This window comes from Anopheles stephensi, chromosome 3, assembly GCF_013141755.1.
Source record: "Anopheles stephensi strain Indian chromosome 3, UCI_ANSTEP_V1.0, whole genome shotgun sequence".
In the NCBI taxonomy this organism is placed as follows: Eukaryota; Metazoa; Arthropoda; class Insecta; order Diptera; family Culicidae; genus Anopheles; species Anopheles stephensi.
In genome coordinates, this window is record NC_050203.1 from 63,568,362 (window position 1) to 63,640,288 (window position 71,927).

Here is a 71,927-nt window from a genome sequence, read left to right on the forward strand (position 1 = left end):
GTTCTAATGTACCCAATTTGTACTTTAGCTTTCCCTATCGGTATTATGGCTAATGGATCATTTGTTACATTATGTATCTTAATTTTACTCGATTCTATCGATGAAATAGCGATAAGGATTGTACTGAAATGATAAGAATAATGAATCAATTAGTCGGATTTCTTAAATTCACTTTATGAATTTTTCTGTTATGTGTATCGATTACATACGTAGGATAATTTTCTTTAATCTTTACCATATTGAAACGACTATCTCGTTTATTATTTGTTTTCCTCTTTTCGTACGCATATTGATTTGGTTCATAGTCTTTATATTTCTTATCTTTCATCTTTTCATTTTTCTCTTCGAATAGTTTTATAATTTTTTTATCAAGTTTTTCTCTTAATAACGCTCTGTCTCTAAACGACATTTCTTCCGATTGTTCTCTGATATATACGTTTTTGGGGGTCTCTTTCGTAAACGAATGAATGGTGTTGTTGTATTTGTATACAGCCTGTTGCACTAAATTTTTATCTGTGATTTCTGGGTTTAGTGCCTTGATACACCTGCCTATCTCACGAATTGTTGAATGGCATCTTTCGATTTGACCGTTTGTTTCTGAACGATTTACGGGAGTTTTAAAAATAGATATACCTAGATTTTTAATCATTTGCTCTATGACATTTGAAACAAATGTGCATTCGTTATCAATTACGATATGTTTTGGTAAATTCCAATCATATAAAAGTTCTTGCATTACTTCTTTTATATCTGCAATAGATTTTGATTTGATGAATCTTACTTTGAGATATTTGGAAAATTTATCTACTGATGAAAGGTACAGCAAGTTTGAGTTATACGCAAATATGTCAATGTGAACAATTTCACCTGGATATCTGGGGATTGGAGTCTTTATTGGTATAAATTGTTGTGGTTTCCTATCATACTTTTCCATTTTGCAAATTTCGCAATTTTTTACAAATGACTCTATTACTTTTCTCATCGTTGGGAAATAAAATCTTTTAATGCATTGTAATGAATTCTCTTTCGAATTTCTATGTGCAAAATTATGAATGTTTTTAATTTCGTCTAGTTGTTTTTCTTCATTTGTTAAATCTTCAACTTGTATTTGAGAAAATCTACATCGCATTGTTTTCGGATTGAATAAATTTTTATACACTTCTTGAATAAGACCCATAGTTACTTCATCGGTTAGTATACCGTTAATAATGTTAGGATTGAGGAATCTTTTTAGTTTGTCTGTTAAATATTGGTTAGTAAATTCTGGTTCACAAAAAATATGCCTTTTAAATTTTGGAAACGGCGTCATCATTTCATAGGACGAATTGTTAGTTGTTTTAAATATTAGTTGGTTATGAAAAGCGTTGATGGGGGCTTCAGTAGACAGTATATATTCACTGCTATCATCATCAGCGGAATGTTGTGTTGGTGTTAGAGAATTAATTTGGATTCTTGATAGCGCATCCGCTACAACGTTAGTTTTTCCAGGTTTGTAGCGTAACTCATAATTATGTTCCTCGATGAACGCTTTCCATCGTTTTAGTTTCGCATTGTTATTTTTTGGCGACATTGCATATGTTAAAGGTTGGTGATCTGTTAGTATTGTTATTTTTGCACCATATATGTAATTGCGCAAGGAATGTAAAGCCCAAACTATAGCAAGCATTTCCTTCTCGTTGGTAGCATAGTTTTCTTCCGTTTTCGATAATGTTCTGGATATGAACGTTATTGGTTTTTCAATACCATTGATTTTTTGTGATAAAACACCTCCGATTGCTTTGTCGGACGCGTCTGTGGTTAATATAAAACCATGATCAAAATCGGGGTACGCTAAAACGTCTTCGGATGATAAAATTTCCTTGAGAGTTTTAAATGCGCGAGTGGCGTCTTCGTCAAATTTAATCGGAAAATTTTTTGATTGATTTTTTGTAATTTTACAGTGGCCTTGGCCATCCTCTCCTCTTAAGAGTTTTGTTAGAGGTTTTGCTAGAGCAGCATAATTTTTAACAAATCTTCTATAGTAGCCGGAGAGTCCTAGAAATGCTCTAAGCTCTCGGATAGTTTTAGGTTCGGGATATTTTTGTATGCTTTGAATTTTTTTCTCATTTGGTTTCAGACCATGTTCTGAGACAATGAATCCTAAGAATTCAACTTCAGTTCTTAAAAATTCTGATTTGTCTGGTTGTATTTTAAAATTGGCTTCGCGTAATGTGTTCAAAACAATTTCCAAATTTTTCAAATGTTCATCAAATGTCTTTCCAAAGACTATTATATCGTCGATGTAGACATGACAGATTTTTCCGATATGTTCCCTTAGAACATCATCCATGACCCTCTGAAATATAGAAGGTGCATTCTTTAGACCGAAAGGTAGTCGTAAAAATTCATATTTCCCATTGTTAATTGAAAAAGCGGTTTTTTCGATATCTTTTTCTGTCAAACGAATTTGATGAAAGCCTGATGCTAAATCAAGTGTGGTATAATACTTATTGTTTCCTAAATTCGAAAGAACTGTTGACGTGTCTGGAATAGGATATCTATCACTCTTAGTTTTTAGGTTTAGTTTCCTATAATCGATCACAAGTCGATACTTTTTTTCGTTAGATGCATCAGCCTTTTTGGGTACAATCCAAACAGGTGAGTTATATGGTGAGCGGGATGGTCGAATTATACCATTGTTTAGTAATTTTTTTATCTGTGTCTCCACTTCATGTTTGAGAGACAAGGGGTATGGGTATGACTTACAGTAAACTGGTTCGGTGTCATCCGTAGATATGGTTGCTTCAACCTTTGTTGTAAATGGTAATTTCTCGTCAGGTGGCTGAAATAAATCTTGAAACTTGTTAAGGAATGAATGTAATTTTCCTTTTTCTTGGTTGTTAAGATGTTGATCTCTTATTTCGATCCTGTTAATTTCCTGTAACGGGTATAGTAAGAGAGGTATTATTTTATCTTTTATAATAAAGTAATCTCTTTTGGCATCTATGAATGCTCCCATTTCTTTGATGGTATCGTAACCAATAATGGCATCGAAAGTTTTCAGTCCTTGTAGATGATAAAATTTTACATTTACATCGGAATAAGGGGCAAATATTTTAGCTTGTGAATATTTCGTGACAAGCAAGTCTCCTCCTACTGATGATACGATAAAGGGTTTCGTTACGTCATGTGAGATTTTCGCATGTTTTGGGTTTATGAAATTCTTATTGGATCCTGTGTCAATTAAAATTTTTATCTGTTGTCCTGCTTTACCATGATATATAAAATAGGGCAAAGCAGACTTCATTCTAAAAAATTTAGTTCTGCTGTACATGAAGTGTTGTTTGTTTTCTCCTGTTTCTCTACATTTCTCATGTATCGTTCATATGACGCCTGACTTTCAGTTTCGTCTTCATATGGATTTCCTTCTTGCGGAAATGTTTCTATGTTGAAAGCTCGTTGTCTTTTCATAGGCCTTACATTGGATGAATTGGGCCTATTCGCGTAATTAATTTGTTGTGACCTAATTGAATGGTCAACTTCCATCGGTTCTGGTCCGCGGAATTGGTTCGTATGTTGCATGAAATTGGGTCGGTTAAAATTTGATCGTTGAAATATTGGTCGTGTCTGATTTGGTTGATAAAAAGCTGGACGCTGGAAATTTCTTGCATGATTCTGGAATGGCTGGTTGATTCCAAAATGTGGTCTTGTGTTGTTTGTCATAAATGGTCTTTGGTGGTTTTGAAATACTCGTGGTGGTGGATGGGGAGTTGGGAGTGGTATTAGGTTCCTTGGTGCTGATGGGGGTGTGTTTACCTGTCTTGGTCTTGTTAGTAATTTTCTACATTCCAAATTCTGGAATGTTATGCAGTAGCTGTATGCTGCTGCTAGAGAAGTCGGTTCGTAGTTTCTTATGAATTTGTATACGTCTCCATCTAGACCTCTGATAAACGCATCTATTGCCTTTTTATTGTACGTCTCTATCATTGCTTTTGAGGCTTCTGGGTGGGCAAATCTGCTATCCGTTTTTATCTGATTCGCAATTAGCGAAAGCAGTCTATTTATTTCATCGTAGTACGTCTCTAAAGATCGACTCTTTTGGTGTGCGCTCATTAGTTGGAAATCGAGCGTCTCCAAGTCGCGTTTCTCTCCATAGTATGTGATAAGCGTTCTCCTTATGTTATTCCAGTTGATCCCTACGTTCGATGCGACTAACGCATCGTTAGCTTCTCCTCTAATCTTTCGTCGAACAAACTTGCATACCATATGGTATTTATTTTGCTGTTCTTCTGTATGACCAGGAGTAGTTTCGTATAACCTGATCAATCCATCAACGTCGCTGATCCAGCTGTTGAGTTCGCTTGGATCTCCACAAAAAACGGGAAGGTCTTTCACCAAACCTGGGATCTTCTCGAAAGTCTCCGGGTTTATGGCGCTGCCGTCCTTTTTTACGAAAAATAGTGGAGGATCTCTATAATCGTCCGTTATATTGTTCTCTTCTAATCGTGCCTCTAGGGCTGCGATTCTGTTGATCAATGCCTCCATTTCGTAATTACTCTCTTTTCCTTCGTTATCTTTCTCTTTTATTGAAACTGAGAATTGTCGTAGTGATTGGACTAATTCCTCCAGTTTGACTAATCTCCTAACTTTTTCACGAATTTCACTTCAAAATTTCGAATTACACTAATCGACACGTATACCGACACACGATTTTCACGGATTTTGTCACTCACTTTTATCGGATGTGAATATGTTTAATATTATTACTTACATTAACAGTTGCATTGTTCACCTCCACTTACGGGGCTGTTTCCTTCACCTCCTCTGACGGGGCTGGTTTTCTTCACCTCCTCTGACGGGGCTGGCTTTCTTCACCTCCTCTGACGGGGCTGATTTTCTTCACCTCCTCTGACGGGGCTGGTTTTGGAATCCTTTGGTGATGTCTTCCTTCTCGGTGCGGCGGCAGAATCCTTTTCCTCCGATAGACTGTTGCTGGCAACTATCGGCTACTCTGGTACCAACTCGCACGGCTGCCTAAAGTGTTCGATAACTTCTGCACTATGCACTTGTGACACTAGCACTAACGCAGTCACTAAAGTTCACTGCACATCAGTTTGTTTTCACTTTTCACAGGCGATCGGGATAGACTTCCGAATGTCTATGTCGGCGTAACTCAAGCACTAACGCGGTTACTGCACTTCACAACACTTGGGTTTTCCTCACCAAAGGTCCCTATTCGGGCGCCAGTTAAACTTTCTTATAACCGTTTGGTCATAAAAAAATTTTATTAAACCTAGAGATAATTTTACAACTCGACTTATCGTTTCGAACTCCTAATTACAACTGATTTATCATCGCCCAGCTTGTGCCCTACTGTCGGGAACCCACGATGGTTCCCACGGTTTGGCCACGTTGGCTCTCCACGTGCAGCGGTGTCCTTTTCTGGAGCTGTCTGCGCGTGGCCAGTGTCGCGTTGCTCGGCGTCTTCGTCGTCATCGCTTTGCTCGGTGCATTCTGCTGCGTTGCAGATTCTCGATGCTCGATGCCGTTCTGCGTTGTCGTCTTTTAGCCCATGCTGCGATGTCGTCTTCGATGCGAGATCAGCTTAACTCGGCTACGATGTCTTAACTGGTTGTCACTTAGTCAAGATGGGATGACAGTTTCTAGCATAAGTGTTATGTCTGTGTGATAATCTTCACTCAATCGTTTCAACCGGCCAAAGTCCTCTTGACCCCTTTGGTAGGTGCTAACACAGGCCCGCTCGATGGAATCAATTTTCTACAAATAGCACAACTGGCATTGATTGAAGATAATGATAGATTCGAGGCTTCTCGGGGTCGATTCGGGTTTCCGCATTAAGTGATATCAAAGCACTTTAATGAAAGCTAATCAAAACTTTTAATCGTGAGGCCGTTTTCCCCCTCGATTGAAATTCTATCTGCCTTGTAGTCATGAGGAATTGGAACAGAAATTGGAATGAAGTGCAAAACGTAGGCTGTGGAATTTTGTCTTTAATTTTGGGGGGATGTAAAATCTTTATCCAAAATGTAGGGACTCCAAAGTCCATGTGAGTATATAGAGGACACGATTTATTTAAAATTTCAACACAAACGATGGTCGCTTCTTCTTGGGTAAACAAAACATCAATAAGTGTAGGTTCGCTAACCAGCTTAAATCTGGCAACGATGGTCAAACATAATCATGCTACATGCTACCGAAATCAATTTTCCCCACTATCAAGCGCCACCAGATTCAATCTAATGACAACAAGATCTAATAATCTCCGGGAACAAAGCTAATCGATCGTCAAACATACTCAGCAACCAAAATGGACTGTGACTTGTAAGTTGTGTGTGTGTGTTTGATTGTCTCCGGATCAAGGGCCCTTATTGTGAAGCGAATGATCCTTAGCCATTTAAACTACGCTTGGCAAACAATAGACCTTCCTCGTTCTTAGTGCTTCACCATCTTTATCACTTTGGCTAACATTGAGCCCAAAGATGGCAGAAGACAAGAATCGCCGAGATAACCGTCACTAGAAGAAAAAACACCGAGCTATCCTTTCTCGCTACCCTCGCTATGCTGATGCCATCCGTTCGAAGGAATAGATAATTCCAGATGCTTGTGCAATTTCGGTTAAACGAAAGAGGATCGGAAAAAAGGCGACAAATTGGAAATGCATTGGAGCTTTCATCGCTAAATCCTTTTCGGTAGGGTCAACGACGAAAGGACCGAGCCATGGCGCTTGGTCGGTGAGGAACGTGTACGTGGTGAATCGAAGCCCATCATTCGAGGACGTCAAACGGTTCGTGTTCAAACACGAGCCTCGTTCGAACGGCATCGAATAGATCTTGAGCCTCGTTCTATCTAATAGCAAAAGACAAACAAACATGCACCAATTCCATCAAATTGAGGGAACTGTTTCACAGCTTACCACGATGGATTTGCATCGGGCCGTCTCTTGAGGATCTGCAAGAGAGCAGCAGCAGTGGTAGTAGTAGTAGTGCTTTGCTTATCAATACCTTAAGGGGAAATTGAATTTTTGCACAAAATCCGTAAGAAAGACAGAAAGATCTCTAAATAGATGGCAAAATAGGCCGTGCGAGAGGATGACGCTTTGAGTAACATCAATAGTGAGATGAACTAAAACCCGATAATTTGAATGGGATCGGAGGCAAGCAATAGGCGGATTAAGCCTTGTTTATCTAATTTGGAAGATGTCTTTCCATATCTTGTCGAGCTGAGCATTTTTAGATAGTTCTTAATATTTTATTTATTTCATTTATTTTTTTCTTATATAGGCACGCTTTTTTCGCTCTTTTATAACTAATTAATATGCAAAATGGCCGGGCTGTTCCTCTTGAATAAAAAATAAAATATTCCTTCTTGCAAAACGGTCTTATTATGCTCGGCTGGCGATAATTATGGCTGGTCTATGTTGTGGTGTTGATATTTGAAGGATGTTTTTCATTGTTGTCTATGTTAGGTCTTGCTCTTGTAAATATTGATGTCTGCTACTGATCAGAGTTAGTTTTTTTCCATATCTTCAAATGTCACTATAAAATCTTATTCTGATACATTTTTTTCAATTCTTGCAAGTCTCTCAATGTGTCTTTTAACCGTCAACATTTAATGAAACAACTTTGTTCAACCGTGACATCTCAATATTAGAAGAAAAAATGTGATTAATGGTTAACAAATTAAAGGATCATTAGGATAAGAAATTAAAAGATAAGGCCGTTGTCTCGCTGAAAGAGTCTGTACAAATTATACCCAAGATTATATATGAATATATCTCTTTAACCCAAAACGTCGCATATGGAAGTTCCCAGCTTCCTTACAATAGACGCCACTGCGTCAAATAAGGCAGATCTGGTGGTTTTTGATTCTGATGGTGGTTCTGTTTCCGATAGAATATGCTTTACTTCGCGAAAGCTTACACCTCACCACCCTTTGCATATGTAGTTTGATTGATAAGTTACTGTGATTTTGCGGTGTTCATACAGCGGGGGACCATGGTTCAAATCCCATCCGGAACGTTCTCCTGTAATAAGGACTACGTGGTATCATTAAGTCCTCTCTTCATTACAAAGGAAGAAGACTTGGCACTACAACCTTGGGAGGTCTGGCATTCTGTTACTTGGTTTTACCCTTTTAGTCAGTCCTGCTTTCGGGGAGGCGGTCCCGGATGGGATTTGAACCTTGGTCCCTGGTTGAAGTGTTAAGACGGGCGCAGCTGTCATCTCATTAAGTCTAGTAAGCCTGAAATGGCGAGGATACTTACAGAGAGATCTTCTTCCTTGGCACTACAACCTTGCAAGGCCTCGGTCTGCCATTTCTGGCTTTCTGTAACTTGGTTGGCAAATTATTCAGCCCTGACGCTTCAAGACAGGATATGGCGCTGTGGTGAGAAAAGGTATTTCAGGAACTGAAATAATTCAATTATACCACCAGTTATTCGTAACGCATTGTTTTGTTCAGTTCATGTCTTTTTATATCTAAGAATTGAATTGTGAACTGTAGGATGGCCAACTTAGCGATGGAAAAATATTTATAGAACCTAGTATAGATAGTTAGATTTTGACACTTGAAAGCTTTTTGGCGATGTCAGTACTTCAAAAGCACTTAGGCTCAATATCAATTTTTCATATAATTGATAAAAACAGAAGCACGATACAACAAATGCATAGTAACGCCTTTACAAACATTTACCAAAAAAAATATATTAACGTAAGTATTCTCATCTACTACTACGTTTACATATACAGATAAAACGGTCACAACCATACACATTCATCAAGCTCTTTACACACTCGTCCTCGGTCCAAACAAGACAAACAATTAAAGGCATAATGGTCATCCCTGCCGAGATACTCAAACTCCCTCATAAAATGCCAGACCGTTCCCAGAGTGAGGCAGTTGCTTCAGGGGCAAAAAAATAAATAAATCCCTTTACCGGCTACTCTGCAGTTTCGACGCCTTTTAAACGCGCAAGCTTCACCTTCTCGCCCCGAAGGCAGACAATGAAAATCATCATGTAGAGTCATTAATGTGCAACATTGCGCGAGATTTTCGGTTCTGTTTACCCTTTTTTTGCTGTTGTTCGGTATTCGCCTTCCGACCCGGTACGCAATCATGCATGCTGTCGTGCATGCTGTCGATTTGGCATAAATACTTTGTTTTCGAGCATTATTTATGGAACGAATGTTTTGGATTAAATTTGTGTTAATTTATTAATACCTCGGGCAGGCAAAAAAACCGTTCATGCAGTGACAAAAATTGACTTTCGCTCGTGGGTAAACAACGGCGAACCGACCTTATCCCCCGGGCCGTACACTAAATGCAGCCCCGCCATAATTTCAAAGGGAAAAGGAAAGGGCGTTCGGAGGAAAGGACACTGAGCAAAAACAAAAAAAAAATACCCCCCAAAAGCTGCACCCGATGAAAAAACAGTAACACCACCGGCTTTATCCACTGAACCAACCTCAACGCAATGAAACGCATGAAAAACTATACTGTATGCGTGGGGCATAAAAATGAAAACCAAAATCATGTATGACTGACAAGCGATAAAAACGGTACGCAGCACAAAGAGCTGGTCCAGTGCGAAAGCAACGGGCACAAACAATTTCTCGAGCATCGAAGACTGAACAACCAAAAAAAAACCATTCATAAAATGTATAAATCACAGCGGCCGTGGCCCGAAAAAAAACAAGGGATCTCAACCCCCTCTCCCCGCATTTTTCCAGTGCCAATGGGCGAGCGAAACAAAAATCACTGCAAAGTGTGTAAATACGACAGATTATTGAACAGCATCATTTACACAGCGTGTGTTGCGGTGCGACATGGGAAGCCCGGATTGATGTGTGAATGGTACGGTGGCATCCCCCGCCCACGGGATTCTCGGCTAAAATCGGATATAAATAATGATAGTAAAAAAATGCACACACACACACAGAGCACAAACCCCCACGGGCATATCAAACCCTGCGCAACACTTCATCAAAAGACACGAACAAGTGATTATGACGCTGGAAGAGCGAGGGATGCGGGGGATCAAGGGGGGAAGAAGGAAGAGGATGTTTGTGGGGGATGATTTATGGGGACACGATTAACCGAAGCATAGTCGCCAGTGGAATAATCTGGTCGGCAAATGCAGGCACGGGTGATTTTTACAACTCCTCCAATCATTCAGTCATTTGCCAATCAGATCGCTTGTTGGGTTGTTGTTGGGTAGTGTTATGACCCACGCGCTAATTTAACCAAATATTTTTTTACATTAATTCCATTAAAATCATCTTGAAAAATCAAAATTCTATAACACTCTGCAGAATATGTCAGAAGCTAGAACCAGTTCGTCAAACGCAATCGAATTCGAACATCAACTGCAATGTGAGTGTAATAATAGGCGTCAGGATCATTTCACTAAGGTGAGAGGCTTTAGCAGAACCGAGTTTAAAAAAAAAAGTCCTTTAAATTTAACAGCCCAACAGAGGAAGGTTCGAATTAATAGGCGATCACAAACCTTTGGTGCCCCCCCTGGATTTGATTTAACGCTCACAATACTGCCAAACGTTTAGAACGTCAGTGGAATCTGCTTTCCTTATAGAAACCTTGTGGTCCTTAAAAATCCTTATAAACACTTCGGCATAGGAATTGATTGGTTTGGGGCGGCTCGGTAGTAGTGCGACAACGGTGCAGGTCTCCACACGGAACGAACTGGGTTCAAATCCCATCAGCGCCGTTCCCCTATAGTGAGGACTGACTAACCAACAATGCGATATCAATAAAGTCTTCTTCTTCCACTTTCTTGACACTAAAACCTCGAGAGATCTCGGCCTGCCATTTCTGGTAGCCTTAAACGGGTAGTCAGCTTTACGTACGGGGAGTGGTGGTCTGGATGGGATTTGAACCCCGGTCCTGCAGCCGTGTGAAGACCGGCGCCGTTATCGCCTAGGCCACCGGACCACTCCATTGTTAAGTCTAATATGCCAGAAATGGCAGCCATGACCTTCTAGGTCGTTAGAGGCCAAGAAGAGAGACAAGAGAGAGAGAGAGGTGGAATCGCCATTTGGCTTGAAACTTGAACATTACCTTCTACTTGAACATTTGTCTTATGTAATTTAGGATTCAGAGTGGTACTTAGGGGCGGCCCGGTGGGAGTTGCGACAACGGCACTAGTCCTCACACGACAAAACCAGGGTTCAAATCTCATCTGGACCGTTCTCCCCTAGTGAGAGGACTGACTATCCTCTAAGCCAAAAATTTTGCAGGCATGACCATGACCTAAGAGGTCGTTAGGCCCAGATAGAAGAAGAAGAAGGTGAAATGGCATCGATAGTTCTTTTACAGGTGATGACAGTATTCTTTAGTTCTAGTAGTGTCTCGCAAGTCTATAGAAGACTGATTCTCCGCGTCGATTTTTCAGAGATGTTGGCTGCCCTGGAAGGTTTTCTAATGCAATGTACCGAACTCGTCAATTTTTGCATACTTTTGCTGTAAGAATCTCTGGAGTATTTGGCTGCTCGACCCTCCGTAATTAACGCAGTTCGGGACATCGGCAGAACGCCTATTCGAGTATGATTCAAATCATACTCACTTGCCCTATCCATCCTCAACTACAGCTATCAATTAATTCTTAAAGCCTATCGTCACCGACAGTGATCGCGCAATAACTTTCATCCCAGATAATCGTCCAAAGCCCTCGAACGATCAATTCCGCGCCTGGTCGGTCTGCATTTCATTCTGCAAACTAGCAGCAAACCATTTATCTCTGCTACGGTAGCGCCACAATTCCCGTACGATGCTCCTGCACAGCTCATCATCTATCGGCAGCTTGTGCTTGACTGTACCCAACCATCTGCTGAAAGCGGGGGCAAACATTAGGCATGAATATGAATAAGCGTTCGCGATTTCCATAAGCATAAGCAGCTCGTGCATCCCCGTGACTGCGGTTACTGTTTCTGATGGTTTCGCAGACGACGTCGGCTGTTGCTCTTCGGCAAGTATCTTCAGCAATCATCATCATCATCATCATAAACATTGCCCTTCGTCGTGTAAATAAAAATATGGTACGCCAGGCCGCACTCCTTCAAGTTCCGCATATAAGTTCTTGGGACGTAGCACTAAAAAAAATCTAACCTCTCTCGAGGTTAGCCAATGCTGATTCCATCAGAATTCTAAGTACATTTGGAATGAATTAAATAAAAAAAAGATAAATTGACACCTAAGCACACGCATACGTCATCCGGGTGGTGAGACGAGATGCGAAATCAACGAAATAACCAGAACCTAGGGTACTTTGGGAGTTGAGAGAAGAGACCTGCGGTACCGTGCCACCAACAATCGAGCTTCGTCGTTAACCGGGCGTGATAAAGATTGTCTTAAGACGCATGAATATTTAAACAATACTTGGGCGCGAAAAATTGTCACAGGGAGCCGAGTTGAGTTCTGGTCTGCAGCATTCTCTGTTGAACAATGACGCCACTCACGGGCGTGGTAATCTATGTCTATGATGAAGCAAACGTATGATTTATTTCCTTATGACAATGAAGACAATCAAAGATAACACCACCATAAAAACAAACTTTTTTGTATAAATCCGATCGTACTCAAAATATAAAGTAAATCAACGTAAATACTGTAATTACGTAAATACGTAAATAAGTAAATACTGAAAATTGAAGGCAATAGAGTTAAATTCATTTTTATTATACAAATAATTCAACGTTTCTGAACTGAAATAAAGAAACTCTTTTAAATTTTTTAAGAAAATTGCCTCAAATTCAAATTCAAATTTAACAGTCAACAGCCAGTCGTTATTTGAATTTATTTAAATTTTTCAACTGACGAATGCATTCATCCAATGAACAGCTTCATGTTTTATAAACTTCAATAAAAAAAGGTTGTTTAAAAATACTGCTTTTAATAGTTCGCGTTTGACTAGCCCCTCGAAACCCTCCTCTTTACGAAGTCGTACCCAGAAGTCCACGCGTAATCTTGGTCCGCTTGACGGTTATTCCCCATTGCACTCGTTTGTTTACTGTTCAAGAGCATCCACAACCCGGCGAACCTATCAACTTCAATGCCAATTGCACCTTTACAGCAAACCAACAATTCCCAAAAACCCCATGTAATGGAATGCCGAAGAGAAAACTTCAAACCCGTTTGCATAATACAATCAGCAATTTTGAACCACGCTTACGACACCTGACGAATCGCGCGCCTGAATCCGGTGTGACTCTCGAGAAAAAGGTAAACGAGTGGTCGTTCTTTTTTTTTACTCACTTCGAAAGTCGAAGAAAAAATGCCACAAATTAGCATAACAAGTCACATCCATCCGCACGACATTGCAACGCCAACCGAAACCAATCTACCGGGTGTTTGTGTGTGGAACGTTTTTCGCTCCGGAACCTGGGGTGAAAAGTTGGCCCGTTACGTGTCAATCGACAGATGAAGAAGCTTGGCAAGAAAGATCCACGGCACGGGCAATGATTCACGCAACCAATCAAAATGTTAATCCTTCACATCATTTTTACGCCGTGCAAGTTGTAAGCGTGGCGGTGGCGAACAGAACTGCTCGCCGCGAAAAATTAGGTGTGTCGCAGTGTCGTCGAGCTGCCTTGATGCATACAAATGGAGCGAAGTTTTCACCCGGTGACGTCAGTGCGGGGTTACATCGACAACCGCTGTTGTTGTTGAGTGTAAAGCGAGGGTGCATAGAAATAAACGGTAATATTTGTGCCGGCTTACGATTGATAATGAATGTGCCAAACGAACACAGGTGGCTGATATCTTCGTGCTCACTGACATGACACCCTTGCGGAATCATTTCGATTGGATCGAATTTATGTTTGAGGCATAAAAGGCCGTCATCTATGGGAGTTTTGAAGGTTCTAATTGCGTTTGATTGGGTTCTTTTCTCGAATAGAAGTCTTTTAATGATTTATCAAAATTTTTAATTTATATATTTTTTTATGGTGACGGTCTGATAATCTTGACTGTAAATGTGTCGTCGAGCGATTTTAAATAAATGTCAAATCATAATTTCATATTTTCTCTACTCAAACTATTTTTTAGGCCAGATGTTTAAATTTAAGAACCTTTGATCTATTTTATTTACTAGTAGCTAGAAAATCAAACACCGACCGATTCCTCCACATTAGAATCTGTCGCTTCTATCACCAGGCGGCTCCATAATTATGATCATATCATTTTCTAATTATTATATTCAATTGGACCACGATCAACTTATAAGCCTTCATAAAGCAGTTTATCGAATTGAGAAGCAATGATAGTGTATTTCAAAAAATATTTTCCGTTTTTACTGTTGTATTGAACGTATTGTAATAGACTTCCTCCAATGAGAAAAGTGCTGCTCGATCTCATATCTCGATCAGATCCTGTTACCAACTGCAGGTTAGCGATAAAATTTAAATTTAACTTAATCATTGCTGAATATTCCAAACCCTACGGATGAAGGATATCTTTCAATTTAGATTATATCTTTGCAGACCTGGTATGTGTTTTTGACTCTTGGTTCCCTTTTGTTGGGGCGGTCCGGTGGCCGAGGCGACAGCGGCGCCGGTCTTCACACGGCAGGGCCGGGGTTCAAATCCCATCCAGACCGCCTCCCCGTACGAAAGGCTGACTACTTTTCTACGGGTAAAATTAAGTCACAGAAAGCCAGAAATGGCAGGCCGAGACCTCTCGAGGTTGTAGTGCCACAGAAGAAGAAGAAGAAGTTTCCCTTTTGATTCCAGTTTAAATTTAAATTTGTAGAAACTGATTAGTCGTTCGTCAAACAATAGTAAAAAGCCATTCAGTTTTAAATCAAAAGATGAGGTAACGAGTGGCGAGAATGACTCTGAGGAGAGCTCGGAATATTTTATGCCTCGAAAAGGCCATTTTTTCAAGTGACAAATAATCGAGTGAGGCCGATAATCTCTTGGACGAAGGGATTACATGATCCAGGATTTTCCTGGCAACCTCCTTCTGCTGGTGGGTTCAAAAGCAACTGTAGATGTACGCTGTACTTCAGCGATTTTGAATTTTCTTTTCCAGCGATCTTTTATTGCAGTTTTAAATCTACCATAATACCTGCTCAAATTTATACCAAATTTATAGCAACCGTTTGACAGTTATAGCCGCGTATACATTGCCCAATTTATTACTTCAGTTTAACTGTCAACCGTAACTGGCACGGAAGCTACACGCTCTTTTTGTAAACGATTTTTGGTCAAGAAATACGAGTTTTTCCTCATTTCCTGCTTAAATTTTGAACAGAGAAGCAAGCGTTAGGCATCATACACGAAGTTTCCTACTCAGATCGTTCTTTTTTCGATTGATAAAACCATCTGTGCCGTCGCCATTCTGTTCGGTCGGAAGCTGCACAAAATGGCATCTGCTCGAGCATTCGGAATCCTGAACAACCAAAACCAAGCAAACGGAAATCAATTCGTTGGAAGTCAGTATTTCATCTGCCTGTATTACCATTTTTTCCTTCTATTAACGTTCTTTACATTTCACAGAAAACATTCAATCGCTAAAGGGAAGCGAGCAACGATCCGGCACCGCCTTTGCCCTGAAAGACCTAACGAACAACAATAGGGCACAGCAGCGCACCATCGTACACCAGGATGGCAAGGGCAAAAGCAACAGCAGCAGCAGCAACAATAAGCAGCTGAAAGCCACAACGAACAGCATCCTACACAAAATTGGCCTTACCAACGAACAAGCTGCTGCCTCCCGTAAACCAGCGTCCCACAGTTCCTTTGACATCTACTCTCCTCAATGTGCTGAATTCGCCTGGGGACAGGCATCCTGTCTGCGGGATGACCTTCTAGAACAGATGATCGATTTCAACGGTGTATCGTGTGACATTAAGCGTAAACCTCTGCCAGCTGTCCGTCCAGATCCGCTCGATCTACCGGATCTGGGCGATGATCTGTGGGATGAGGACAACTTCCGGCCCCTGAAAGACCATCGGCTTGCGTCGGTAAAACCGTTGGATCTTCCGGTCGATGATTTTCCTCTGGTGGACATTCAGGATTTAGAGTTTATCTTTTAGACTGTAGTGTTTGGTGTTATTATCTCAATATATATTTGTGTGTGTGTGTTGTACAAATTGTGTGAATCTCAGGCAGCATTTCGAATTGGCTGCTCCGTTTTGTAGAAGTGTAAGTGTAACCATTGTTAAAACCAACAAGGCATACATGTAAGAATAGTGCTAGACCGTAACCGAACTGATGTAAATAAAGACACAAAAGAACGGGAATGCGTTAAACAACTCTTCGTTCAAGTTTCTCAAAGCAAAAGAATTCATTTTAAACACGCTTCGTTTGGTAGGTATATAGCGAACACATTATTGCGCACATGAGGTGAACGTTTATTGTATAGAATATATATATATATATTTTGCTTAAATATTTGACTTATTTCGCGTAGATCGTCCGAACTACCGTAACTAGCAACCCCACGCGCTGTCCGTCCTACAGCAGTGCATCCTTCCTGGAGCGTAGATTGCGTTGAAATTGCTTAATATACTTATACTCCTCGCACCGATCGCAAATGATCGTCCCGCTCGAGATCAACTCGTGCACGGTCTTATCGTGGCAGACGATGTGCACCAGCTTCAGATTGCAGAGCGTAAACAGCTCCAGAAAGTACGTTATCACAGACAATGTTTTCCCTTTGCGGCGATGCAGCTTGCAGATTGCATCGCCCTCGCGCGACACCATACGCTCCACGTTGTCCAGTATGGACGGCAGCACCGTCCGGCTGATCTCGATCTGATGGTCCAGATTCCACACCTGAAACAGTATCAAGTTTTCACGGCTAGCGTACGGATTGATACGGTGGCTGTCGTATCGACACTTGTCCTCCTTCCACACGCCCATACACCGAAAGTCTCCGGCTGCGCTGCACAGCGCCACATTGTACCGCTCGATTTGGCAGTTGGGTCCGAGCGAATTTTGCACCAGCAGCTTTAACCGTTTCGGTGGAATGCGCTGTGCGTCCGGTTCATCGGTGTCCGGCTGCAGTTCGAGCCGACGCTGACAGCTGCGATCGAACATGCAGCTAAAGTAATCGAACCCTACCAACAGCTGCCGGAACAGTTCGAGCATCTCATCGATCAGCTCCCGTGCCATCGGGCTGGCACGGTACATGGAACATTTCGTGAGCTCATCCTTGGTTTTGTAAAAATAGCCACGAATCCGATCCTGTCCGCGTCGCTTCATTACTTCCTCCTTCGTCTTTGCCGCACGATCGTCAATGCCTAGCAGTGGGGGAATCGAACGCGTTATGGACCATGTCCCCAACCGTCGTGTTTGCCTGTGGCGCACTCACCTACAAACCATTCCTCGTGATCGGTCCGACAGCTCCGCTGTATCAGATCATCCCGACCGCGTTGGGCGTTGAAAAGAATTTTCGATATCTCTGGCTGATTATTGCTCACAAACTGCTGAGCTAGCTCGCCTGCATGGAGGAGATCCGTGTGGGCCGATTTAATGGCGTTGTACATCAGCTCAAAATCTAGAATCAGATTAAATTAAATCATCACTCGATTGCAATCATTTTTAACTAGCAATACCAGTCTTACCAGTCTTCACGATAGTGTCCTTGGCCGCCACGACGAATAGTATCTGGGCTGGTAAGGTCCGGAAGTATTCCTCGTCGGTCACTTCCACGCCATCCTGGGCAAGATACACACGGCATTCCGAAAGCTGTGGAGCATATAAAATTGCTTTTTTAGTTTGCCTAACTGTTACTATTATAGAAAATAGATCAAATCTCAAAACTCCAGCCCAAACTTCAGAATGACCTTGACACAATTCCTTTTTACAATTGGTCCATACATAGTGATAATAAATCCTATCAAGGACGATCACCTTTCCGGGATAAGATGCTGATGGCTATAAAAAGTATTGACCTTTCAGCACCGATGCACCGTTGCATCGACCGGGTGCATAAACGACGCCAAATTCGGACGCCAAGCTGCCAAACAGGTCAATGCCACTGTCATTCACACAAACACACACACACATTCCAGGGCAGTCAGGTTATTTACCTTGAATTTTTCCGACGCCTTTGCCCGGAGCATGCGAAGTGAGTCCGCTGCCACCCCGTACTTGCGGCTTCGCTCGACGTCCGTAATTTTGTAGCCCTGGAGTGGGCCACCGCCGGTAGTCGTTTTATCCTTCGCCGAGAACAGGTTAAACATTTCCGAGCCTTTGGTTTTTAAAGCTCGCGATACAAATTACTAGCTGCGAAAATATGAAACCGCACCAAGAGACCGTGAAACCTGCCGTGAAGCACTCAGGCGGAATTGCCGGAAAAGGACAGAGAGCCGTGGAACACTACGTGCACTTGTACTCCGGGCAAACGGCAAACTGTCCCGGACTACCCGGTTCGTTCTCGCTACTGCAGCTGCAAGCGTGATAATGACCTTACTGGCTCACGGAACACCGAGACGCTGCTTTTCCATACGTGGGCCGTCGACGACATCGAGCGACTTGTTTTTGCTGTTCTTGTTTACGCGACTCTTTGTTTGGCAACAAATGCGTTTGCGCAGCGAGCGTGCGGAGCAGGTTGCGTATCGAACAGCTGTTTGACGTTTCGTCAGTTGACGTGAGCGATCCATATCGAGATCGATCGTTTTTGGGAGTAAAAATATCGATTCCACTTGCATACAGTTACACAAAAAGCTTTTGTATTTTTAAATTACAAAAGTAAAAAACACTTTGAGAACTTTTTTGTACCGAAAATCATGTTTGTATCGAGCACAGCAGTCAACCAACAGTCATAAACGTAAAGGTACCGCCTCGCAACGTAAACAAACGAATGCGTCAACGAAACATCAGTGTTATAAATTCGTGCATGCTCGCAAGTTCGTACAGGCAATGTAAAATCGTCTCAAAAAGTGTTTTGTAACTCCCAATTCGGGTCTGCAGGTGGCCAGCTATCGCATCATTTTGCTGGGTCAATGTTTGTGTCGTAAAACTATATCCGAAACATAAACGCTTCTCAGACAAATCTCGTCACCTGTGAAGCGAAGCAGCAACACGTGGTGGCAGCGGCAACATGTCTAGCAAAATAACTAAGGTGGTAGAATTAAATCCACATGAAAACCATCCCGTAATACGTAAGTGGTCTTATCTGATGAAGGTCCGTCATGCTTTCAACTAATGCTTACCCTTTCCCGCACATCCGGGCACAGTGGAAAATTTCGGAACTTACCTCGAACACCGGCAGCATGATATGAAATGTTTGTTGGCGCACAACCCATCAACGGGCACGAATGCGGGCGTTGGCAATGTGCTGTTGGTAACGGGCGAGAAGAAACTTTACTGCGGTAACATTGATGTGCAACCGGCAGACTCGGACCAAACCGAGCCGTTGATGCGCACGTACGTGGCCAAACGTAACAAGGCGACGGGCAAGATGCGACTGGTTGAGGTCCGTTCCAGCACACTGATGCACATCAGCCTCGACCGGCCGGCGAATAGCAGTCAACCGAGCGCTGCGTTCGACGAGCGCCGGCTGTTAAACATGCAGAAAAAGCTGAACCCTCGAGCGGCACGCATGAAGGAGAAGAGAAATAGCAAAATTCTCGATCTGTCCGTGATAGAGGACAAGCTGCAGAGCATGGCGTCGGAAACGCAGCTGAAGGGTGTGGAGGAAGCGTGCCCGGTCAAAATGACGGTGACCAACGATGATGTGCAGCAAGAGCTGCAGGCTAAGCGGAACCCGGATGCGAAAACTCTGGGCGATCTTTACGATGCCGAGCGGGTGATCGGTGCCGACGTGTGGCGCAGTCTGACCGATGCTGCCAAGGAAATGCTCCAGATGCCGGTTGAGCAGATCACCATGGCCAACAGCTATCTGGAGAATAAGGTTAAAGCCGTCATGCAGTCGAGCAAACCCACGACCGAACCGAATCTGGCGATCGTTCGGACGTGTTTGTACATGGACGTGATGGTTCGGCTCGTAGGCCCCAAGGCATACGAATTGACAAAGCGTGGAAATAACGTTTCACCGTTCACCAAAGTGCTGGATAGTACGATCCGGAAGGGCTTTTTGCAGCATGTACAGCAGGAATCCAACACGTCCAATAGGGTGACCAAGTACACTCGCAAAAAGGCGCTCGTGTACTATATGGCACTGCTGTTTGCGCTGGAGAAGCGTCCCGTAATCGAACTGGACCTGTTTCATAAGTCGCTCGAGTTGCCGCGCAGCGAGATCGTCATGTGCGCATCGGTTGTCGGTGCGCGGTATCTCCCCAAAGTGGGCCAGTTTACGATCGGCAATGTGAAGGTGAAAACGGAGGAAGATCTTGCGGCAAACGCGCTGGAAGTTTTCAGAAAGGCTTCCCGAGGTCCGCGCGGGCGTAGAAATTAACAGCAGAAAAGAAGAATGTGTGGTGTCTCGTATCTTGCGTGTTTCAGTCCAATCGATGAGGTCCATGTTAATGCTAACGAATTATGATCAATTAATAAAACATATAAAGTTTTATGTTTTCAAACCTTGTGTTACTATGAGCAATGTGGGGCGGATGTCGGGAAGGAGCATAAATAGGATAGAAGGATTTGGCCTATTGATCGTGAGGACCGTGGGTAGAGGAAACGTTTTCCTCTCAGGGCACTTCAGACGACGAGATCTCTTGATGAACAAAGCCTATTGGACGAAGAGGTTCCTTCAACTATGAAGGTAATTGAAATAGAATCGATCCCTTTGATGATAAATTATCTTGGTAGATGAAGCGTGGACCATCAGAACTCCTTGACTAATGGGGACTTTTGGTAGATAAAGCTTGAACGACGTGGCATCTTAGAAGTAGCAGCCTCTATTAACTACGAGGACTCTTGGTCGATGACATTTGGGCGACGAGTTCTCCTCAATTGAAATATTAGAAGACAAAGCTCTTTATTAAGCCTTGCTAGGCACTAAGGAGGAGTTCCGTCTGAATAATATAGTACAGACAACCTGTTACTTTCATGCCTCAATGTTTTATTTAATCGATTTATAAATAAAAATTAATGGCCATTAATTTCTTAGCCATTTTCACGTTTGTCACACACGTTCCACACACACACGACGTCTACCATTATAAGCCCAACCGTTGTCTTACGTACGATGTCGTTTGCAGTCCAAAAATTAAATTTGCGAAGTTGAGTAAGGCAAAACAAAGAGTACCGAAAATTCCACACCTGCAAACTCTGCCAGCCGTACACTTACATGAAACGTTGTGCATTATGTTCGTCTGGGTTATTTTTTAAGGACACTTTTGAATCCGAAATTCAAATTTGAATTTGATTCCGATTTGCCAAAAACGGGGTGGGTTTTTTTTTTGCAAATCAAACACTAGTTTAAGCTGCAAACAGTGATACGGACTGTTAAATTGAATCAAGCGTACGAAATATTTCCATTTACCTTATCGCTATCGTTCTACGTGGTAGATATTCTAGAAAAAAGCACACACTCTTTAAGTCTTTTGCTTCGAAAACCGGTATTCGGCATCGCCTAGCAAGCCTGCTGGGCGATCGCTTTCGATTGAGGTTTTTGAATCGGCAGGAACAGCTTAAATTCTGCTGGCAGTTCATCCTCGGAGTAGAGCCGGTCGGAGAAGTACACGCGCCGTATTCGGCAGTTGGCATGGATTTGTACGCGCAACGTCTCCACATAGTTGGTGCCGTACGCACGGCGCGTGAAATCGGACAGATTGAACTGGATCTGATTCCAACCTTCGTCCAGCCTCATCGGCATCGTACAGATGAATGGTTTAACGCGGGTCGTCGATTGGTAGTTGCTGGCCCGAAACCGACGGCGCACATTTTTATCATCCAGCACCTGGTACAGAATGGGAGAATAACAAGGGTGGCATTTAAATTGGGTTGGACACAGAAATGAGGCCGCAAAGCAACAGAAAGCGAATTTATCTAATTCATTTAGTGAAAGTGTATAACTACAAGGATACACGCCGAATCTCACGAAACCCACCCCCAAAAGGTGGTATCGGTGACCTACCAAATACTAATCAGTACTTAACGAGGGACAAGAAAAAACAAGAATCGAACGCCCCACTAAAACCTGCCAATAGACCGCAACAGACAGAAACGGGGCAATGTTTGTCTTGAACCTGGTTTGGTCCGTACAATAACCCCAGGGCAACGTTAAACAAACTTCGACTGTTCAATTCACATGATCTATGGGATTAAATTTGATGCTCCCTACAATGATAAGCAAAAAGTATCCTTAATTACATTAGTATTCGAAAAAAATTGAATGGAGAAACAATAAAAAACTGGAATTAGTGTGTGATTCTCTCCCCCCAAAAAAAAAACACACAAGAACCTCTAGCAGACATGCATTCTCACTTCCGCAGTCTACTTGATTGGTTTGTTATGACAACGGTCATGACACTTTTCACTGCTGGTTCCCGAAGGATTTTCATGCCGCCTGCTCGTTGTTATGTTGAAATCATTGAACTTTCCACATACCCCACATGGGAAGAAAGCGTTGGGGAGTGTTTTTTTGTTCCCCCGTATGGATTGCTCACGACTGTGATTAGCAATAAATGCCATACTACCACGCCTTGGTTGAACCGCACTGGTACTGCAGTACCTTCGCCAGCCGGCATTTTACTCACCTGCACTTCGAACGTAAAGTATTTCTTGAGATTTTTTATGATCATCACCAGAAAGGGCAGCTTGATGCCGAGCGTCTTTTTCGGATCGGCCGGACAGGTGATATACGTGGTGCTCACGTTCGTGCCAATGATTTCCAGCACCAGCGACTGAATGTCCTGATCGGTGATGCGCTTGATATGCCCGTTCCGCACCTTCTTGTCCCAAATTTGGAGCGGTTTACTGCCTATGCTGTATAGTATCGAGAGAAACCCCGACTGGAACGTGTTTTTAAACATGTTTTCGTTTTCTACACTCGCTGGTACGGGAAAATAGCAAGTAACTTCGGTAGTCCTGTTCGATCCTTGACTTCCTACTGCCGACAGAAGCGCGGGCACTGATGCCGTGTGCGAAGTTTTCTTTGGCTGCTCTTTGTACGGGCCAGCAACTGTCAAAGTTTGTTTATCGTAAACAGAGCACGTTCGCAGCCGGGTCTTTATGGCGATGAGGCAAACTTTCGCCCGGAAAAAATGGGACAAATAAGATATTTTTATGAGAATACTTTATTGAATTAAAATGCTTAAATAATCTCAACTTCCATCAATACGTTCAAAAAAGGCTTGTCGTGTTATTTAAGTCACATAAAACGTAATGTTAGGTGTAAGAGAAAATCATTTTATAGCAAATGTATGTTTGATAGCGATTTAGAAATGCTATAAAATATTTTTTTAAGCTTCACCTAGTACTCTATAGGGTGCGCTATAATACATCCATTTTTCACACATGATATGTTTGAAGCTGGTGCACAGGTGAAAACATATGCACTCAGTTTTGCGAAATTAAGCCCTTTATATTGTGATATGAATTGGAAATATGACGTTGTCGAAAATTTAGTATCAATTGATAGTTAACTACACAATCGAGTGAGTGACACCAATGACACCAAGATGGCGCTGCAACTCGAACAGAGATTTTGCTAAGCTGGCTAGGGCACGATCGATAATACACATTTTAAATCCAATCCTTTCCATGTCTTGTAAAAGTGTGTAAATCCGGTTACTTACTAGCATAAAGATCTATTTTCTAATCAAATTAAATCAACAATTTTAAAGCTGCCAATTATCGATCGTTTCTTTCAGGTTATAAGTAGTAACAAGAGGATCGAATGAAATGTTGCTTATTATAAATTACTTACAGTATCGATTTGTAGTTTGCATGCCAATGCCAATTATACCTTCTGCAAAACACGTAGTTTATTACATTTATATTGTCTAATGGAAAGATTACATTGTTTTTGAATCATACAGGGTGGCCTGGCCGTATTGCTAGAAGATCACATCTAGTCCTTACACATTTTATGAACAATCTCCATCTCCGACTAAAAAAAAAACGAAACTAAAGAAAAATCTGGATTTCTGACAAATGTATTTTCCAGGCGCTTCTAATAATTGTTGCTGACTCACAATTTTTTTTAAATTTTATTTGCTCAAAAAAAATGCTCGAATCGATTCTTGATTTATCGGCATCTGAGAGCATACTTAAGTTTCAATTCGTTTATGTTAGAGCTTAGAGAACGACGAGACTAATTTTCACTTCCCTTGTGTCGCACACTGCAGGACCGGGGATCCCATTCAGACCGCCTCCGCGTACGTAGAGCTGACGGTGAACTGTTTAGGTTGTAGTGCCAAGGAAGAAGTAGAAGATTTTTTAAGGGGTTTCTTTCTTTTAATCTCTGATGAAAATATTTTTATTTTATTGTCATCATTGCCAACTATCTACAACTGGTGATATCAGTATAAGTGCTTACCTTGGCACCGATATGCTAAAGACCCTTGATCTTGAGAATTTTTTTATTGTTCTCGTTCTACTTGCTTTGTAAACCGTAGGATATTTATTGCTAATGTCTGCTTTCTTTTAGCGCAATTTTCTCTTGATTATAGTTGTTGTAGCAGTAGCAACAAAAATTACACCAACAAAGAGCAGGAATGAATTGTAACGTATTTTTATAAAATTTAGTTTTCCTTTCTCAAAAACGTTCATGCAAAAAATTGCAAATTTATCATTTTTATAGGACTTAACTAGACGATACAAGCAATATAGCATAAAAAAGACGATGCACTTAAGTACTTAATTGCCTCTTCTGAAAATAGCAATAGAGGACGCTAGTGTCGTTAGAGAAGAACGGTTAAGTATACCGTAGTGTATATAATTACTCATAAGTGTATAAATGTTACACGAGATGAATCACAAACACCGTAGTAAGAACGGTTGAGTCAGTCGATGATAAAGAGTCAAGCGAAAAGAAGTCATCTCAAGTCAAGGGAAGGATCATCATTTCGGATCAATTTAGTGCAAGATCATTCTCTTAAAGTTGGTGTTTATTGCATGTTTTGAGCATGTTTAAATTTTTGTTTATTTTGTTTCAATTTACTAATGAGTTTTTCCTATAAAATTTATATATTTTTCCACTTTTTTATATCACGCATACGATACGAATTTTTGTTCCCCAAGAAAAACTCCGCAGCAAATGGACGAATTCTTGTCAGCACATAAAGTGTACTCCAACATGTGCCGGGTTTTTTAAATCCACCAGAGCACCTGATGAAGTACAATAGACATGTGACAAAAGATGATGTCAAGAACGGACGGAAAGAAGAACCATCACCTGCTGCTGCTGCTACCAGTTCGATGTGATGCGTTCTTCGGAATGCGTTCGCTGCATACAATGTTGCAGAAGAAGTGGCGTGCGCTTAACCTATGCTTATGCGAGCTTTCGTACCCGTCCAGCAGTTCATTGAACGCCCAAACACGCACACACACGCACGCACGCTCGGAATGATGAAGCCGGAACACACTGACGTCAACCGGAAATCGGCACATTAATTATTAATAAGCGGTTCCACACACACACACACGCTGTTGTCCTATTGCGCCGGCTTGCCTTTCATTCATTTTATATGTCTCCTGGCGGGAGCCCTGATGCCTTGAGGGTAAGAGTAACACTAGACATAGAAGTTCGCGATTTCCTTTGGCCCACAATGCTGCTTTAAAAGGAGGTCGATTGGGATGATGCATTTTGCCAAATGGCACACCAAACGGACGCCATTCTTTCGCTTTTCGCTCGCACTCGCTCTCTCCGGATCGATCGGTCTATTTGCCTTTATCTCTTCCTGCTGTTAGTAGTAGTTAACTGATGTCCATGATGATGATGATGATGATGATGATGATGATGATGTAGGATTGAACCATCAATGAGCGCGATGATTAACTCCACGATCGTTTTTGATCGTTTGCATTCTTTCGTCGCCCCAACTCCACCGGCACTTCCTTCCTGTTTTTTTTTGTTGCGAATTGCTGGAAATAGACAAGGGGAAAAACCGCACGCGCTTAACGAAGGGAGAGAGACAGCTTCACCACATCCGGTACCGAAGAGAGAGGGCGGGCGTTGGTGTATCGTATCGCCGGCGGCAACAGTTGATTCATCTTTTTGCCCTCCTCCACAGTGCAGATCGAGTAAGTCACGTCGAGCAACCAGCGTGATCGGATGGGGATTTCTGTGGATGTGATTGTGTGGTTGATTGTTGTGCAGGAAAAGGAAAATCGTTGCCATGGAAATTGCATACGATGCATTGGTGTCGCTGCTGCTGCTGCTGAGAACATCCACTCAAAGGTTGTAGCTGAACTGACAGCTGACAATTTTCACAGATGGACTCACACTACGGAAGAAAAGTAAACAAATCAAAACCGGATTAGTGTATTAGTATGATATAGAACTTTGAATGACTTTTAGTACAAAAAAAAAATGATTAGAAACTTGGGTAGCAAGCTATAAGCTATAATAACCTTTCTGAGTCTCCGGATAAGAAGAGTCTAGAAGGTGATCATACACACATACACCAAATAAAACACACAAAAAACACAAAATCAAAACACAAAAACGCCCCCCGCTTTTTGCTCAACTGAACCTAAACATGAACGAATTATGATTGACACATGTTTCCCTGCCGAAAAGAAGCAATCATTTCCGAATTTAGTTCGAGCGCTAGGCATTTACTAGGGAAGCTAACCTACCTCCCCCCACATCAAAAATGGTGCGCGCGTGTATGACCCAAAATTAAATAACATCAAATAAATTCAACCACCAAAACCAAACACGAAAAACTCCATCGAAAGGAAAGAAGAATAAATAGAAAAAAGTCTTTTCTCTCAAGTCAAGCCCAGCCCACCTTTGCGAAACATGCACGCGTAATGGGGGAAAGTCTGGGTGGCGCGTGGGTGGCGGAGACCGAATCACATGGCCACTGGCGGGCACTCGCCACGAAACAGTGCGTTGTCTTGTACGCTTTTCCACCCATCTCGTGTACCTCCTACCACATTTCACCCGCGCCGCGAAGAATTCCGCGTGAGGCTACAAAAATAACCCAAAATCCGTAAGATCCGAAGTGTGCGAAATAAAAAAAAAATGGCAGAAAGCGGAAAGCGGACGATTGGGTGGGGTTAGGTGGGCTTGATGCTTAAAATAGATTTCTTTCAATAATGAATAATGAATGCCCACTCCCTCCCAGTCCCTCTCCTCCTTGGCTCTCTTCTGGCTTCCGAATGTGGGTGAGAGTGGACGAAGTGGAATGATGGAGACCACCGAACGAACATCCATCAATTCCGATGAAGCAGTGAGGGCAGCAAAAGCAACAGGTAAAAATGAAGTTTTTTTTTTTTGGGTTGGTCCGTCTGTCTGCTGGTTGTACAAGTATGGCGCTAAAGAAAAATAATTAAAAAATAAGTGTTTTCATTTTGCGTTCGTTTGGGGGGTTGCTTTGAAGAAACCATTTTTTCGGCGAGAAGACGCAATTGACCAGGGAAAGACACATAACTTCGCTGAGAACTCTCCTCATAAAATAGCTTAGACTTATTGAAGATGATGACCAATAGCCAGGAGAAATAATAGGAATTCTCGATCATATTCAACAGTGACGATTAGTTTCGTCAAACAAAATTATTAACACCTCTATCCACGATCGACATGACATTCCAGAAATTCCGATGGTAACGTCTCCATTCCAAGCCCTTTCAAAAATCGCAATTAAAATTGATTTCGATCGAGCTGTTGGACCCAAGTCAGTCCCCGAAATTGAAACAGCAAACCAAAAGATCTTCGCTGCCTTGTTTGCATCCGCGTTGGCTGATCGTTCGGGCCAGGTCTCGTCCAAAAACGGTTGACCATATATAGCATCCTCTGCGTCTCTGCGCGAAGCAACACGAGAGAGACCGGAACAGGTTCGACCAGTTCCACGTTCCGACCTTCACCGAACAGGACGCCGGTACACCGACTGGTTCCGTTCCATACGTCAGGGGGCGTTGTCCTTTTTTGGGGCGAGTTGGGCGACGAACTAACATTTTATCAATTCCACACACTCTCTCTGTCCGCTCGGTGTCAGATTTAACGCCCTTAATTAGCTGCTCGATCGTAAAATCAACGACGGCTTGTTGGAAGCCTGCTTCCCCTTCCAATGATAATGCTCCCGTTGAATGCGGACACTTCGTTTTCGATTGTGTTTTTCGTTGCTGATTTTCGAGGCCATAGCTTTTCCCTTATCAAAACCCGCAACTTCATGCGACAGGATGCGGCAAAGACTCTCGGAGCCGGAGCGCTCGGTGGAGCGCTGATAGGGCGTGCTAGAGGTGCAGGCTGACGCGTTCGGGGGTGGCATTCTGATGTCTGACCTAAAAATCATCGCCATTAATCATCGCCCACTGAAAAAGGGCTGTGCTGGTGTGGTTTCGCATTTATTTGCGCTGAGTCAGCCCTGCGCGTTGTTGCTAAACCTTTGCTGCAGAAAAAAAACTGGGTGCGCTTAGTACACGTTGGGTTTGTTGATCGTTGCGCGACAAATTCTTGATAATTCGGAAAATTTCTCGACTTGGTCTGAATTGGAACTGAATTGATCTGCCATCATTAAGATGGCGTTATGAGTTCTGGCATTATATTGCGATCTTCCGATGTGGCCTCATTTGCGTACAACGACCCGGTAGAATTAACGGGGTTCGAATTTCAACCTGCAACGGTTTTTTTGGGACCGGAGCTTGACCATTTGAATGTCTGTGCTTGGAAGTCCATTTAAAACTCGCAAGATAGGGAACGAACAATCGGACACGGGTGTTGTTGCTAATCTATAAATTTGGCCCCAAGTACAACATGACGTCACCACGGAGACGCTCGCACACTCCAACATGGGGATTCGCGAGAGACCTTGCGTTCATTACCCGCCGAGTTAGCCGGAAAGTTCATTATGTTGACGTCAGCCAGCCATTCCGTCAGTCCGCTTCCAAGCACCCTGTATCTTTCCTGCGTCTGTATGTTCCTGTATGTGTTTTTTTATCATGCTGTTTGTCCTACTTGTTACATGTGGGCAGGGCGTGCAATGCTGACCACAGCCGGCTACCGCCAAACAATGCGCCTTCCCTACGAGGTGATATATTATAGCAAAAGAAGAAACAGCAGCAACAACAGAAAAAGTTGCCCACAACGCACAACAAACGAAACGATCGTCATCGCGTACCCATACGAAGGAACCGTATCTCGCGCTAGGGTAGGTACGCAAGCAAGGGATGGGGGAGGTCATTGACTTGGTGGCCGCAAATTCCAATCGCATTCCATAATGCTCGAGCCGCGCGTTGCACGTACAAGACACGGGACACTGGCAGGTGACTGTGTGTTGCTCGCGCTATCGTCGCGGCTCGAGTCCGCTTAATTGCCGTCGGAACGGGCGGAACACCAATCACCGAAGATAACTGAAGGAACCATTGCAACGCAACGGTCTTCATTATATAGGCTGATGTTTTAAGGAGAGCTCATTTCAACAGCTTGAAGTTAAGATCTAGTAATGATCCTTCACCTTAACACGAACGCAAACATCTGCTAGACACGAAAATGTTGCAGTTTATCACCTTACCAAAAACTTAGCGCCTGCTGACATTTACACACACAAGTAAGCACCACGCTGCGGTTGTTGATCGACCTCCGCCTGATCGATCGAGAAACCTCCTCTTCGGGAGACGTGCTCAATATTGACTGTGGGAGGATGAAAATGGAAGCAAGGAGATGTTTCTCCCACCCACCCAGACAGCAGAACGAACATCCACCGATCGACCGTCCGTTGCACACGCGCCTTATTTCCACAACACAGTGCGCACCGCAATTTCGCGATCCTCCGTCCCGTGCGCGCATTTGCAACTCGATCCAACCCAGCACCACCAGCAGCAACAAAACACGCTCGTACTTTATCTTCCCCAAGTCCTCGGAATCGATGTCGCGACAAGCGAGAGTAAAATAATAATAAAAGACAACATCAAGAACGAGAGCGTAGAAGTACAGCTGGTTAGCAGCAGCAGCAGCACCAGCGCCAACAGCATCTCAGCAGGAAGATGTTCTGTGCTGCCGCGATATGTTGCCAAGGTTGCCTTCTCGCTTGCGCTCGTGCCCGGCGCTCTGCTATCTGCTCTCGCACGGCCAGCTTCCGTACACAGCGTCATTCGTCTCGCGAGGAGACACACACAACCACACGCACACAATAGGATGGGATTCTTCTCGATCGTACAGCAGCAGCAAGAGCCCGGGGGTTGGGGAAAAAAAAGATCCAAAAGGTTTTTCGTTCCTCTGTAGTTGGTTGGTTGCTTTATGGTGCAGCCACCACTGTCGGGTTTCCCTTTTTTTTTGTCGCTTTTGGTTCCTTGCTTTGAAGGTTTTTCTTCCGACCTCCAGCGTTCTGCTGGCCGGAAGATTTCGTGTCAAGAGAAGGTTTTGAACAGAAAGAACCTAACCCTGCTAACGGATTTTCGTTTGCTCAGTCTCAATGGCTCAATGCACACACTGTCCAAGAGTATGTAGTTCCTGTTCTTTCGCTGCTACTTCCGGTCGCTCGTGAGGATCTTGAAGATTGTCTGTCCCTACTACTACTACTACCTGTTGTCTGTCTGTGTCCGCAAGTGGTTCTCCCTTCGAAGAATCGGCCATGCAATTTGCTATGATCAGACGAGCAAGAGCAAAATTACGCCAAAAAAAAACGAGATTGCGACAGACTGGCACATCCTCAAACTCAAGGCAAGCGAGAGAGAGAGAGAGAGAGACAGATCACCCAGTTTATGGTTTAACAACTTAATTGTTTATTGAAAAAATAAACGTCCATGGGTGCGGATCGAGACCCGATTTGGGGTAAGGCAAGGGACAAAAAAAACCCCTCCCAGGTCCTCGTATAATAATAATAATATCCTGCAGCCATATGCTACCGGTCATCGGATGGCTTCGTCTGGACAGGCGAACGACTCGTGAAAGCGGAATGCAGCGCCATTACAGCCACATCCATTACAGCCTTTGAACCGGAATATATGAGGCTTTTATAGGTATCGTCTGCACATCTTGCCCAATTCTTGGGTAAAATCCGGTGCGGCAGGATATACGTTCGCAGCAAAGCGATAACAACACATGCCATAAAGCAATACAGGGTAGGGTACGGGCAATTGGGCAGCTCTGTCTGGGATTGAACGCCACATGTCGTCGCCATTAGCCCACTTACTTTTGGCGTTGCGTTGATCGGTCGACTCTTTTCGAAATTTATTCGATCTGGTTTGAGTCGTCCGAAGGTGCGTCGTAAAACAATACAACTTGTCCCACTAGAGTGATCGTCCTCATCATAAACACTTCACCTCGCCGGGGTCGCACTTTCAAAACGCGCTTCAACCCTCACGTGTGCCGCGTGTTGGTCGACGATCGATTACAGCCGATTGCTGCCGGTCGGAAGCACACATTTCGAGAATGCGTGCTCCCATTCACGTCCGTGCCGTCTGTGACGCGCATTTCAAATGTGACCCATTTCGTCAGCCGTCGCCTTTCCCGCGGCGGAAGTTTCGCGTGTGATGATGTGTGGGAGATGATAATCGGTGGCGGTTTAACCGACGCAATCATCATTGTGTTTTGTGCCGGGGGGCTTCTGGGCCGGCAACAGGTTTTTCGGGATGGTTCGACCGAGAAAGTGCTCAACTGCCACCGAATTCCATCCGAACTGGTGTGTGTGTGAGCGTGCGTGCCAGTTCACGGTTCCCGCAGTATCGAACACGATAAGCGCGCACGCGCAGCACATGACGTAACAATAACCCGGGGCACAGCACTCTTATCGCGCCGTGTCCGTAGTAGGTTTACGCGATATTCGCGGTACGCAGATCTGTCCGCAGCTTTGGTACAATCCCTAAACCATCGTACACACACTCGCACACACGTCTTACAAGGTGGAACACACGCACGCATGGGCGTCGGTCGCTGGCGATATCAAATGATGGATGCGTCTGTGTGTGGTTATGTGGACGATCTCAATTATCGGCCAAGTGACGGCTGGGTCCACCCAGTTGTCTCGATGTCCCAGGAGAGATGGGCAGTGTAAAAATAGAAAAAAGGGCACCGCTGCCGGTCGGCACGCAATACTAAAACACCACCACCGTCGCCGTCGCTTATCATCAACCAACCCTTGCACTTGGACTACACATTGCTCCATTTCCGACACATTCGGGATCCTAATCGTACATGCGGCTGCGAATATGTTGGTTCCCTTTTTGCTTCCCGAAAATCGACCACTGTTATCGAAGTGTCCACGCCCTACGGAATTGCTGATTTTACCGGCCAACGGGCTGTGGCGACAGTGTGCCGTTTCCGCCCCATTGCTGGTGTTTTGGTTGGGGTGGCGTCAGGAATGCAGTACGCCGAAGGTGACTGTTAGCCGCCGCAGTTTATCAATCCACGCAAACGTGTCTGCGATCAGCAACGATCCTGCCGACGCGATACCCATGTGGCTGAGTGTACCAAGATGCCAGGTTTCTTGTCGCCGTTGTATACGGTGTACCACACAAAAGGGGGGTGAATTGAATTATGTTTTATTTTCACCCCGGCTTAGAATAGAGAAGATTATTTTTGTCAATGTGCCTAAAGGGCTGCGCGGCGGTACTTGCAAATGGGACGCTGCATTTGAAAGTGTCTACGATCTTGAATGTATCTTGAAAGTATGCACACAGTCCTTGGAATAAAAGTCATTTCTTTTAGACTATACAAAAAGTGTGATGTTTGTATTAAATTTTTATCATAAAAATTTTTGAGAAGCTTAAATTTCACTTAGTTTCATGAGTGAGGATTGAAGTTTTCTTCAAATATTTATTTTATAATATTATATTAAACATATATTTATGTTTTGCAGTCTATTTTACTAATCAGGCAGAAAAATATTAATCTGGATTAAGCTTGGTGTTCTTCCTGTTTTTGTAAAAAGTAAGCAGAAATAAGGCTTTATAAAAATATGTTTTAACATTCGTCAAAAGGTATAAGGAAATGAAAGGAACAAAAAACTGAGCTTAAGGACAAACTGAACCATTTGAAGCTGCTCCACTAAGTCGTTGCGGTACTGTAAGCGGGCACAAGTGATTTGAAGGTAAAAAAATGCTGCGATATGCAGATTTTTTTTTGTTGGAAAACAAAACATGTTTAGCAAGGCAAAAACATTTCCAAAATAACTCTTTTTTCCAGTTCAAAAGCGGTAAATCTCAAAAAATACATTCCAAAAAAAACCAAATGGTTAAAAAAAACCGAGTTCATTTAAATAAAAAGAGAAGAAAAAAAGATATTTTTTGTTATGTTTTCCACTAAAACACATCCAAAAGCATCGTTGTCACAAATTGAAAGCTGTTAAAACTGGTAACCAAAAAAACGACACCTAACCCAATTTTTCGAAGAAACACTTTTTTCCAGCCTTGAAACCGCGGCCAGATGAGGCTTCTGCTCTGATTGTCGTTTGCCGTGCTACTCACCTGTTGCTAATGGGCAAATGGAAAGTACCGTCGCTTTGCGCCACGTGATTTTTAGTTGCCGCTCGCATCACTCTACACAAATCCTGGACGACGACGGCGACGACGAAGTCGTGGACACTTATCCGTCGACAGCCGATGGTTATGAGCCGAATAACGCGCGCTACTTCAGGTACCTGACTGTTAGCGAATGTGTATCAAGTCCCGGTTCCTGCTTAGCGCGTGTCATTAAACGGTTCAGGCAAAACACAACAACTGATGATGCATCACTGGCACTGCCGACGGGTTGGTTGGGCTCCTCCATCCAGAATCGTGGATCTCTAGCACACACGCACACACACGAGCGATCCACGTACACTTGCCTTACCTGTGATTATCGTTGCAAGTGGTGATGTGCATGCGCTGTGCATGGTCCCATTGGCAACAGGGAAGAACAGATGCAGGTCGTGAAGATTGCGTGAACGATTAGTTGCGCTCTACTTGGTGCCACACACATAGTGTTAGATGCACGGTCGTGCGGTTGGGGAATATCAACTCTGCCCACAAGGATGCGTACACCGCATTGCCGATTGTTTTGTGTTGCAAAGACTTTGCGCTATCCCATGATGATCCATCCCTATGCCCACCAAACCGGTCCGGAAAGGAATAAGTGTGTCTGATGGGATGATGATGATCATCGTCGCCCGGTGACAAGCGCGGCATTTCCCAGAATTCCCAGAGCAAATGTTGGTGTGATGATAATGCAGCTAACAGTGCTCTCATTCTCAGTTTCAGCCGTTTCACCAAGGCCCCCGAGTGCGGTACACGCACGGCCGGACCGACGGACGGACACAGGGGAGAGAAGAGAGAGAAAAAAAACCCAGGCCATTATAATCTCTGGTTTCCTGTTAACAATGCGCGCATATTTAAATGTACAAAAATAGCTCACCCTGCGCCGTTTTGACCGGAAAGATTCGGTTTGAAGGAGGCGCGACAGTCGGAGACCGGTGGAACATAGGGGTGGAATAGCGAGACATCCGAGAGGTTGTCTGGTTGTCGGCCTTTACGCCATGGGTGGTAGTAGCAGCCAGCAGTAGTCAGCAACAGTGAAAAACGATAGAACATCACGTCCCAAGCACTGTATCTGTGGGTGCGCGCGCACGCACGCACGCCCGTCGCAACTGCAAGTTTATTTTCTTGAAAGTCCCATTTTCGTCTATCACCCCATTGTTTTGATTTTCTTTTACAGTTTAAAATCACACACCAAAAATTTTTTTTTCTCTTGCCCAGCCCGTGAACATCACCGTGTAGCAACAAGCTAGCAAGCGCGATCGATGCATCACTTATCATACCGGAAGTGTTTTAAATAGCTGAAGAACAGGACAGCTCAGCAACAACCCGGAGTGCGCTTACCTATACGTGGATGCGTTTGCCAATTTCTGCACGATCGCCATTGACCCGGGCTACTCGATCTACGATAACGCCCCATGGTGCTCAATGTCCGCCACCAAAGTTCAAGGAGTTCGGGAGCGCCGGAGGTCATTTTGGGGTGGAGGGAAGGTTGGTTTTCGTTTCCACCCCCTCCCCCCTGACAGCACTGCCGCTACACACCACACTTGAAATTCCGCCGAGAGCAACGACATTCCCAAGGCACTTGACATCTAATCGCGCGTACGGCGCGACTGCCAGACACATTAAAATGGCCAATGGTTGGTTGTAAAAAAAAAAAAACGCCACCCCTTTTCCAGCTGCGTTAGAGGAATTGTTCAAGGCTGTCGTGTGACCTGTGTTTGAAATATTCAACCCGAACGGCGGCGGCGAGACGCAAAAAAAACAGCCAAAACTATCAACGATGGTAGTTCCCCGGGGTATATAGCACCGCAGAATGATAATTCGTTTCACTTGCTGCTCGAACTTCTTTTCGGTGCTGTGTTTTAATGCCATTTGTCCTCGCCGGCGTGGGGGTAAGTTTCGAATACTAATCTTCTCTTTCACATCTTAATATGCGTATCGTAGTAGACGGTGCCAACCAGCTTCACGATGCGAAAGCACGTTTAAAATTGTTCACTACTACCGCTCGAAATTGGTGTTTCGACAACAGAAAGGCGATGATGATCCAGCGCTATCTGGCCCTGTTTAGTCTAGATCGCGAATTAACCAAAAATTGGCGAAACTCAAGGGCGCTCACTAGAGCTCCTACACACACACACACACTTGATGAGTTGCTATGGGGAAATCCACCCTGAACACACACTTGATCGCACCTCGGAAGCTGCAAGGCTAATGGTTTGCAAGCTGCACTATTAACGACGGGGATGGCACATCACTGCAGCACCTCACTTCAACCTTCACCAAGTCCGTTCGGTTTTGCACAGTGCGTCTGTATCTGTGTCTCTGTAGTTTGCTTGAGGGAAATCCGGAAGGCAACCTTCGGATGACAACTCCGCGCTGTCTCCGTGTAACCGTGCAACGCAGCAGATGCGATGTCTCCATGTGATTTTCATGCTCTCCGAAGTTCCTGTTGTTTCCAAGACCGATCCGTCCTATCTTGCACACACGCATCCCCCCGACGCGCGGGCACCACACAAACAGCGAGTCACAGCGAGCCACAGACACACATAAACACTCAAATATGCACATTTTTCGCGCAGTCAGTTGTTAAGGCACTAGAGTTTAGAGCTAGGCGCGCGCTAGGTCGTCACACCACACACACTCATCACACGGCCGGGTGCCTTGTGGCCGCGTATCGCTCACTCGCGCGGTTTCTGCGCTATCTCGATTCGGTAAATGGCCGCGTGTGCCCACACCACACACGGGGGCTGCTGTGTTCGGCTAGTTGCCACACCGGTTGTTGCAATCGCACTCATCGTCTACCGACTGGCAAGGGCCGCTATTATAGAGCTCGACTCGCTCACTGCCCAAACGGGTCCGGGCACGAGCCAGACGGTGCGCACTGCTCGACGCTCAAGAAAAGACTGACAAATCGCCGATTCGCAGAACCGCGGTTGTGTGTTCTGTGTTTTTGTTCCTCCGTCTGATGCTCTGCGTGCGAGCTCTCACTCTCTCTCTCTCTCTCCCTGTCTCCTTCTCTTTCGTGTGCATCACCCCATCACACGGGGTGGCTCGGTACCCCGTCCTGTGGCGGCGTACGATGGCTTCGAAAGTCGGCGTTGCGTACACGGCGGTGCTACTCCCTTTTTTCTCTCGTTTCGGCCAAGCCGGCTGGTTGCTCCAACTCCCCGTCGCCGAGGGGAGTCGTCCTGCCTTAACACAACCGGCGTAATCGTGAACGTTGATCATGGGGAAATTGTGGATTTTACAGTACCGGAGTCGAAAAGTTCCGGCCATCGGTTGCCGGTGCAACTGTGATAGCGGTCTATTCGATCGGAGTTTTCTCTGTTCCTTCCTAGCTCAAATGACACACCCATCTGGCCATCTAAATTTCTGAAGTGTTGTGGCTCCTATTTTTAGCAGTTAGTAATCTTATTCTGTAGTTTTATGTTGAAGTTCAAACATTCATCGGTAAAGGTTATTCAGAGATGATGTGTGGCAAACTGTTTCGCACATTTTGGACGGCACTGTATTCAGGCTCTCTCTCTCTTTCTCGTCCTATCACACTCACACTCATCGAAACGTCATCCCAAGGACTCTCCGTCGGCGAGCATCCAGCAACCCTTTCCAGTGCGAATCCACCCATTCCCAGCTGTCTGTGACATGTCTCGCCATTGCCGTACACTTCCGCCGGTTATGTGTCTGCAGACGCGTACATACACGCACACACACACAGACGCTGGTCCTTTGCCTCCACCCAACCACAAGGGCGTACTTGTTGGGTCGTCCTAGTCTGGATGTCCTTCCGTAGCGTTCATTTGCGGTCAACATTAGCATCGTTTGACGGGCACAATACCCCGAAGCCACTATATATTTTGCACTATTTACTTGTGTTTTTGCATCTTTGTGTGAGTTTGTGTCACTAACAGAACACTGTGAGATATTACATTCTTGAAGTACAGGAAATTCTGGTATTGTAAAGGAAGTTGTACAATACTGAGTAATACAAATTTTAGGTATAATTTGATTCTATAGACTTTAATGTAAGCTCTGAGCCCAGTTTTAGCAACTCTTATTAACAGATCCAAACTGTTCAAATCTCTTCTTATTGACGCTTTTCAACTACCCATGGTCCATAGTGCAGTTTTTGCACGGGGAAATTCTTCGCCAAGCGCAAAATTAAGGGGAAGGGGATCTGTTTTATTTAATATACGCGGCCAGCAACCCTGTGTATATCGCACTCGTTATGTACTGCAAGACTCTCCCCGCTCTCATTCGCACCTTGGCGGCTGCTATCTCGCTCACCCGATTGCGATGTTGCTGTCTCTGCATCATTTCTGCTTCACCCGTCACTTTCTGTGTACCATAGAAGTGGGGAGCAACAGCAAGAAAGATCAGCAAATGCTTGAAGAGTGAGACCGACAGGCTTGACAAGGAAAGAGCGAGAGCGAGAGAGAGAAAGAGAGCGAACCAATGCAGAAGAGTACGCGTGCGCCTTTCAGCGTCAGTCGGTGCGGCGCGCGAGGCTATGAGAGATGAGTACATAGAAGACGGAGGTCGTCGGCGTCGTCGTCATCATCATCATCACCAACATCAGCACCATGGCGATCATCGGTCGTCGCGTTTGTGTGCCACACCACCAGGCGCTGGAGCGGGCGTGGAAAGCGAGAGGGTATAATTTTTGGCAAAAATGAACCAGACAGATGGAGACGCACAACGTGACAGGATGGTTTCGCGAATATGACCCGTCGCCTTCAACGACCCTCGCCAACCGAAACTTCCCAAAACACAGCCCGTCACACATTCGCACACTCACACACACACACACTGTCAAAAAATGGATGGTGCATTGCACTACCACCAACAGCGTCGGGGAGCATTGGCCGTCGTTAAACATAACCCTCTCTCCCCGGCACCCGAACACCCTGCCCGGGGGTTGCCTCTCCCGTTCGCTCCCACCCATGAAGGAGACCGACACAGCCCGGCCTTCCTTCCCGTCGATTATTTCCATGGCCGACGCGCGCGCTTGCCTCGTTCGCAGCTCCCTAACAGTTGTCGCGGCGCGAATGCTCTGGCCGTTGACGCACGACAAAAAGTAAAGACAGCGCGACTGCAGCAACACGCACAGTTCCACAAAACGCAGGCACTGTTCGGGTTGTTTGCCTACCCGGTTCTCTACCTGCCACTCGGTTCTCTTCCTTTTTTCGGCTGCTGCTGCTGCTACTATCATTGCCACGCATCCATCCACCCACGGCCCACCACAGGGCCAGTCCACCCGACCCGACCACTTCCCCGACATTCCTGGCCAGTTCGTTCATCTCCGACCGGGAAGGCGAACTTTGTCCGCCCACATCAAAAACGGCCCCGGGAGAGTGAGAGCGAACGAGAAAAAGGAAATCCGCCGCCAACCGATCGAAACTGACCGAAGGAGAGGTTTTGCTGGTGGTTAAAACCAGACGGCGGCGACAACCGATGGTACACGTCCTTGGGAAATGGTATTGAGGAGTTTGGTTGCGATTGTTTCTCGTCGCTGCCGATGTCGTCGCCGTCGACATGGTTACTTCCCACCCGGCGCGCACGGCTGTTCGTCGTGGTTCATCGTTTATATATTTTTTCTTTCTCTCGTGTCAACCGGATCGACAGCGTAGAACGAATTGGAGAAGCTGAGTGGATAAACTTGTTCTTAGCCGGAGTTCGTTCGTCGAGAGCGGTGTATCGGCGAGCGTCTTGTGCCAACGGCGGTGCAAAAGTGCATTATGAGATGTCGATATATTTTTTGTCACGCTAAATTAATGCTGTTTATCCATAGTTTTTGCAAAGGATTGTTTGCTGTAAAGCTTAAAATAAAGGCTAATTAAAATTTGTTCAGTGTGAAGGTTATGGCAGGCTCACATCAACTAGGCTACGATTCGGTTCTAGTTAGTAATTTTTAAGGATTACAGATAATCCTCTATAGCAGACATATCGAACCCAGGGAGAGCGGGAATCCTATTCGAGAATCTGACTTGAAAGGATTGTTGGAACTGAAGGGAACTTACGTATGCGAATCCAAGATCGGCTAAGATTTTCGCCTGTGTTTATTCGTTGAACAGGGTTTGGGATCATTCAAATTTGTGACAATGGCAACTCATTATTTGCTGTATTTGTTGAGCTGGAGCTTTGTTGAGGCGTTATTGATTTGGCACTATTTAACACTGCAAAGACCGCAAGACTGTGCAAAGTGCCACACAGCGCACAAGACGATCGATATCAATCGATCGCTTGCAATAAACTGCTGCTCAACATTTGTAATAGAGTTATGCTTAGTCATAGGCATATGCCAAAGAGTCGCATACGGTCGATGCATTCCAAGTGAACACAACACAAGCATTCAAGACTTTACCAGAGCCATGAAGGCATAACACCTCTTGAACACCCGAAATGAGTTTGACATCACTGCTCTACATGGTGCTCGGTGCCATATTTATTCTTCCACTCGTATAGCATAGCTTGCGCGATCGATCGGGATCGGCGTCCTAATAAATCACCACTTCAGGGATCACCCCACCCTGCATCGACAACTTCGAATTGCTTATCGCTTTACCGCAGACTCCCCGATCAAGCGAATCGATTAAATCAAGAATCCGGTTCCTGCTTCAGCACCCAGCTCCCCCTCCCCCTACAGCAAACCGAGGGAAATATCTTGATTGGGTGGTATATCAGCACGGTACGATCGCATCATCGCGGTTGTTGATCAGGTGAAAAATTGATTGCAAATTTACGCTTCACATTCCGTACCCTCTTGCAAAACGTGGGAGAGCAACCGGCAAAGCATTGCCATTCATTCTGCTCTCCTGATTTTGTCTCTGCAATCTCGATCGCGTTCTCCATGCTCACCCGATCCCAAATGCCACTCCCGACCGCCAGCACGGTGACTTGCTCCACTGAAACGGGACTAATGGACTCATGGGGAAGACTCCGGCGGCAGAGTACTGTAGCATAAAATATGAGCCAACTTACAGACACCGGGCCGGGAGGCCATTCTTCCCAGGCTCGCAGCAATACGGGCTAATGCCCGGAAAGCAAACGAATGCCTCCAACAAACCATGGCCAGTCAACGGGCAAATCGGTTTGAAGATTTTGAGCGATTCAGCGATCCGGTTGATTTCTGGTTGGCGTTTTCTTGCGTTGGCTCCACTCTTCACCTCCACTCTCAAGGTGAGGATGAGCTGTGTGTTGGTCATGGTGCATCGTACCCATGATTCATATGTATGTTGCGTGCTCGTCAGCATGTTGGTTTTCGTGGCGCTCTTCTCGCCAGTTCTGTTTCGCAAATACCTTAAGTCACGTCCGCCACTATGAGTTCATGCAACACGAAGCGATCGTTGCTCGAGAGGAGCGGGCATTAGAGGGAGGATCGAAGGTGGTACACTGACAACGGAGAAGGAAACAATAGAAAAATGCGGATATTGGCGGAAGGCAAGGAAGCGTGGCGGTTGCTCCAACATGGGGGCCAGAAGCAGACGAAGATGGCGATTCTAGATGGTGATTCGCAAATGCTACGGATGAGCGTTTGCCGCTTTCAGTGCGCAAATTCGTGTGCGCTTTGTGTGCTTATTTGTATACTCCATCCCTTGCTAGCTCGTAACTTAGTGCCAGCTTATGATGGTTCTCGGTCTCTTTCACTTTGGAGTGGTTTAAATCTCATCCTTCCCACTCGCTCTCACTCTCCGCTTACATATGCTCTGTTGTGTTCTCTTCGCTCTCTTTTTGTACCGTTCTTGTTGCGAATCATAAGAACGCAAAAATGGAGACGCCGGGAAGAAAATGTTAAAACCATATAAAATCACTTCACCTTGAATCATTCATCCGTTCAATACACTCTTCACTTCGAACACTGTCCACACGCACACACACACACCCGCTTGTTTCCTCTAGCATCTCCGCTCCTATTACGGTCAGTGTTTGATTCCTCTTTTCCCGATCCTTGCTTGGACACCTGGATAGCCCAATCCATTTTCTAGGCGATCGACTTATAGGCTTCACTGCAAAACTGCCTTGCGTATGTCAGTCCTTACCGGAATGGATTGTTTGGCGCTTCTTATCCTCTTTTACGTGCTCTTCCACACGACCTTTGCCTACCGAAAGTCGATCCAAACAGCTCGTCGTAGAAGCGAATTGGCAAACGGGGCAAATCGATAAAGCAGGTAGGATGAGCGAATGAAGGTACTCTGTTCGCAAAAAAAGACGAATAATTTGAGGGAATGTTGAAACGGGTCAATGATTGCGAATATCGGGAAACTGGCAAGGCGGGTAAGGCTGTGAGCTCACATGTGCAAAATTGCGAAAAAAAAATGCGGCCGAACAATGAGACGTGAGAAGCCGATGTACAGTCAGATCACATCCGATCGAATGATTGAGATGATCTAAGCCAATGGTGGTGAGCTATCTGCAGCTGGCCCTGATCGAGTGGAAGAAACAAGATTCTTCAGATTTATCTATATAATATTCCGGAAATACCTTCTAGGAACAATGGACATACATTAAAATAACGAAGTCTACGATACGCTTTTTAACAATAAGGCTTCGTGGTATCATAACCATCGTACTTCAATCCTGAGTCTGAGAAGTGATCCTGCAAAAGGAACCGATTTCAATGGAGACGCCTAGCTCCTTGTAGATTTTCCCGGTAAGTAGTGTTGGTGTTATAAATGTTTTATGTTTTTTTTTTTTCAATGTATCAGTGTCAATTGGAGTGGCATCAGAATGACATAAAAATACTTTAAAAATAATCCTGTGAGCTAGTTTTCGCTACAATATTTACAAACATCTCCGGGACTACAATCACATCAACTAATAGGTAGGACTACCAGTGACCTCGGCGCTAGCACAGGTTGGCCGTGAAGTGTTTTGCAAAAAAATCAAACATCATTTCACCTTCTCGTGCAATCTCCACCTTTCTCAAACATTCCCCAACGCTAGAGGATGCTCATTTTGCTATAAATAAGAAACAAGAGCATGATTTGATACAGACGACACTTTCGATTGCTGCTACCTAGCGAGAGGTGACGAAAATAGCAAAAACCGGAAAAGAAAATTAGCGTGTTTTATAGACGCTGATGGTGGTGATATACCGTTGCTCAGCACATATTACGATCAGCATTCTTAGCTGTGTTTGAATTTTTATTGTTGACTTCACACGAGCCACACTCGCAGAAGCGTGGTAATGTTTCATTGTTTCTGCTCAAACATGCTCCGAGATGGGTCTACATTTTGAGCAAGTATTTTCATCGTGTGCCAGAGGATCGGGTTTTTTGAGTACAAGGTTCCCACTTGAAACTTGTGCAGCGAAATGGGGGGTCCTAGTAACATTCATCCCTCACACCATCAATGTTATGTGTTTGATGGGAAAGTAACAAAAAACGACACGAAATAACGCAGCTGCTGCTTCGGCTGCTGGCACAATTAACGCACCAATTTATCTGCCCAGCTTTCAAAATGGTCACAGCAGCCGGTGGATCCCGAACGAACTCTGGGAAGCCGGGAAAGCACCGTTCGGCAAAGCGTTCTGCAACGAGCGGGAGAGTAGGAAGCACACGACCAAGCCGAAGAGGGAAATGGAACACTGGGTAAGGTAATGGAGGCAACATGGGAAAAAACACACACGGGTACGGGCACGATAGGAAAGAATGTCGAAAAATGCGTGTCAGCTAAGGCCGTCGAGCTAAAATTAAATGCAAACGTAAGAACGCACAACGCAACCACACTATACGCGATGTTTTGGGCCTGTTTGGCTTGGAACGCAAGATCATCATCGCTGGATGCGTGTACGGGAAGGGAAGGGGGGGGGGGTGGGGGGGGGGGGGCTGATTTCATACCGCATTAAGACAAAAGTCCATCAGTTGGGTAAGGTGGAGATGGAGTGTGTGTAGCACAACAAAATTAAATTATTTCAATAAACTGCTTGCTAAGGAAAAGTGAAGATCGGATACTGGGCATCGGAACTAGACTCGATCGAGCTGTTCCCATTTTGGGTAAAACATTATTGTTCTTTAGTATAATATTAAGCTTAGAGAATAGTTTTTATTTTGATTTTTAATAGAATGTTTTTTTTCAGTAGACAAAACAAACGGATTAGCTTTAATTGCAATAGAAGCAATGGAGGATGTCTTCATCGCTTTATGGGTTATACACTGTAGAGTTCAATTCTCAACTTGGTATCCCAAATATGAAAAAAAAAAATTATTCAAAATAATAAATTTGCTAAGCAACTCAACTGCAATTTAAATTTAAAATTAAAAAACGAAAACTTACCTAAAATCCCTTACCTTCTGTAGGTACTTATGACTATCTGATAATGGAAACTGAGATGAAGACACGTTTACAGCCACCACAAAACACGAGAAAGATGAGTTACGATTCTTCTAATTAAAACCACCCTACCCCCCCCCCCCCCCCCCCCACTCCGCCTTTCACCCAATCCCATCTTCAGCTCCCTCTCCCACCCAAAAAAAAATAACTATCCCAAAACAAAACAAAAGAAAAGCAGATGCGCTAGCCGATCGGAAATCGCCGAAGAAAAACGGTAATAAAATCGACCAAAATGCGTTCCTTACGCACCGTACGTGCGCGGATGTGCGTGCGTGCGTGCGTGCGGCGAGCCGAGCCGTTGCGTGTGTGCGTTGTGCGTATCGTAACTGTATCTTCGTCGTACGCCGGCCAAACTGGCAGGCGCAACTGTGTCTGAAAACGCACCGCCGTTTAACCCAGTCCAGGTCTTTCCACTCATTTCCCTAGCCACCGCCACCATGCCCTCCTCCATCCGGGGCATTTTCCATCCTGTGTCTGTGTGGGGTGTGTAATAGGGGGCATTTCGGTGCGTAAGCGAGCGATGTTGAGAACCGTGCGCGAAGGCGCATCTTGTGCGGCACCACACAACTGATGCACGCATCAGTTCGCCAGCAGCAGCAGCAGCTCGGTGTTCGCTTTCGTTTCTCTTTTCGCGGCCACCGTGTTTGGGGGGTGGGGGGGGGGGTGGTGCTTTTGCTTCGTTGGGCTGGGTTGTATATGTGTGTTTGATTAGACGGTGCAGACTGTGCGTGGCAGACGTTCTGCGCAGTGAGTGATCGTACCATGTGTGTAGGATGGTACGTACACACACACGTACACACGATCGATTGATGAGATCGAACATGCAATTCGGGCTTCAAGCTCCCGTAGAGACGAGAGGAAGAGAGGATGCGAGGACGGGAGGGAAAGGGGGAGAGTTATACACATACCCCCGGTACGAACATTAGTTCTTCCGTTTTTCTTCGGCTGTTCTCGTCCGGTACCGGAAAGCCGACGCAGAGCATGTTCTTCTACGTGGTCGCTTGAGGCGATGATTCGTTGTGTCTTAAACGTTAGGCGTTGGAACGCTGGTGCTGCTGCTGGATCACGTTGATGATGAGGAAATTGATTTTTTTTCTGTTTCTCATTTACTCAACTATTTAATTTCTGTTTCTTTTTCTCGATTTCGCGCTCGAGTTTTTGTTGATGTTGTTGCTGTGAGGTTTGGTTGCCCATACTTAAACTGACTGCGCAATGCGTTTGTTTTATTGGTTTGTTTCTAGTTTCAAACATTCGTCAGAAAATCCCATTAAAACATGTCTTTGAAATTAATTTAGGGATTTTTTTTAATATTTTCAAAACTGATTACTAAAGTTAGAAAACTAACTATTTCAGTCGGTTTCTGTAAAAAAATCGAAATCAGTAGCTCAACAAAATTGCATCATATTTGAGGAATGTAAATTTTAAAATTATGAATGAATTATTGCATAAATCTATGCGTTAATACGTTGACTGAATACCGTCTTTATATAGACTTTAAAAACCAATATTAAATTGTCATAGACCATAGTATCATGTCTCTAAATTAGTAATGATCAATCATTGATTTAATCTACAACTTTTTATTAATTTTCTAAAAATATAAAAGTATTTTATTAAATAAAAACCTTACTCTCTCTTACAAAATCATCCATCATCACCATCGATCAATCGCCAGCAATACTCCACATTTGTCACTACCATCAGCCACACAAGTATGGCATAAATATCACCGATAAGCTGCAACGATGCAGTCGAGTTACAACACACCAGCATGCGTCATTGTTGACAAGCAATTGTCCGAGTGCAGTATGACTTCATTACCGGGAAAGCTATTCCCAAGTCCCGATGGATTACATGCGTCAGCGTCGGTCTGACTCACCAAGTGGTTCGGAAGTTCTAACGGCATGTCGCATCAACCGGAACTACAGGACGCCATCAGTAGCGCAATCGCTTCGCCGTTCGTCGCGAGCGAAACCATTTAACTAGAAATTAGTCAACGTTTAGTCACACCTATCGTTCATTGCTCGTGAATCAACTAAGCAACAACAACACTACAAGAGAAACTAGTCAAAGTGTGTCGACAAGTTTGCAAAAAAGTGTTGCAATTGTGACAGAAAAACAATGTTAAGTTGAGCAGGTACTGGACGAGCTAGAATTGTGTTGCCAGAAGGCTTTGCTAAGCAATTCCACACATCACAACACAGTTGTTCGCTGAAGTGGTAAGCAAGGGGAAAAGATTGTTTGTTCAGTTGACGTTGTTTGTGTGATGGATTTTAGGAAAAGGTTAACAATGTTACATGGGTTGTTTCTTTGCAATAAACTGATCATGTTTCACATTTATTTATTTTTTACTAATTAAGCATAATTCTGCAAATGGGTAAAACGTGCTAGAAACATTAAACTATTTTTCAGAAATTTTAAACTATTTTAAAAAAGTTATGGAAAAAAGAAAAAATCTCACGAACTTACCATTTAACTTCTTCGATTGGAGAAATCTTCCCGCCACTCGTCCCCCTATCGGCTGCTATTTCACAACGATCTGCAAATACACATTAAAATAATATATTGCGTTATTAGAGTTTGGAAAAGCTTCAGTAACACGTACAAGCGGGCCGAATTTATCATTGAAGCGTTACGCCACTTTCGGTAGTTTTCTGGCAAACGCTCTCGCGCCCGGTGGAATATAAGATCATTGAATTTAATGTAACCACGTAACGAACTGGAACCGTTTGGGTTTTTTTTTGTTTCTTTTTGCCTTCTGCGTAGTCAAACATACGCGAACCGATTGCGTTTTTTCCCCCTTCCCCTACCTGTATGTTCACACTCTCTTCCAGCGTTCCATCTACTGGGGAGTTCGGGTGTTTCAAAGCTTAGCTATTGTGCCGTTGCTGTTACCGGGCCTAGCCGTCTTTGGCGTGCACAATCGGCAAACCCATTGCCCTTTACCTTTACCAGGAAAACCGAATTATAGCGGTCATTTTCTAACACTTCCTATTAACCGTTCCGTGGTTGGGTTGGGTTTTACCTTACAGCAAACGATTTTCCGTGTTTGTCATTCGGGTTTCGTGTTTTGCTTTCTCTTCTTCTATGGGTAATGTTTTCTCTCTTTCACTCCTGTGCATGTGCCTCCGTTTGCTACAATTAATTGGCTTTTCTTTGACGATGAACGCTAATGAAATGCCGGTGTGCAATGAAAACTATCCGTAAACCGTCCAAAAATCACCTCATATCATAAACGGTTAATAGATAGCTGCGTACATGCCGTGGGATGGCGTACGGAATAGGTGTAAGTCGTTAAAACTGATACTTTATCGATTAGCTTTCATTATTCCGATGGTTTACATAGGCTGGAGTTGTTCAGGCGTTTCTGTAGAGTGTACCGTAGGGTTGCCAAACACTTTCTAACATTTTATATGTCATTTGTTTTACTTAATGCTTCAAATTTTCTAGGAAACATATGACCAACCATTTTCTATTTTTTTAAGGTTTTAAAGTATTAAGCTTAGTAAAACAGATACCAAAAAGGTATGAACAGTTTGTGAAAGCTGATAGAATATATTCTAAATTACAATTTTTCCAGGAAGCTGTTGATGAATTATAAAAGATTTTTCTATAAATACAAACCCAGTTTCGAAAAATATCGTCAAATGGTGCTGCTATTTCAAAACCCATAATACGACATAATTAACGACTGCATTCCAACTGCACTTGACAAAGACAAGCACGCTCACTGACCCTCAACCGTTTCTCATCTCTAATGAATGTTCCGTATTGGAACATGCATTCGTTCCGTACCTTGGCTGCACTGCAAAACGTTTGCCAAATAGGTCAGTGCTGAATGCACGTTCTCGCGCTCTCTCTCTCTCTCTTACTCTCCCTCTGCATGTCTGCATAGCACCGATCAATTGACACGAAGGCCACCAATTTGCAACAGCAACCAACACCTTCGAACGTCATGGATTTACCTCGAATGCTGATCCCAGCCTTGCCTGGCCGACAGTTCTGTTTGAATTTCATGGCAAGTAAAAAAAACACGCCGTGAAAGTCTACTCGGCTGATCGGTCGACTGCGGACCGTTGCAAGTGCGGTTGGAGCAAATCTCATTCATAAAACACAGGGTGATCTTTTGAGGTAGGGCTGTCCCCTAGCTGCACCACAAATCGCCCTCTCCCAACCACAGCCGGTGCAAAGCTTGCGAGGGTGAATTTAGATCAATCGTTTTCTCTGCACCGTTCAGGGAGGGGGGCCAGGAGAAACCAGGCCAACCAGTGGGTCAGAGACCCGAGCACACCACGATTGCTGAGGTTCGTCATCGTCGTTGTGGAATTTATGAATGAATGATTTAAAAATAGCACGTACAACCGTTGCCCTGCTTGCACATGTACGCTTCGGGCAGTTGATAAAATGACTCCAACGAAACAGACGATACGGGTTGATCTGTCGAGCGTTCGGGATGTGGGCGGATGTTGCCATCTGCAGTTCGGTTTTCTCGCAGCGATAATGAGCGACCCACCCAACTTCTAGCAACTGTCTCGAGCATTTTTAACCCATTTGTTACGATTGTCAAAACCCGAATGCCACCGCCGACTCCGTGTTCACAAGCAATAAAGTGAAGGGAATACAAAAGAATTCGGTTTTAGAAACACGATCAACGATTTAAGCAGAATCACAACTTTTGGAATATACTCCACAGCAGAGTGCAGCTTGCATATATGCAGCTGTTTACGAGAATCTGTGGAGGTGTTCTAAGTGAATAAAACAAATAAATCACCGCTTTTCGATATCTTGAGCATTCGCCTTTATCGGGTTCGACTCCGCGTGAAGCATGCTACCGAATGTCCACGGAGGTACTGGTACTCGAACGCCCCCACAGCTCGAGGTGTCTGAATTTAAATTAATCTGGACTGGTCGCCAATTTTCATCAGACTGCCATCGGATTCTTCACCATATTTTTTTTTGTTCGCTACTCCAACTCCGACCAAAAAGATCCGAAGCATTGCCAAACGCAATCTCAAAAGCGGTCCAGCGGTCTTTGCACTCCGTCTCGCAAAGTCAATTGCTTGAATCGGACCGTTTATGGTGCTCATTTAGCCGCGGCCATAGAATGACCGAACCAGACGTTAGCAACCGAAATCCCCCCCACACACACATATCCGGTGCACAGAATGTGCCCGGATGACGCATCGTCGGCCGGGGGTTTCGAGCCGAAAATGACGTAAGTGTGTAAAGTGCTGCTCACTGCCCACGTAATCAGCAGGACTTACCGGTGAACAGTTCCGCCCGTGAAGCCTGCCACCGTGCGCCGCCGCGTGTCCTAACTTCTCAGCCATGTGACCATGTGCCAAGCCGGTCACGATCTACTTACACGTTATCCGTAGCGGGTGATGATTGTAAGCTTTGCAAAGCGATGGCAGGCAGCAGAAACGGATAGAAACGTCGTTGGTGCTGAAAAGGGGTGGCCGGCTCGGTAGCTGAGGGCGCCCAAACCAAACAGGCATAGTAAGCGCCACCCTTATCGGCAGGATGACGCCCGGCATCATAATCCGACACGACTGGTGGCGTCGTCAACAGTCAACACCATCAAACACCCGTCAGTGTCGCCAGCTGGACGTCCTCGGACGCGCGCGGGGCAAACCCGAAGCACTGCCGCAAATGGAGCGGAACGGAGTGAAATCGATACAGTGTCGTCGTTGGAGACGACGACGGATTCCACTTACGTCAGGTCAGAAGAAGCCATGAAGTGTGTCTCTACCTTCGCGCCGTGTGGGAAACGCTGCTCAGTAACGCTGTATTGCCGTAGCCTAGTTTTGCCCGGCGTCTAGATCTTCAGACGTAGGTGAAAAGTTCTGACCGCATTTGCACCAAGTATCCAATTAGAGTGCCTTCGATTGCTATCGATGTCAATGACAAGCACCGGGCGATAGACTCGCGGTGTCTCGATTAGCAAGGAAACATTACAGTCAAGGTACGCCGCATCACGGGAAAGTTTACACCGAGCAGCGATATGGCTCAGTGTTGAATATGGCTCTTCTGTTTTATTGTACTGTAGAGTTCCGGTTTCTGAAGCAGCCGAAATAAGCTGGGGATATAATCTACAACAATAAACCGTACGGAACGCATCTGGAATGTAATTCTGAACGGTTCATAGGAACTCATAGGAAGCTCGTTCGATGAAGTACTTCCGGGGCGTTTTCTGAGACCTTGAAAGTTTCGAGACGAAACCGGCTAGCTCTATCGATTTTGGCACGGTGGCAAATGGCGAAAACTATTGCGCATCGAAATTGGACCACCGTCGTCTGTGAGCTGTTGCTAATTTTTGCGCAACATTTTCAGTACAAGCCGGTACACGCTGCACGCTTGGAACAGCAACGTTGGAAAGGTGTGTTCGAGTCATCAGCATTCGAAGCGAAAATATACAAACTTCGAGAAACAACCTTCACTAAACGCAGGTTTGAAAGACGAACTGCGGGCCGGGTGTCACGAACGACTGTTTCGAGAGATGGCTAGTGATGCCCATCGATCGTGGAAAATAAGCAACAGAGGCACTTTCTAACGCATCGTGCGATGAAGTTTTTGGTTGAACGATGCTACCCGGTGATGAAAGCCTCAATCGACTGGTTACGGGTGAACGAACTGTACCTATTGTGGAATTCATTAGATAAATGAAGGTAATTAGGTTTTGGGCCTGCTTCTCGTTGTTTGGCTAGTTCGTCTGTGGGTCCCGGGCTTGTTTGTGAAGTTCGTTAATTGGGCAACTCTTTTATTTGAAATAGTGAACGATTTAAAATAAATTTAATTTCAATAAAGTATTAAGGGTTTCTTTGTACAAGTAAGACATTCCGGCTATTTTGTGTAAAAAAAACTGAGTTGTACAACCCTGAATTTCTAGTGTGGAAAGAAATATGTACCCTTCTTTATCCATTTATCACACCTTACTTCTTGTTACACCGTCTTCCGTGGGTTTATGCGGGTCAGATACCGTATGCTGTACAAATACAAACAAGTTGCATCGGGTAAAGTCGCTCCAAAGCTCCGAAGTACAGCTGCAATATCTATGGACTACCCACGTATACAATGTTTGCAAATTCTTCACCAGTTCGAATGCTGAACTCACACTCGCGCTCACACTTAGAGTGGGACAGTTCCAGTACACCACATACTCTCAGACTCCCCTCTACCACGCATGTACACTTCTCCATGCCCAATGATCTATGAGCCGTTCTTGATGGTCTTGTATCGGGATTCGCACATGCTGCGCATCTCAAGCAGTGCTGCTGCTTTGCTTGAGGTGAAGTGTAGGTCTGTGGAGACGCAATTTCCGGGCTAGAAATTGGCGAAAAGTTGACTGACCACAGTCAGTCGGTGGAGTTTCCCAAAAATCCCCAACGGATCTCTCTGTACTGGGTAGTTGAGAGAGTGGTAAAGCGCAGCACGATGAAGCCGTTGAATCCGGGCTAACGGGATGACAGATTCGACTCGGACTTCTCGGACACTGCAAAGGAACGGGGGTCCATTGAACCGGGTTATGGTCCGTGAGCAAGATCATCCTTCCCAGGGTCCAAGCTTTTGCGACTTTCCCGTTTTCGCTTTACGCGAGATGAGCCAAAGTTTAGACCGTGCAAAAGATCCAGTGTGCCGTGAAGTGGGTTGAAGGATGGAGTTGGCAAATAAAATACCAACGGAGGTGGAGCGCGGTTAGAAAGCGCGGGAGGGACTAGCGCTTTCCGGACCGGTATATCAGTTTGCTGTCCGATTATGTTGAGTAGGCGCAAGAACATGGGACCAGCCGTATGCATGCATCATGATGCACGTTCGAGTGTTTGCAACATGGATCCATTCCAATCGACTGCATTAACGACACTTTTCCGCCGTTAGCCATGGGCAAGCGGCAAGAATCCGCCGGTGAGTGTAGGCAGGCAGCCGGATGTTGTAAAGTGTCTTATGCAGTCACAGCATGTGGATATAGATACCACTGTAGCGATTGAATGGAATGGAATTTCAACTATGCGTTACAGTTACTCAAATGTGGTGGATGTTCCGCTCACTAAAACGGTTTGAATTTGTTCGGTATGCGATGGAATGCGTTCACCGCTAAGTAAATATTTCACGTATGCTTATAAAATACATTGCAAATAAACTCTTCAACGGTCTAGTAAAACTAACAATATTTTTAACTCTTTATCTTTTTCCTTCCTTGGCACTACAACCTCCAGAGGTCTCGGCCTGCCATTTCTGGCTTTCTGTGACTTAATTTTACCCGTAGTAAAGTAGTCAGTACGGGGAGGCGATCTTGATGGGATTTGAACCCCGGTCCTGCCGTGTGAAGACCGGCGCCGCTGTCGCCTCGGCCACCGGACAGCCCCAAACTTTAACTCTTTATGGGTCTCATCAAAGTGTCTACGTGGAAACATCCATCTTAGATTTTCGTGGAAGGTTTATGCAGCTATGTGAGCACCGGCAGCTCGCGAATAATAGACCGCGGAGCATATTGTATTGAGCTGCCCAACCATATCTTAAACCGTAGCCGTGGGGCGGCCAGCAGAAGCGTTCTGCAAATTGGCTTAGAATATGCTGTTAGGTGATCGCCTTCCAAATGGTCCATCAAACGTGGGAGAAGGAACAGGGAAGGCGCAGCCGGAGGTGTCAAGACAGAGGAGACAAGAAGGAAGTGAAGCAAAAATCGCAAACGTGCTCCACCATCAGAATTTTAATTGACTCACTTTGCTCCATCTTATCCTTTCCTTTTGCACTCGAACAAATTGCAGTGCTACAGTATGCCGAGCGTATCGCCATCTTGCTTTAGCACTCCATTAAACGCCTGCCACCGTCCCCGGTATCCCGTAGCACACCTTCTATCCACCCCCCTCCATTCCGAAGATCATCTCGCATGGGAGGAGGTCGGTTTTAAGCGTCTTGCAATGCGCATTTGTAGCGCAAATTCGCAAAACAGCACACAGCCCGAAGTGCGAAGCGAAGGCAAGCAAGCAGAAGCAACACGGGCAACAAAAAACCTCTCCTCCCAACACTCGCGAACACTGAAATCAAATGGGTACACCAAGAACGCCGACCTGAATCGAATCCACCGCACCGAGCCGAAACGGGCGCAGAATCAAGTCTAAGCAACCTGTTTGCCAAAGCCGCACAGCATAATAAGGGCGGACACAATCCGTTTGGCAAACGGGAGTGAGAGGGAGAGGGAGAATTCGGCCCGGCGTGCGCGTATTTTTTGGCAGTTCGCGGATTCCTCGCAGAAGGGCGAACAGGCAGAGTGAGAAGTGCTGACCTTCACCTCGACCAGCTTAAAAATGGGCAAAGAATTGCACACACGAAACATCGCGTACTGGCGGTCCAAGCGCGTTCCGGTTTTTGCGTGGATTTCCCGGGATGAAGGGAAAATGAAGAGTCTCGGAACAGCGGAGGGGTGGGGCGGCTCAAAGAAGAAAGAATGAACGCGCACACACGCGAAAAAAAAACCCCACACCAAAAGCTAACGGCCAATCAAAACCATCAAATTGTCTTGCGAAATGGGCCTGTGAGCTTCCGAACGGTCGTGAGCTAGGTTAGGCATGGTGGTGGTCTTGGTGGTGGCAGTACCATGAGCTCCCGTGAAGCCACGCTGTTGCGCTGGGAAACTTTCGCTAGGAACTCCACCAGTCCCGCGCTCCGGCAGGTGGGATGGGAGTGTAGGGACCCCCGGAATGGAAACCCACGGCGGAAGTCGTTGGCCGTGGCTAGCCTTGAACATTGGCGAATTTTACTACCCAGTGATTCATGTCGGTCATCAGCGATGGTAGAGGCCGTGACGAGATAAAGGAAAATTGAAAAGCCCGGTTGCAGCCCCGGAGAGACACTTGAGCGTGCGGTGGTGAGGATGAGTTTTGAAAGTCAGTTTCGGTGTGAAGAGTGCTGCTTTAATTTAATTCAATAACCTCAAAACTCTTCACTGTGCAGCAAAATTGTGCTGTGACACGTAGGACAAACGGTGTTTAAGCTGTAGCGGAGTCGTTTCTGAGATGGCTTAATACTGGTTAGAAGTTGAAGCGAAGTTCAATAAATTGGATATATTTTAAATAACTAATGTAGATCTAGAAAATCCATACTTAGTCTGTACGGCTAGTAGAATTCACTTCGAGTGTTAACTCATATTGGAGCTCATGAAAATAGATCTTCTACTACCCAGATAGCCAAGAAGGCGATTCGTTAAAAGATATGTTTCATACTGGGACATAACCACATTTCATACTGGGAGGGAATCCATCTACCAAGGGGCTTTGATGACGACAAGGCTCTGTTTCCAGTGGACTTAGTCTTCCAAAAGACTCTACGGATCATAAAGCTGAACAACTCTCAAGTTCATTCTCAGTCTATCCCTATACTGGTCTCTTTAGGGGTGGATGCAACATCGGATGGTCAGGTACTATTTTATTTATTCTTCGAGAACGACCTGGCCGTAGTTGCTATTTTTATACGAACAATAAATTAATTTTAAAAATATGGAAACAAATATTGGATTATGTTTTCAGGATGCCTTCAAATTTTACCCACTTGATATGTACATTTTTTAACAGATTACTTCAAGTTTCACATAGGTTGTGCCGTATGGTACCTCCAGCAGGGTGATCATGGTTACAGGAAGATCGACTGTAACTTGATGATCCTAACTGATACCCAAATCCTGCACAACCGTTCTGATGAGACATTAATGATCAATAATACTTCCTGCACGTTAATTGGGGCACTCTTAACTCTGAGCCTTCAGCTTGTGCTGTAGTGTAATATTAGTGATGTTGTTTCAAAGCACAAAACTGTGTGCAGATCTTCAATTAATTAATGTATTTTGAGTAATGCCGAAAAACCTCGCACCAAGAGGTATCACAAACCAACCTTGTCGGTCGTGCTGCATTCGAAGCCTCTTTTTTTCGCAGAAGCTATAAATAATGTTCCTCCCAAAATGAATACACACACTGGCTGCCAAGGTTATAAAATTGCAAAAGTTTTATGCTTTTGATCATTATGTTTTCGGCAAAATTAAACTGCGTTATGCCGACCCTCACCGGTGCGTACCGACCCGCTGCATACCCTCCATTGTGGTGGAGGTAGTGCTTTAGCTGGAAAATAAATAAAAAAGCTAAGCAGCAGTAGCAGGAGCAGCATGAACAAAGCTTGAAAATTGGCAAGCCGGGCGAACGGGCTGGACCTTGATCACAATGATTTCACCATTGGCAAATAGATCCGCTACCGATCCGGCCCCGGTCCGGACATTCTCGTGCGTGCCCCTTCCCCGGGGGCACGCACCTCAGAGCCTACGATTGCATCGAGGCCACGATGCGAACCATTGGCCCATGGCTGCAAGAATCCGCAAAAACCAAAGACCCAAAACGAAGATCGGCAGAGATCGGCACAGAGCGTTCACCTCTTGCCATCATCATGCGTCGGTTGCTTGCGGGCCGATGTTAGCAGACCCGGAGCTCACTCCAACACCAGCCCTCCAAAGAGTGTTGCTTAAGTATAGTAATTAGATGTTGCTGATTTTTTTCTCTCTGTCTCTACCTCCAGCTTCGTTACTGCTGCCTTTGGTTTTCTTACGCCTCGCGGATTTACTTTTGCCGATTTTTCAAACCTCGTTTTCGCTGCACCTATACACGCGCACCGAACGTCCGTAGCAGCGGCTGCGTTGGACGGGGCACGCCAACACACTGCATGTCATGGCGGTGTACGCGAATGTTGTGTGCCGTGTGCTCACATCTTTGTTATCTGGCGCGAGTTAGCAACGAGCGTCGGTAATCGCTAAATCAGCATTGGGAGTGTCGTGTTGTATCCAACGCGACGAGTTATGCTGATGCGGCGATCGCTGCTGGGCCGTTTATGGGCCGATAACGGAATCGGCTGAATTCAATAAAATAGTTAATTTCAAGACACCGAACTGTAAAAGACTCTTTCTATCTATTCAGAAAGAAAAGTTTTAACTGGCGCCCGAATAGGGACCTGACAAAAAAATCAGCGGGAAGTGTATAAGTTAAAAAAAAAATCCTATAAAGTTAGCCATTTAAAAATTGTGGCTAATCTCGTGGTTGAAGGAGCCATCATAATAACGAAGCGAACTTTGGGACACCGTGGTTAATTCCCGATTGCTGCCAGCGAGCCCCCAGTCATCAGAAGGATAAAAAGGAACATCTTGCTGTAGCTGCCCAATTTTCCCCCGAAGAAAAAGAAGTCAGATGCCCATGGAAATTAACTCAACCATACTGTAAGTAAAAACCTAAAAAATCCGAAATCAGTGAAATTTTGGTGTTTAATTAAATAGCTTCTGCTGTAATTTGTTAGTGGTGAATCGTGATCGTGACAAGTGTTAAGTGAAGTGAGCATTTAAAACACAAAAATGACCAATCCCAACACTGAAATGGTTCTACGATCTTTCGTGGAGATGGGAAAAACCCCTGACTTTTTGAGGGATGTTCCTATTTTTGATGGAAACCCAAATGAGTTGATGAATTGGATTTCGGATGTGGAAGATGTTTTTATCATGTATAGAGATCTTCCTGACGACTCTGTGCAGTTCCATCTGATCGAACGAACAATCAGAAGGAAAGTCCGTGGAGAAGCTTCCGATGTGTTAAATGCAAATAATGCAACATGTAGTTGGCATCAGATAAAATCTATCCTAATGCTTTACTGTAAAGATAAGCGTGACGTGAAGACCCTGGATTATGAATTGACGTGTATTCGTAAGGGTAATTCGGAAAGCCTCGCCGGATATTATAGCAGGGTTAACCAATTGTTAGCCGCTATAATAGCACAAGTTCAAACTGACAGTAAGTACTCTCTGCATGCAAATGTCCACATAAACTATTTCAGAGAGAAAGCTTTGGATTCGTTTATTAGAGGTTTAGAAAAACCATTATCCACTTTATTAAAAACTGCTGACCCGAAGACCCTTAGCAAAGCATATCAATTTTGCATTGATTACTTTAATATGGACGTTCGATCAGCACCTTTTAAAAATCAATATGGAAATCAAAATTCTCTTAATATTCCCAAGCCAAGAGATTTAGGCTTCGAGCCTCAACCCCCTAGGGTAGCACCCAGAAAAATTGTTTATCAACCAGTACCCCCTCCTAGAGCAGCGCCTCGTCCAGCTCCACGATACAATTCCCATTACCTGCCTAATCAGCAATATACCCCACAGAGGCAACAGCCCGAGCCAATGGAGGTAGATAGAAGTATAAATTCACGTCATATTGACTATGGTAACAGACCCACATATGGCGAAAAAAGACCAAGACCACCATCAAGTCAAGAAGCGTGGGTAAAGAGGCAAGCTCACCCATTATATGCTCATCAAATGAATAAAAATGCCAACGACGCAAGGTATTGTCACGGACAAACAATAAATGAATTTGAGCTCACAGAGCAAAACAATCTTGTTGACAAATTACAAAACATAAATTTGCAACACGAGCATGATCCGTTGGAGGGATCAAGTCGCGATGGTCAGAACCATTTTTTAGAGTGGAAGATGAGTTGGTAGTTCCCAGCCTTCCTTTTATTTATCTTAAAACTACCATTGGAAACTTTCCGTTTTTAATAGACACAGGTGCTAATATTAATTTAATACATCCACAATTGGCACGTGCATATGAAATCAGTAAACCGTACGAATTTTCAGTAGGTCAAATAAGTTGTGCAAATAGTACATTTGCTCCTACTAGTGCAATTAATATAAATTTTTTCCATCCCAAAATTGATTTTGAAGATCGCTTTTTGTTACACAAATTTCACAATTTTTTTTATGGAATCATTGGAAATAGCATGTTGAAAACATTGAAAGCTAAAATTGATCTAGAAAATGACCAAATCACATTGAGTAGAAACTCTAAAAGATTCGTCATCCCAATCTCATACTATTCTCCACATAATCGGTCATCCCACAATTTGATCCGAACATCTCATCTATCCAAATTAGAGCTAGAAAAACTAAACCAGGTTTTAGATAAAAACAGAGATGCATTTTACAAACCAGACAGTAAACTAACATGTACAACCAAAGTGGAATGTGCAATACACACTTCAGACGATACACCTATCCATCAAAGAGTGTATCCATATCCTGCAGCATATGCTGACGAAGTAAATAAGCAAGTTGACAAGCTATTAGCGGATGGAATAATCAGACCGTCTCGCTCAGCTTGGACTTCACCGGTATGGATTGTGCCAAAAAAACCGGATGCATCAGGACAAAAGAAATTTAGAATGGTTATCGATTATCGAATGTTAAATGCTAAAACCATCTCCGAAAAATATCCAATGCCCGAGATAAATTATGTGATAGACCAATTAAAAGGAAAAAAATATTTCTCGACTTTAGATTTAGCTTCGGGATTCCATCAAATTAAGATGAAAGCATCAGATATTGAAAAAACGGCTTTTGCTATTAATAACGGTAAATACGAATTTACTAGGATGCCGTTTGGTTTAAAAAACGCACCGGCTATATTTCAAAGGGCTATCGATGATGTACTTCGAAATTTTATTGGAAAAATATGTTACGTTTATATAGACGACGTAATAGTTTTTGGCGATGATTTAGAAAATCATTTGAAAAATTTGGACACAATTTTGACAACATTAAATAATGCAGGACTAAAAATTCAATTAGACAAATCAGAATTCCTTCGCCAAGAAGTTGAATTTCTTGGTTTCATTATTTGCACAGAGGGAATAAAACCCAACCATAAAAAAATAGAAGTTATAAATAAATACCCTGTGCCCAAAACCATTAAAGATTTGCGTGCCTTCCTAGGATTAATGGGCTACTATCGACGATTTGTCAAAGACTTTGCCAAAATTGCTAAACCTTTGACAAACATTTTAAGGGGAAAGGGATCTGACACATCCAAAAAGAAAATTACATTAAATCAACAAGAAATCGAATGTTTCAATAAAATGAAGCAAATACTATCATCGAGCGATATTCTCATCTATCCAGATTTTAACAAACCATTTATTTTGACAACCGATGCTTCAGATTATGCAATTGGATCCGTTCTTTCTCAAGGTGAATTAGGCAAAGATAAACCAATTCACTTCGCATCAAGAACACTATCTAAAACTGAAGAGAAATATTCCACCCCTGAGAAAGAAATGCTTGCAATTTTCTGGTCACTACAAACTTTCCGCAATTATTTGTATGGAGCTAAACTCAAAATATTAACTGATCATCAACCACTTACTTTTGCCCTCTCCCAAAAAAATACTAACGCAAAATTAAAACGTTGGAAAGCATATTTAGAGGAGCATGACCACGAGATTTTGTATAAACCAGGCAAAGGCAATGTTGTAGCAGATGCCCTCAGCAGAATAGTTTTCTCTATGACTGGTACGCAACATTCATCACAAACTAGTGACGATTTTTACATTATCTCTACAGAAGCACCACTTAATGCTTTTCACAACCAGATCGTGTTGAAAAAAGGGAAACCAAACACAGTAATTGAATATCCATTCCAAAATTTTAAACGTACAACAATTTACTCCGAAATAATAACCGAATCATCTCTTTTACAGATTCTAAAGGATCATTTCACAATATCAAAAGTAAACGGACTTTTCACGAGTGAAGACATAATGGGAAAATTTCAAGAGGTTTATAGGAAGTATTTTGGAAGTCAGAAGCTCCTTAAGATTCGATTTACTCAAAATCTTCTGGAAGACATTACAGACGAAGATCAACAACGAGAAATAATCACGGCAGAGCACAATAGGGCACATCGTGGAGCCCAGGAAAATAAGTCGCAAATTTTACGTAAATACTATTTTCCAAAGCTGCTAGCCAAGATAAAAAAAATTGTTTCCAATTGCTGTATCTGCAATGAAAACAAATATGACCGAAACCCTATCCGGTATCCTCAACAACAAACTCCAATCCCCGTACACCCTTTCCAAATTGCACACATTGATATAATGTTTCTCGAAAAACATTATTTTTTAACTTACATCGATAAATTTTCAAAATTCGCTCAAATTAAAGAAATTCAATCGCGAGCCGCCTTAGATATTGTTCCGGCAGTTAAAGAAATAATTACAAAATACCATCCTCCTAAAATATTAGTAATGGACGGCGAAAAATCTTTTGGTACACAAGATCTAATAGATTTTTATAAAACTCACCAAATCCAAATATATTTAACAGCTACAGGTCGAAGTGAAATGAATGGAGTAATAGAAAGGTTCCATTCTACCATATTAGAAATTTATCGAATAACGAAATTTGAGAACAACAATTTAACTATTTCTGATCTAATCGAGCTTTCACTTCACAAATATAATTCATCCATTCATTCGACTACTAAATATACTCCTTATGAGATAATTTTACCGTCTGTCCGTTCATCAGATATTTGTGAAAATGTTTACAAAAATTTAACAAAGAAACAGGAGAAAGATATTTCATATTACAATAAGAGAAAAAAGGAAATAAATATAAAAGAGGATATGACAGTTTATGAAAAAACCAGAGCCAGATTAAAACACAAGCCGAGATACAAGAAAATCAAGATTAACAAAGTAAACAAAAGCACTATAAACACAAATGATTCACGAAAAATTCATAAAAACGATATAAAAATAAGATAGCTAACAATACCGTCATTCTAACATCATTGTTCTCTTCTTACAGTTTTCTATTTGTAGTATGTACCCTAGCTGAGCCGAGGATCTCTATTCTGAAGGTAGACAACCAACCTATAGTTGCAATGGACGAAGGTTGGGCAAGAATAAGGATAGATAGCCATATTTACATACACCATTACAATTTAACTGCGTATAAGGGTTATATTCAAGCAATTAAGGACGATTTCGAAAAAATGAGCAATAATCAATTTTCCAGTATTATCCAAAACCAATTCGAAGAACTGAATACCATATTGAAAAGAATGCTTCCCACTAAAAGATTCAAACGTTGGGATTCCATAGGAACAATTTGGAAGTTTATTGCAGGAACACCAGATGCAAACGATCTTCGTGTTATTAACAAAACAATTAATAATCTCATCGATGACAATAATGCACAAGTTACAATCAATAGGAATATTAACAACCAGATTAAAGAAATAACAGAAAAAACTCGTAACGTAATAACTCAATTCAGATCAGAATCATTAGAAATTCATTCCATCAATATTTATCTCCACCTAAAAAAGATGATAGACACACTGCAGGAAATAGTTGATAGTATAGTTATGACGAAAGCGAATATTTTAAACGAAAAAATATTGTCAAAATATGAAATCAATTGTTTGGAAAAAAACCTGGCAACAGAAAACATTCCGTTCGACACAACTCTAGAAGCGCTTTCCTACGCCGACGCCTCTATCGCCACCAACCGCCAAGAAATAATGCTGCTCATAAAAACACCCAAACTCGACCCAAGAACGTTCCGTAAGATAAAAATTTATCCAATCCTGTACCACGACGGCAAGATTCACCTCCAGTATGACAGATTCATAACTCACGAAGCAATCAGATACCGTGTTAGCACTCTAACCCCGAAAATCTATAAAATCAATGAAATAGAGTTGGATGAATCAGATTGCATTCCAAGATTAATGGAAGGTCGAGAAGCAGAATGTAACTTTACGAAGAGTCCAGCCAAAACTGAAATATTACAGATTAATAATCACGCCATATTGATTAACTCTGTAGAGAAATTTACACTCGTCTCCAACTGTGGTATAAGCAACAGAACACTTCAGGGATCGTTCGTAATAAGCTTCAACACATGCGATATTTACATAAACGACGTGAGATACTCATCCAAACTCACCGATCTAGTTGGAACGTTGAACTTATATCCACTCGACGGAGTGTTTATTAAAAGACAGCTGGAAATTTCGAACATAAGTCTGGAAGATTTACATAATCTGCACATCGAGACACGTAAAGAATTGGAGCACATTCGCTTACAAAACAACTCTTTTCAAATAACCTGGCCAACGATAAACATTTTCGGAGGTATCATCTTTCCTCTCATTATACTGGGAGTAGCATTGCTTTACTGGTTTACAAAGAGGTGCAAAAACACGCAAACGGTAGTCACAGTACATAATTCGTCACCAAATCAGACACCCGACTACGTCACATTTCCTAAACAAACACAGTGAATCGTGGACGTTCACATCTGAGGGGGGGCGAGTTAGCAACGAGCGTCGGTAATCGCTAAATCAGCATTGGGAGTGTCGTGTTGTATCCAACGCGACGAGTTATGCTGATGCGGCGATCGCTGCTGGGCCGTTTATGGGCCGATAACGGAATCGGCTGAATTCAATAAAATAGTTAATTTCAAGACACCGAACTGTAAAAGACTCTTTCTATCTATTCAGAAAGAAAAGTTTTAACTCGCGCTGGGAGGGATGCCGCTGGGAATCTTGACCTTACACTGGCACACGAGATGTTGGATAAGTGGAAGATGAGATGATCGAGCCTTCGGATGGATGGATGGAGAAGAAAGCTGTGGTCACATGTGGTGGCAGGAAAGCTTTTTGGCTGACCGTAAGATGTACGTATATTTTTAGCACCAGCTTGTTTACTCGTTTTTAAAGAGCTTACCATATGGGACACGCGAAAGCATATTCTAGAAGAATATCGAACGTTTAGACGGGCGTATGATCACGGGGTACATGGTCGAAGGGGTTTTTGCAAGTGTTGTAAACCTCTTCTTATTTTAATGATCATTTTTGAAATGATTTAAGCTTCAAAAGTTAAGTTAAGTTCATGTCAACAATCGTTACCTTAAATGATCCTTCATTCGACACACCTTCAGGTGAATAAAACGAAAAAGAAATGCAACGTCAAAAGCTTGCTGCTGTACGAGCGAGTTCCACATTTTTGGTAGTCCATATCGTCCCCGGATCAGTCTCACACGGTGTGCAATTATTTACCCCTGGCGTATGAGCAATCTTTATCTTCGCAAAACCTTCGATCGTGCACGCCTCGGTAGGACGCGCGGTATAACCCAGATTTTAAACCCGCACAGAAAACGGTACGCGCTTGTCCGAGGCGAGGACACTGACAAATAGGTTGACTAAAATGGGAGGGAAAAAAAGGACATACGACATCGACGGATATGGTGCCGGCCAAAGAGATGGCGCCGCACAATGTATCGATCTTCTGGCACAGTCGGCCATGGTCACACCGCTGGTTCGAGTCGGTCGTCCGCTCGTGGAGGTGATTCCATTTACAGCGCTTCGATGCACGTATCGTGTTGAGCTGCATCACATAGGGGCATCGCATCGTCAACGACGACGACGATTACCAGCACCACTACCACTACTACTAGCACGAGTGCAGCAAAACAGGCAGAACTAAAAGACCACATATGGCAATCGGCTTGGGTGCGCGCTTGCTACTTTGCCCGCCGTCTCGAATTGAGTTCAATAGGTCAGGCAGCTGCTGTTGGTGTGGTGCGCAGTGTTGCAATGACACAGCAATTGTTGTTGCATTACTACCGAGTGACCGGGTTTCAAGGCAAAGCACCAATGGTAAAAGCACCGCCGACACCGACTTGCTGTGGAGCACCGCTGATACTCCCACGTTCGGCCGGATTAACGCCGCCGCCGCCGTCGCCGAACAGTGTCGAAAATGTGCGAAATCCGTCACTCCTTTCATGGAGTAGTTTGGGTGAGCTGGAGTGTATAAAAACCGAACCGAAGCCTTGTTCTGGAAAGGGTGGACGCTTTTTATTTGTCCAAAATAAATAAAAATGGTTAAACATTATACAACACAAAGGACGCCATTATTTGTTTAAATGTTCCTGTTAAGGTCATTTCTGTAAAAGGTCACAACTTCCGCATCCGGAAATATGGACAGCAGTTTAAAATCTTAAGGTTTGTATAGTTACTGCGCTCAATTGCGCTGCTGGTATCGATCACGTCCTGGAACTCGCTTGAATAATGAGTTTTTGTTTCGTCTCAAAACTTTGAAAACGCTTTAACTATCATACCAGGAATTGCAGCCCATATACCAATTTTTAAACATATCAACTGTCTTTCAACTGTCCAGGGCCACGTACCCAATCGATAACTCAGAAATATGAGCCCAAAATTACGAGTCACATGGGCTAGGGCAGTACTCGACGAAGTGCGATTAGCGTCGCCTTGTCACTGTCAATGTGGCCGTCTTATTTAAGCTCTTTCAAAGTACTGACGATCATTTGCTCTTCCATCTTGGCAACAGTAAGGTTGGAATTGGTCCTTCAAATGAGGGTTGGCTAAAAAAGATCCATCGGATGGTGCTAATGGAGGTTTGGAATTTAAGAGTTTCATTGAATCTTTTAAGGATATTATCCATTAATTAGATGGTTTAAGCTAGATATATTGTGTATCAAAGCCATTCTTGTCCAGGATCTTTTTTACCGCAAGAAAAGAGGCTCCGGTGGGCAGATCAATTTTACTATGATCTCAAACTGCAACTGTCACTCAAGAATAGAGGTAATATGTCTCTCTCTCACTTGGTGGCCTAACGACCTCCTACGGTCTTGCCTTTCATTTCTGGCTTACTAGACTTATTGATACTGCCTAGTTGGAGAGTTAATCCTCACTAAGGACAATTCTCTCAATCCTTCAGATGGGATTTGAACCACGGTCTTGCCATGTGAGGACCGGTGTGGCTGTCACATCTACTACCAGCCAGCCCGATATAGCTAATACTACAAATATCTAACTTATTCTCAAAGCTTACATATTTCATTCAATAGCTTTATAATAGATGATGCAAATGTGTAACCGTTACTCTAATATGTTTGAATTAATTGACAGAATGAGTCAGGATCAATTTGGACAACAAATAGGATGAATCGCAAAGCTTCCATCAGCCAAGGGGTTGATAAAAACAAAACATTAACCCTGACGCGTGCACTTCGGAACCGGTTCGTTCCGAAGGTGTGTAGTAAAGTGTGTTATTTTCTTGTTCGTCAAAAATTTTTCAGCTTGGGCAGATTGGATCAGACGCCCAAAAGAAGAAAAAGGAAACAAGCCGGCAAGCACACACGTTGCCGTGTCCGGGCACACGTTACATGGCATAGTTGTTTTTAACACTGGTTTCTGGTTTCGAGCCGTCCAAACTTTTTCTCAAGCATGTTTTTGTTTTCTCCCCGTTTGGAAGCTTCCAGCGTGCGCAAGAACAGGTGCGTTTTTTCGTGGGTACACGGATGTGTATTGATGCGCGATTTAAAAGGGTGGAAGGCTAAAATCGTTCCTCATTAGCATTCAATTCATGTGTCGAGTGTAATCGATCGCGACAACACTTGCCGTCGGACGGAAGAATGATCTCTGTGTTAAATTACGAACTCAGACATAATGTGGAAATATGCCGAAGTTTTTAAAGAGAAACAGAGAGATGTTTTTTGAAAGTGCATCAATAGAGTAAGGCTTTGAAAATAATCAAATTTTATTTATCACCTTAAAATTAAAGTCTGTTGCAAACAAAGTCTCAACACACAGCTCTCTGACTTAAGCACAGCATCAGACGGAAAGGACACAACTCTCGGTAATCATAATTGTGGGTTTAAATGTGCGGCTTAAGCCGCTGGCTCTGGTTAAGCAACCGTAAAACGCGATGCACCCCATTGCAATGGACACTCGCCGTTCGCCTGTGCGCGGATCGGGGTGTGGTCCCGTTTTTATTACTTTCGGCAAACAATTACCGGTGCGTTCGATTTTAAATGGAAATCAATTTACGCCAGCTGCAACGCGGACATCGGAGTAAACAAAAACAACGGCAGTAACAACATGTGCAGGAACAAAAAAAAAAAAAAACTACGGTTTTACCACCCTTTTTGCAGTGGAATCCGAAAGCCTCACACCACACCAACCACACCAGAAGGAGAGGGGGACCGAAGAATTATTTACCGCTCGACCGTTGGCATCCTTTCGGTTTGCCAACTTTCCAGCGCGCGCGCGCGAGTAAAAACCCCTTAGCCGGGCGTGTAATGAGATGTGGTGGAATGTTCCGTAGGCTCTCTGTCGCCACAGATACGTTTGGCGAGCTCGTGGAACGGCCACGTGACACGGCCCCAAGAAGGCGTGTAGCCTCCGGAGGCTGACAATCGATATTCAGCTGCCAGCATTTCCGGTGGCCTCGTGACTTTCTAGAGGCACCGCAACAAGGATAAGGCCGATGGAAACGTGTTCTCCTTCCCCTCCCGGGAGTGGGGGATCGTTTTCTTTTCGGGGCGCAATTTGCTGCCCATCATCGTGACAGTCATGGTCAGGATAGGTCAGGGACTGGTGCCAAAGGAACCAGGTGCATACACAACGGGCTGACCTTTTGCGAGTTTTACATCGGCAAACGAACAGATGAAAGTTGTTGAATAAACACTTCCCCGAACCCGGCTCAAACGCAACCATTTGTACATCCTCTAATGCAATACAAAACGTTTGCTGGCTACAGCACGCAGCAGTGGCTCAACACCAGGTCACACGCATCTTACGAAGCTTCAAATTCTCGAAATTCTTTTCATGCGATTCGAACATATTGAAGCGTTTTTTTGTTTTGCGACTACCATCAACCAACGCGCCCGTCCTGCTAATGATGCTACTGACACGACAATTGACGGGCACACACACACACAAAATATATGGATAAGTGGCAATGGAATGTCGTTTCCTCGTCATCGCTGTACGGAGCAAAAAAAGCTCATACAAGCGCAGGCGAAGATTTTTGGACCGTTTTTGATTACATACGAACGGTGGAATGTCTGATCAGTCCTCGCAAAGGTATGTCAAGGCAAAAAGCAGTTGGAAATACCGGACCTGCATCTTTGTTGCACAGCCCGGTGATGCATCGCCGTTGTAAGGTATACTATGTGTGTAATGTGCGCGGATACTTGATGAAACCTTTTTTTTTTGGATAACCAATGCGGTGTTCTTGGAGACCGGCACAATTGGTTTTGTATTATTTAAGGCTGCATTGATTAAATGAGGGTTGTCGAATTTCTTTGCCAGATTTCACAGCACTGGTATATGTTTTGGTTGGTGTCAATGTAGCTAGAGCGTCCTTGTTGTCCTCTGACAGAAATCTAGGGTTTTGAAGATATGTTCTGTTCTAAGTTTGACCAACCCAATTTATTAAACAATTCAGATAGATAAACATAACTTTTGGTGATAGTTGAATAAATTAAACGGAACGAGAAGTGTTTCAGAGGTCTAGATAAATTGGAAGAGAGTTGCATAATTCACATAGAATGCAGAAGAATTCTGACTGAATTTTTTTGACTGCCAAACTTTCAGCTATAATACCTGACGACCTTGAGGCCTTTTTATGGACTTCCAGTACAACACTTTTATAGTAATATAGTTATTCTTATTGCTATGTAGATCGAATTTTCTTCAAGTTATTCTAGTCATACGTTACTTCGCGGCATTAGGGGTAGAGGCGACCGGTCTTCATACGGCAGAACCGAGGTTCAAATCCCATCCGGACCCGTTCTCCCGTAGTGAGGACTGATTATCCCACTACGTGGCATCATTAAGTCTAGTAAGCCAGGAATGGTAGCCATGATCTTAAGTGGTCGTTAGGCAAGATAGAAGGAGAGAGAGAAGCTACTTCGCGTGTCACAAACGTCAGACGATCATGACTAAGTTGGGACAGCTGATTTATACGATATGGATCTTGATTAGTAGATGTCCAGCAGGTAAGAACTTAATCTCACCATTAAATGCACCTAAATAATTCACCAGACCTGTTAATTATTTATCAACTAATCAAACACATAATAATAATATTTTGATTGTCCAAAGCTCTACTAATACCTTATTGGATGTGGGTTGTAAAGCCCGCATCAAAACGCAAATGATTCTGCAACCGAACAACAAACCAAAAACCAGAGGTCTGGAGGTATGCCGACAACCGGGTGCCGCGTAAATGTCGTACCGTGGATGTCACTGCGCGAAGTTTTCCACGAGCTCGCTTCAGTGGTGTGTGTGTACGCTGGGACAGCGAGACCGTAGAGTAGTCGTCGTATGGCATGTGATAATAAATTAAACTTATTTATGCATGCCAGTTGCAGCGCCTAAAGTCAAGGGCAATGACTGTCTGGTTGTTGTGGTTGGCTTAAATCTGGACGCACAAGTAATGCGCAATGGTCTAGCGGGTGCGTTTTCGTGCCACTCGTGTTCATGCACTTGCACAACCATCCTTCGGCAATCTGCCCTTGCAGCTATGGGCAGCATAACTTAGTTTTGTTCCTGGCCCCCAAAAGAAAAACTATAAACTATTGAATTTAAAATCAATTATGCTTTACTGCACTAATGCATCATTTCACGATAAATTCACACAATACAGCAGGAAACAATTTCTCCTCTCATTGTAATTACATTTTATGCTATCTACGTATGTTATTTGATTAACGCTATCCTTTATTGTTTCCTCCCCCGGCGTGTACTATCTGTCCAAACGTGCAGCTGCAATTATCGCCGGTCGGCAAGAACAATCGGCGCGTACGGTACGGCAAAGCAATGGAAAGGAAAAGCACCAAAGGCGCTCAAAATGTAATCGAGATTTTGCACCTTCGCACGATGCAACGCCGTTGGGCCTGGCGGGCTGTGAAGTAAACCTCCTTTGACGCCAGCTAGTTAGCGCAATGAGACATGGGGTTAGAGAGCGAAATTAAATTAAGCCAAATAAAACCCCGATTAAGGTTAAACACACACACAGCAAGGCAGCAAAAAAAAACGACCGAGGCTTTGGGCGCGGGTCTAACGTATCGCAGCGAATGAGGGAATCAGCAAACGATTAAAGCGAAACGTTAAATCGCAAAAAACAAAACAAAACTAAAATGTAAAACGAAACGATAAAGTAGTAAATTAAAAAGGAAGGAAGCAAGAGCCAAAGTGAAACGGCACAAATGATATAGACCGTTGTATCGGCGCAAAAAGGAGCAAACGATGCGGTGCGCAGGCGTAATGAAACAAACGGTCAAAAAAAAAAAACGATACCAAGTTGTCCTGACGTAAAAGCAAGCCATCGGTATGCCCTCCACTTACGTCGGTGGTATTTTGGCTAAGGTAAAAAAACCAGGAAGGAATAAAAAGCACTTCATGGAGAGTCGAGAAAGTGAAAATGCGCGACGAACGAAAAATGCCAAAGCAAATTAATTAATTATTATACGAAAAAAGAGGCAAACAAAAGCAAAACGCCGTTCGAACGATCAGTACCGTACCTTTGGATCATTCAGTTGGCGCACTTCATTTGGTCAGTATCAACTTTGTAGTTAATTTAAACCATCTTTAATTCCAATCGACTGGAACAATGCACCATCAAGAATGAATGATCAAATAAAAGCAAATTAAAAAAATGTTGCTGATAAGAGTTACAAAACGTTTGAAACAGTTTTAAATTAAAGTATGTTAAAATAAACAAAATAATAAATCAAATAATAGAAAAATCATGAAAGTTGTAAAGGAAAAGGAAACTAAGTACACAACAGAATAACAAAACACAATAAAATTTCAATAAAAATTTTAAGTAGGAATTCAGGAAACCAAAAACAAACTCGCAAACAAAAATGCATCAAGCGTGAATGGCTGCGTTTTCTCAACACCACTGCATTTAGTCAATACATAAATCATCGCCGAGAAGATGGGGCCAGACTGCTGCGGACGGGGTTTAATTTATTTCATTCTTAAAATGCGTCTTAAAAAGGTGCTTTAACCGTCTGGCCAGCACTCACAAAATTAGAGGAATGTGTACCGTGAAGTGTTTGTGGATGCATTCGCAATGATGCATAGACCTTTTTTTGTTCGGGTTTGTTTTTCTCTCTCTCTCTATCTCTGACGCATTTTTGCAAATTTGAGACAAAATTATGGGACAGCAGTTTTCAGTGCCTTGTCAAGGGGGGGGACATATTAAAAGCAACCAGATTGACCGTTTGCAGACCTATCTGCGTCAAGGGCATTCATCATGCTGCTTAAAAACGCAAAACCTCGGAAATGTTTAATCTTGATCCACAAACCAAACGAACATAGTGGGGCCATATAGCATAACAGCCATGGCATGGTACAGTCAGATTATGTTTTTATTTATTTAAGTTATGCCTTTTGAATGGTTTGGATACTTTTGGTGTAGATTTAACCGTAAGAATTTGTGAATCTTGTTTGCATCAACGTTAGACTACATAGCAAACATGAGTGAGTCACTTACCTTAACGGACTCTTTTTTTGGTACTTCGTTTGCATTTTTGGTTGTTTGATATAGTTGATTTGTTCTGAAAATGAAAGAGAATACAAACATCATAAATCGTCTGACAAATACTGCACATCAGAAACAAGTTAGTGAGACTTCTGGAAATTTTTGAAAGTTCCTCCAATATATTTTAAAGAACACTTAAAGGATTGTAGGAGCGTACAATAAGCCTTTATTCAAGAATAATTCAAAGCAGCACTAAACTCCGGAAGATCATGGCCAGTCATTTCTAGTTAACTTGGTAGCTTGCCTGACGTACGGAAGGACCGATAGCAAGAAATCGACGCAAGGTCCTGCCAAGTTAAAGACAGACATCGGTACCTCCGTGGCACTGGACTATCCCACAAAAAAAGTGATACATGTAAAAATATGTTTAAATTAAAAAGATATATTGTTTAATGCTTGCAACTTCTTCTTTGTCTCTCTCTCTCTCTCTCTCTCTCTCTCTCTCTTGGCATAATGAACTCTCTTAGGTCATGCCTGCCCTTTTGTGGCTTACTAAACTTATTGATACCACATAGTTATCACTATGCTGTACAATGGGGGAATGGCCCAGATGGGATTTCAACCCCTGTCTTGAAGTATGCAGATCGATATCACCTAGGCCACCATACCGTCCCAACTTACAAGAACAATATTTTTACCTTTTTTGCAAGTTTTTGTTTTTTTTTCCGAGATTTGATGTTCCAAAGCACATTTAGATGAATCCAAAAAGGACAGATCATCAAAAAACTGTGTAATTTAAATCCAAATACTTTGGAACAAATTCCAAAATATTTTTTGGGAATTGCTGATCAACCTCAAATCGTGTATTATAAATTCTTGGGAAAAAAATGAAAATATTTACAATAAGCACAGGATATTTCCTCCCTGGTGTTTGCCTTATCCTGCACATACTCGGTTGTATGTAGATGGTTGTCTAGAGGTATTGATGTTCAGGGCTCTTGTGTTTGTAGTATGTAGTATAGGGTCGTTAAGGTAGAGTTTGTATCAATATTAATCGTACTATCTCTATAAAATACCTAAAGCTCGGTTGAGGTTAGGAGCTTATTCAAATAAAACTATTCTTCCCCAATGGCAAACCTTTCCAATGATAAGTCACGCACAGAAATAGCTGCTTGTTTGATTTGCGTATGTCGTCGTAACCATTAACATGAAGCAATGTGTATATTTACGCGTGCTGATATGCGTCATCTTGTGCGTCCGTGAAGTGGCGTCTTATTTCCCTCCCAACCCCCCACCCGCACTCCCCAACAAACACATCATCAAATTACGCGTCAATATGCATTCGATATCGAGTGACAGCTCGTTGGAGAAATGTGCAACAGTGTGCTCCGGATACTGTAAATGGCAACCCGCAAACAACAAAGTGCGAGTTGCGAATGAATGAAGGAAGCACAGAAAAGGAAACTAAAAACAAATATAAAACGAAATGATTTCACCCTTCCACGGCGTAGGACGATTGGAAACGAGCTCTGTTAAACCTGGGAGAACCGAAGCAAAGAAGTACCGCATCGACCTGTTTACAGCAAGCACAGGCGACCATAAGAATAATGGTACCATGGCAAAAGTGATTGTCGCATCCTTGCACTTGCTACGGGGCCGGTGTAACAGAGTGCGTCTTATCAATTTGTGCGCCGTGGTAAATTTGCACCACATCGACCAAGACGCCACTTCACCTGCGCCGCTTGGGGCGCACTTGCCGATGACGTCTGTGTGTGGGCGAGCAATGTCAGCAGCGCCAGACAGCTTTCTCCCTTTCCTCCCATTTTGCCTCTCTCCGATCGGTCGCATAAATCAACTATCAACCGTCTGGTTGCAACACGGGAGGCAGAGTAGGGCAGAGAAAGGTCGTAGCAGTGCCGAATG

General features: G+C 43.7%; 4 protein-coding genes and 1 long non-coding RNA gene across 6 annotated transcripts; 3 read left to right on the forward strand and 2 right to left on the reverse strand.

The window, feature by feature from the left end:
• Positions 1 to 15,148: 15,148 nt before the first annotated feature.
• Positions 15,149 to 16,267, forward strand: LOC118511582. Its single transcript, XM_036054832.1, has 2 exons — positions 15,149 to 15,445; positions 15,510 to 16,267. Exons 1-2 carry the CDS (start codon positions 15,376 to 15,378, stop codon positions 16,046 to 16,048), a joined length of 609 nt encoding a protein of 202 aa, XP_035910725.1. The 5' UTR covers positions 15,149 to 15,375; the 3' UTR covers positions 16,049 to 16,267.
• Positions 16,268 to 16,318: 51 nt separating this feature from the next.
• Positions 16,319 to 18,567, reverse strand: LOC118511579 (DNA fragmentation factor subunit beta). Its single transcript, XM_036054830.1, has 4 exons — positions 18,050 to 18,567; positions 17,582 to 17,705; positions 17,329 to 17,514; positions 16,319 to 17,257 (listed from the first exon to the last, which is right to left on the reverse strand). Exons 1-4 carry the CDS (start codon positions 18,200 to 18,202, stop codon positions 16,470 to 16,472), a joined length of 1,251 nt encoding a protein of 416 aa, XP_035910723.1. The 5' UTR covers positions 18,203 to 18,567; the 3' UTR covers positions 16,319 to 16,469.
• A 58-nt stretch (positions 18,568 to 18,625) lies between these two features.
• LOC118511581 lies at positions 18,626 to 20,503 on the forward strand. The gene is made up of 2 exons (XM_036054831.1): positions 18,626 to 19,123; positions 19,199 to 20,503. Exons 1-2 carry the CDS (start codon positions 19,063 to 19,065, stop codon positions 20,377 to 20,379), a joined length of 1,242 nt encoding a protein of 413 aa, XP_035910724.1. The 5' UTR covers positions 18,626 to 19,062; the 3' UTR covers positions 20,380 to 20,503.
• Positions 20,504 to 20,967: 464 nt separating this feature from the next.
• On the reverse strand, positions 20,968 to 23,036 carry LOC118511583 (cilia- and flagella-associated protein 20). 2 transcript variants are annotated; one of them, XR_004906164.1, is made up of 3 exons: positions 22,628 to 23,036; positions 21,412 to 21,828; positions 20,968 to 21,352 (listed from the first exon to the last, which is right to left on the reverse strand). XR_004906164.1 is itself a non-coding variant. In XM_036054833.1 (2 exons), the coding sequence occupies exons 1-2, from the start codon at positions 22,901 to 22,903 to the stop codon at positions 21,502 to 21,504; spliced, it is 603 nt and encodes a 200-aa protein (XP_035910726.1). In that variant the 5' UTR covers positions 22,904 to 23,036; the 3' UTR covers positions 20,968 to 21,501. The 2 variants fall into 2 exon arrangements, 1 of the variants encoding a protein (XP_035910726.1); XM_036054833.1 differs by having other exon boundaries at positions 20,968 to 21,828.
• A 24,899-nt stretch (positions 23,037 to 47,935) lies between these two features.
• LOC118511585 lies at positions 47,936 to 51,990 on the forward strand. Its single transcript, XR_004906166.1, has 2 exons — positions 47,936 to 49,788; positions 49,873 to 51,990. It is a non-coding gene; the product is annotated as an uncharacterized LOC118511585 (long non-coding RNA).
• Positions 51,991 to 71,927: the final 19,937 nt, after the last annotated feature.

Bases quoted from the DNA above. Each gene is read 5' to 3' on its own strand.
- LOC118511582 (XM_036054832.1), top strand. From the start codon at position 15,376: ATGGCATCTGCTCGAGCATTCGGAATCCTGAACAACCAAAACCAAGCA. The intron at 15,446-15,509 runs GTCAGTATTTCA...TACATTTCACAG, and splicing joins CGGAAATCAATTCGTTGGAA to AAAACATTCAATCGCTAAAG.
- LOC118511579 (XM_036054830.1), bottom strand. From the start codon at position 18,202: ATGTTTAACCTGTTCTCGGCGAAGGATAAAACGACTACCGGCGGTGGC. The intron at 17,706-18,049 runs GTAAATAACCTG...TATGCTCCACAG, and splicing joins AGGCGTCGGAAAAATTCAAG to CTTTCGGAATGCCGTGTGTA. The intron at 17,515-17,581 runs GTAAGACTGGTA...ATCTGATTCTAG, and splicing joins GGACACTATCGTGAAGACTG to ATTTTGAGCTGATGTACAAC.
- LOC118511581 (XM_036054831.1), top strand. From the start codon at position 19,063: ATGTCTAGCAAAATAACTAAGGTGGTAGAATTAAATCCACATGAAAAC. The intron at 19,124-19,198 runs GTAAGTGGTCTT...ATCCGGGCACAG, and splicing joins TGAAAACCATCCCGTAATAC to TGGAAAATTTCGGAACTTAC.
- LOC118511583 (XM_036054833.1), bottom strand. From the start codon at position 22,903: ATGTTTAAAAACACGTTCCAGTCGGGGTTTCTCTCGATACTATACAGC. The intron at 21,829-22,627 runs GTGAGTAAAATG...ATTCTGTACCAG, and splicing joins ACTTTACGTTCGAAGTGCAG to GTGCTGGATGATAAAAATGT.